Source organism: Aplidium turbinatum, chromosome 1, assembly GCF_918807975.1.
Source record: "Aplidium turbinatum chromosome 1, kaAplTurb1.1, whole genome shotgun sequence".
In the NCBI taxonomy this organism is placed as follows: Eukaryota; Metazoa; Chordata; class Ascidiacea; order Aplousobranchia; family Polyclinidae; genus Aplidium; species Aplidium turbinatum.
Window position 1 is genome coordinate 19,043,936 of NC_137472.1, and position 66,805 is coordinate 19,110,740.

The following is a 66,805-nucleotide window of genomic DNA, read 5'->3' on the forward strand; positions in this document are numbered from 1 at the left end:
AGCTTACGCTTTTTTTTGTTTATTGGTTAATGCAAATATGCAATGTAAATCGTGAAAGCAATCCACTGTCGATTCAAAATTTGGCCGGTGTTTCCTCTGGAGTACGAAAACGTTTTTCATTTGAGTTACATTCGTGGCCAAAAGTTTAAGACCAGACTTGATTTATGACGATTTTTGCATTACGTCATGATACTGCGTCAGACATTGTTTCAGTTGCATCATCTTTTTTCTGGATCGAAATCTGATGTAATCAGTCATTATTTAGCAAATATCAATTGAACATTAGCCAGTAGGGATTACTTTTCTGTATTATTTGTCTGCCTAAAATGGGTAAAATGTGCTCTCTTTCGGAGGTTCAGCGATGTCAAATTGTTGTTCTCCACAGGGAAGGCTACACAGAACGTCAAATTGGTGAGCAGCTTGGATTTAGTAAAACTGCTGTGCATTAGGCAATTGTGAAATTTAAGAAATCAGGAACTTATGCTGATGCAAAACGCAGTGGTTGTCCTTCAAAAACAACTTCTAGAGCTGACATCTTCATGTAAAGGCAAGTGGTGAAGTCTCCAACATGTTCAGCCAAACAAATCCGGGCCGATTTGAATGAAGCCGGTATTCCAGTCAGCAGGAGGACTGTTGGCCGCCGTTTAATTGTAAAATTTGGTCTGAAGTCATGAAAACCAGCAAGAAAAACGAGGCTTCCACCAGCGATGAAGAAGAAGGGCCTCCTGTTTGCATTGCAGCACAAAGACTGGACTTCTGCCCAATGGTTTAAAGTTTCATTTTCGGACGAATCAAGTGTCCAACAGTTTGGTGCAAGAAAAAGAAATGTCCGTCGACCCTCAGGAACACAATTTGATGAAAAGTATTGCCGGCAAACGATGAAACATCCACCAGGTATGATGATATGGGGAGCCATTTCGACCAAAGGGACAGCCAAACTCTTTTTTCTAAAACCAGGAACCACGATGACGGTCAGAAATACTTGAACTTAATGAAGGAGAAGCTACAACTGCACAATAATGCACATGTCGGTGTGGCAGTTAATGATTTTTATGCGAGATGGAGCCCTATGCCATCGTTTAAAGATAGTAACGGAGTTTTTTAGGGCTAAGAAAATTACTCTTCTGCAGTGGCCGGAGAACAGTCCCAATCTTAATCCTATCGAAAACTTTTTGACTTTTCTCAAGAATAAAGTTGCTGAAAAACATTCCTCGAGTATTCCTTCCCTAATTGAAGCAATCAAATTAGTCTGGATTCGTGAAATTCCTGAAGAACTTTGCAAAAATTTAATCGAAAGTATGTCCAGAGGAATCAAGGCCGCCATCAAAGCGAAAGGAGGACACACCAAATATTAAAAATTCGAGATTTTGATGAAAAATATAATCTAAAAGCTTATTACTTTATGTTATATATGGTTTAGCAAGAAATAAGTTAAAAAACGAGAAGAAATAGGTCGAAGAACTGATTTTCTCGAAATATGCGGTTTGGTCTTAAACTTTTGGCCACGACTGTACATTAAGATTGCATTTTGTAGCAAAAGGAATTTGAAATACTCGTTGTAGTGCTTTGCTTTTACTCTGGGACAGAAAAAGATGGGTTAAAGATGATAAAAATGTCTACAAACCCTGCGATTAATTATTATTTATTTACCAAACAAAACAAAATTTTGAAATAAGTTGTGTCTTGTTTGAAACACTCCTGAGTGAAAGCCGTCAGTTTATCTTAACGTAAACACTTTTTACGCAATTCCACGCATTTTTGTCTTCACGCTTGCTCCCTTGTAGCCTACGATCCTCATGCATAGGCATTTCATATTTCTTTTCAGCGCATAACGAAACCAAGTTGCTGAGATCTCGAAATCAAAGAAGATAAAAAAATTTCCCGTCAAAATGAAACAAAACATTGTTTTAAAAACGTTTCAACGCAACATTAAATTTGCTCATGCTAGGACCTAGGAGACGTCCAATCAAACGGTGGAAACTGTTGCCTACTAAAAAATTGGTTAGCCATCAGCGAAAAACAGACATGTTATTCAAGGTGGTGGTGAGCCTAGTCCACAATAGCTTACAGTTCAAGCAGCTGCACTGTACTTCTAAACAAAAAAGGAAGCAAAAATTTTAAAAATTTTGATGCCAGCTACTCAATTTTTTACTTTTTTGTTTCATCGCCGATAGTTTCTTGGCTATAATTGCAGTATCATCACAAAGACATGTTTACAAAACTTGATTTAAATAAAACCAAGAAAAATAGAGGATGACGCATTTAAGTAAAGCAATGATAAGCCATAAAACAACAGAAAAATTTCTAATATTAAGCTCAGTGGGGTTTAACCTCCCCCCCTTGGGTACGCCACTGTAGATAGTGGTAACATGTTCATGCCATTTACTTTTTTCTATAATATCTAATCCTTCTTTATTGTCCAATTGGTCAATACTTTTGGTAAAAGGTTTATCCATGGGCCATACCACGCTTCATCGCATTGTTATCACCTAAGAGCGTAACCTACTTGCTGACTTTGACTTACGTAGGCTACGTTGACTTACGTAGGCTACGTTGACTTTCGCGCGTACACACTGGACCTTGTAGCATAAAAAACAAAACAAAAAAACAGTATTAACTTTTCTTAAAAAAAGTCTTTCTCTCTGCAACTTAAACACAAGATCTAAAAGAAAAGGTGGACATTTAAAGTAGCCAATGAAGTATCACAGCCCATAGGATGTTTAAATTTACCACATGTGGGCAAATGAATTTTTCTTTAGCATATACAAAACATTACTCAGCAACAAACAAATTTTTTTCACAGTAAGTTTTGATGCTGTAGTAAAAAAGTTCTCAAATACTCGTATTAAACTTTTTTGAAGCTTTAAAAAAGCCAATATATATTATTCATACTTCATGACTTCAATACATTAGAAGAGAAATGTCTAAGCTGTAATCTTAAGAAATAACTCACCAAATTAGTTTGACTACAGACAGACCTGCCTAGTAGTTAATGCTAATATGATATCAGTGCTCGTAGCGGAAAAAATTGCCATATTGTTGGAAGATGATTCAAACACTATCAAATAAAGACCACTGATTACAGGTAGCCTAATGGTTAATAACACGTGGTGGTGATAAAATGTTTCAAAACAATTTATACGTATAGAAACATCAAATTGATGAAATAGATTGTAAGGAACAGTGTTTTTTGTATTCAGAGCATATACTGTAAAATTAGAAAAAGATGAACGGATTGTTGTTATTCGTGTTCTATAAGCTTAGAATACCGTTACCATAGTTACAAAACACAAATGATTCCTCATCAGCTTTAAACATTTGGATATGTTTAAACGTTGAAAAAACATTTTTGTAGTTTAATTCTATTACAAGACTGGTAATGGAGATGACACAAATACAATTTTGTATCGTGTCTCTCAAGACGCCCGCAGAAGGCACGGGCTGCATTATTGTAGTATTCATGTAAACTTTCTTGTCCAGAAGTTTCATTAGCATATTCCTCCAACATGCGTTTTAGATCAGTTATATTTTCAAGTGTCTGACTAAATTTATAATCTGCATTGTTTGCAAAACTTAATCATTGATTTTCACTTAAGATCTTGCTTAGTGTAGCCTACAGAACCTCAGTGTAATGCTGATCGGTTGTCATTAATCAAAACGTTGTAATTTACCTTGCCCTTATTCGATCAATAAGCCACATAGACTGGGATCTCATCATTCTGAAGGCAAAGTGTAAGGACACTATTGAAAAAAAAAGTCAGGGCGGGGGGTTGCTCATAAGTTACAAACAACTATTCTGTCAAGATGAAACTTTGGTATTTACAGTAGGTTGTATTTGGACTGCTTCAATAGCTCCGTTCCGCAGCCTTCCGATAAGGGTGTACTGCCCCACTGAGGCGAGGCCGACTGAGGCCGCTTGCCCTAATGCAAATTTATGATTACGTCATTTAACTTATAAAGATAGGGACTACCAATGTTCAGTTCAGCTTAACTTTAAATATTCGGGAAATTTAAACTATTTTGAAAGTTAAAAAAATCTTTAGTAAAGAAATAAAAAATACACTTTTTGATGTCTGCTATCAGACGAAGTCTGTTTGAGTTTACGGTAAAAGCCTTGATTTTATTTTTGCTTGCAAAGAAAATTACGATTGATTCAAAATAACTTTTTTAGTTAGCTTAAGCTCCACTTTATCAAATTTACATATTATAAATGTAAATTGAGTTTTTGTGACTTTTCCATAAAATATTAATATTCTCGGTAATCAATTTGAAATACTCTTTGATACAATTAAAAAGGCTTTCTCATATTGTGCACACGCTTGTATTAGATATTTTTGAAAAACTGTCTTCTGCAAAAGCTATGTTTGTTTTAGGAAGGGGGGGGGGGGGGGGAAGGTCCCCTCTAAAACATAAAAAAGTAACTTAATTTAAGGTGTATTTGCAAGGTCGGATTAATGTAGACCGACACATCATTGTGTATTATTGAAATCCTCCCCAAGGCTACTTACTGGATTCACCCATTAGGTTCTACCATGCATAGAGCTAATACTGAAAGAAATTAGGATACTGGTTTCAATAATTAAAACATGAGGCTTTATGTTTCTAAGGTGTGTCCCAGTTTTCCAAAGTTTTTGTCTTCTTAAACTGTTTGGTAATGTATTTTCTAAACCTATGTAAGGAAACAATGTGTGGTGATCCATCCGGTGTAAAATCAAGCGATGTGGGCACTTGGTCTTTCGCTGCCATCCTTGTTGTACAAACTATTTGCCATTTGTGTTTATACCATTCTTCTTCTCGCCGACAAAAACAAGTCAATTGAACTTGGTAGGACGACAAAAGGTTTGCAGTTTGCGATCACTTTCGTATCACACTATTCCTCCCTTACTCCGTTGTAGTGATGAACCGCTGCCGTTGCATCTTCGCGTTTACTAAACTTCAGTTTTCATTGATAGAGGCGTTCTGACGAAGCGTTATGTTTTGGCTAAGAGTAAAAATAAACTTAACCGCTTTTCGCGTCAGTCCAGATGAGAGTTGCCAGACGTTTCTAATAGTTTACAGATAAGAAATAGCCATTTTGTCTTGTTTATTGCAAATTTTGTGATATAAATTCCGCTTTGATCGATATTCAGTATTTTGGCTATAGGCTATTAAAAAATACTACACAATAAAAGCAAAATTTGCATCCATTGTATTTTGAACAATACATTATCCTCCTTCCCTTGCGTATGCCACTCCGGTTTAAAAACACTACTCCTACACAGTTGATCGTGCCACTGCTGTGAAGATGGTAGAAGAAAAGCAATTTTGAACCAAGTTACTTTTGAAATTTAGTCTTAGCCTACTTATGTAATTTTGGCTGCAACTTAAACAACAGGTGCAAAATATATATTAACGCTGTTAATGTAAGTTAGTTTCGTCTCTTCAGGTTTTAAAAATTTGTAGATTTTTGATTTTGATCCTCAGGCACCTCAGCGTATTCTGTTACTCTTGTTTTACCGACGATCGTAATTAGCCAGCAGGGAGAAATTGTTTTGGTACTGACCTTAACCAGCAACCTTGACAAGCTACGACTAGAAAAACGAAAAAAACATGCATATGGCTCATGGAGTGGATATTGGCCCGTTAAGAAGCATTGAACCAGAAAAAACATTGTGATATTCAATTACAGTTAAAACAGACAAAAATAAGCTTCCTCACGGCATCTTATAAAACAACAGAATATTTGAAAGGCATGACAGTCTGTGTTTGCGTATGTTGCAAATATTTTTCGACATACGAAGAGTTTCAACGTTAATCACGGTTCAAGCAACGGATATGAGTTTTCATTTTCTTAAAGTTTAAGTTCTTATGTAGATATGCTATTTGCTTCAATGGCAGCAGAAGAGTGCACTTCCACGGTTAAAATACGGTCACCACAAACATCAGAATAACACGGGATCATGTATTGGCTTAAAACTTCATAAAAGCCTACCTTGGTTAGGAGATTAGTGATCTTGCAGTTGAGCATAACCAATGATGATTCACATAATATTGTTTTGTGATCTTCATATAGTAGGCCTAAAGCTCTAAAAAGTTATGAATCAACAAGCCAAGCTCGAAACACTTGCTAAAACAGATGTGTTTTTTGATTTACAGTACTTCAATACTTTTCTCAAGCAGGCTTTTAGGAATGCCACACACAACAAAAACCGCCGTTTTTACATTGATTCAATCAATACAAAAACGATAGATTTTGCTGTTACTGTATTACACATCTTACCACCCGTATAGGCATATAGCTATCGCGTTTGAATTAAATCATTTTTAAGGATTCGTTGCTTCTTTAAACGAACACTCGAACAGCCAATCTATTTTCAGTGCCTCTTTGGAAAAGTTTTATGCTGCAGCATACGATATAAAATTTATTTTTGTGATTTATTGAGCAGGTAAGAATGATGCATTCTAAATAGGTTGTTATACTGTAGGCCCGTAGGGGTAGGCATGGCCACCTAAAGATACGGCCTGATTTGTCACATTTTGCAGAAATTTTCAGGTTTTTCTAACTTTGGGCAAACGTTTACATAAATTTTTCTAAAAATTAGATTTTGACGCTTTCTTTATTCTTTTCCCCAGATGACACAATAGGTTTTAACATTCTCACATGTTGAAAAACAAAGAAAACTTTATTTCGAAGATTTTAGTCAGACTGTTAATTTTCAATAACAGTCTGATTTAGCGTTTTTCAACTTACTTTTTCTCATTTGCTACTGCTTCCCCAAGGCAACAAAAAAGTTTTATGTCATTAGGAAACCGCAAAAAGTAAAAACATCTCAAAAAATGTCAGTCAAGCACTGGCAGTAGCTGTAATCAAAATCTGCAAAATGTGACAAATCAGGCCGCATCTCCAGGTGGCCATGGGGTAGGCTACTGTACAGAAGCAGGTTTAGGAAAGTGCTCCATTCAAAACTTCATAAAATTTACGCACGACCAAAAATGCGAAATTAAACTTAATCTTTGTCACTTTGTGCATGTTTATCGTAATTGTTGTTCGTTAGACAACACCAAATTGTTGCGCAACCGAAACATGTTGATGGATTGTGGGCATAAATTTATTTAAGATCTCGACCTAACTCTGCGCATCAAAATTTTGAATCGTGTCAAAATACGTTCGATTAAAATCAAAATGCCCTTAAACAATTAAAAAAGCTTGCAATTTATTTTTGAAAATTTGTTTTAACAAACAGTAACGTTCAATAACTTATAAGGGCAAATTAGTCAACTAAAAACAAGCAGACCGACTGCGGAAGACTCTGCCCCTGTTGCAAGCGCAAAATCTTGTTGAAAATAACCACCCACTCATAAATAATATCATTTGTATCAGTTTGAAAACTTTATCAATGCCTTATCATTGATCTGATAAAACTGAGCAGCTGACAACGAGAGATTTTGATAAATTGCAAAAACTTTCGACGGGGTAGCTTGGAACAGTTCATTACCTCCTGTCGTTCAAATCCTCTTAATAAATATTATTACAGGAAGGAGTCGTTTACGAAAAACTTTTTGAAAACGGTAATCTATTCTGCCACATGAAAATTATATGCAAAAAAAACCCATCAGAATTGGATTTTGTGTATGCTTCATCACGTTATAAGTTGTAGGCTAGCTGCTTCGGAGACCTACAGCATCGTAAGTCAAAACCAATGTATGCAGCGATCAATACAATAATTCAAGTTGAGCTCAATTATAAAAAGACCACTTTGATTTGATAGAAAGAAAATAACAAAAACCGTGTGACTGTGAAAAACAACGACTTCAAAACCATGCCGACATTGTATCACCTTTGATGTAGCCTAATCTGATGAATAGCTATGAAAAATTGATGTCGATTAATTTCAACAAAAAGATTGCAACGTAAAGCAATTGATTGCACTTGAAACCAAATAGAGCAATATATTTTTATCAATCACTATATGTCAAGAAAATCATTTCAAATTTAGCACTTATGATATAGTTGTTGCCGACCAAAACAATAGCCTACTCATCCCGCAAAAACGCTAATAGGCTATATCTTGATCCTGTTTGTATGTGGTCTGATGGTTCAGGTAAAGTGCTTGCTGTATTTGAAAATCTGCTTTTTGGTCTAGCCACTTTTTCTGTTCGAATAAAGTTAATTGCAATGGTTTAACAATAACAAGTCAGAAATAGCATTTTTTCCGAAACCTTTCAAGTGCCAGTACCGTAATTTGTTACTCTTAGAGTGCATTTTTTTCTTTATTTTTTAGATTTGTGGTCGCGTCAGGCAGACATGAAGTAAATTACATTCTTTCCCAATCAATGCATGTGTTATTTTCTTCGAGGTATGGTCAGTTGGTCACTTATACTTGTTGTTGTAACAAACCTGCCACACCAACGTTTATATTTCCTTTCAAACCTTTTGCCTGGTTTTTCTGATTTATTACATGTTAGCAACATCTAGCGGACGTGACAACCCTGCCTTGAACTTTTTTTTTTTTTTAAATATGGAACGCTTCACGATTTTGCGTGTCATCCTTGCGCAGGGGCCATGCTTAAAAACCTGAAAATTTGTCTCAAGCAGAAGGCATCCAGCGGTTGTAAAGTAAGTTTAAATAAACCGGAAGGTGGCTTAAAGGTATAGTGGCAATTATACAGTTGGCTGTCAGCTTTTACCATTCTTTTTTAAAAACAAGAACATGATCCGATTAATATGAAGTTCCTGCGAAGATTGTATAGAACCATCTGCAAAAGTCGTCACGATTCACGATTTCAAACAAGCTCCATGTTTTAAGCTTAATTGAGTAATTCGTTTAATGTCAGTTTATAGAGAGTTTAATTCGGAAAATAAACATTTAAACAAACATGGAGAGGTGTGGCTAAATCTTGTAAAGTCTAAACGAAAATTAAAATACGTTCGTTTTGCAGTTGTAAATCAGCACTTAGTTAGCTAGTACAGTTTTAAAGAAAGTTACAACTGAATTTATTCAAACCCAGAATTTCAAGCCACATTTTTTCAAACAATCTTGGTCGAATTCCAAAACTTGTTTGAAGGAACGAATCTTTCACCTTAGTTTTTAAACCAAGTGTTAAACAACAACAGTTGGAGTGGGCAACTCATGTCAGTCAAAATTAACAAAAGCACACCCTCGGCCAGCAAATCAGATCCATTACATATTTCTGCAGACGTTGAATCAATGTAAAAGCTCATTGGCTTGCTAGCTTTTATTTTGACAATACTAAGTATTACAAAAAAATATTAAATGGCGCAAAGGCCAAAGCCAACATCTAAGAAGATGGTCTTCTAGACATCAGTTTTATATACCATAGGCTACTCACACAAAATATCGAACGTATTTTAGCCAAGTGTTTACTGCACGATTTATAATATTTTCGTATCAAAATTAGCATTAAATTGCCATTAATGAGTTAAACTTCCTGAATCAATAATAATTGATCAAGTGTTACAATTATTGTAAAACTTGCAAAGAATTGCCCAATTAAACAACCAAGTTTTAAGATTGCAATCTAGAAGACTCGGTCGCAAAGTCTAAAGGCGATCGCGCCTGAAGAAACCAAGCAATGATTGTTACCAAACAAACAAACTAGGTATTGAAATTGTTAATCAACTTTTCTGGTTTGGTTTGTCACGTTTGACTGAGGCTATAAACAATAGACCAACAATTTAAATCATTGACTAAATCATCAGATCGATGATTGCTTTCGTTGCCCAAGCTAAGCTCATCCATGCAGGCATTATTGATTGGAATCAGAGTTGACAACAACTGAAGAAGTGTCCTCATCAGTAGCCCTGGTATCATCCATCACAGGTTTATTGTTATCTTGAACTGGTGAGTTTTCTTTTAACTTCTTGATTTCGGCCAAACACGATTCAACCTTCTTCTTTAATCCTGCAGAATTTCAAAAGAAAATCAACCTAACTGTTGTGCCACAACAGAAACTGAAGAAAATGAATCCACAAAACATTGAGATCATGCCAGAAAAAGTTGCGCCATGTAGCAACATAATTCGGCACGTATCACAGTTACACTTTCGAGAAGCTTCAAATGGAATTACACAATGTGTGTTCAATGCGGCAGGAACAAAACATAATGTGGGCAGTGGCACATCAAACAGTTACGGCAGCCTGTTTTGTTAGTCGTGGAGGTAACTATAGATGGAGGTCCTACAGTAGGCTAATGTGAATATTCGAAATTTTACTGTGTGTGAAATTTTGATGGAGGCAAAGTGTCGCGCTCTTTGGCTTTTAAAATTGTAACAAAAAATGATGACAGGTAAAAGTAGCCTAAATGACCCCTTCTTTTCTACTTTACACCACTGTTTTTTGTTGTTGTTTGATTCGATGAAGTCTGCAACACATCTGAGAAAAGATTAAATGTAGGTTACATGCAGTACATGGTGACCTGGTATACAACTATAGTACACATGGTAATAGTTTTGACATTTTTTTGAGAAACCAGTAAGTTTGAAGTGATGATTCAGTGATAATTACATTTTGACAGTTAGCTTCTCATAACTAGCATTTCAAAGAGATATAACGCAGCCTACATTTAGACCACAGTTCGAAAAAAAAAAGAAGATATAGATATGCAGCGTGTGCAATGGCAACGTTTATGTAGACTACATTGTATAATGTACAGTTGTACACGGTAGCCACTTTAACATGAAGAAATTCTGCCACAGCCACTAAAACCTCAATCAGCAGCTACATTGTCCGTGACGTGGAAGTGGCCACCGTCATTGTGACTCTTCTAGCACTCAGCTAGAGAGTTGTGCTTGCTTTGAACTTTTTTTGGTAATTACAGAAAAAAAAGGGTAGAAATCGAACCAATGTCATCGAAACGACTACTTCCCTAACCGGTTAGGTCACGTTGAACCGGTTAGGTCACGTTGAACCGGTTAGGTCACGTTGAAGACCGCGAAACGTCCACTTAATTTACTTTCTACTCATCTACTGCTTTTCGGGCTTGTTCACGTCAAGGAAAACGTAGCTACAATTGGTTGATGGGTTTGAAGTTTAAGTGGCTGTGGCAGAATTTTGTCATGTTCAAGTGGTTATCTTTGTACAAAGGTCGCCACGCTATAATACTTTTGGTAAACCAGTCAGTCAAATTAGTAGCTTAAGTTTCTACCATGAACAACTGATTGATGATGGGTAGAACTGGACTCTAGCATGAGTTGAAAGTTCTTGACGGATTCATGTGCTTCAGCCTCTCTCAACCTGCATCTCTTGATCTCCTCCTCCAGGAATGAAAGCTGTTGGGATAAGGAGTTGTTGTCTTCTTCTAACTTGTCAATCTGGAACGCAAACTTAAGGTCATTTTGATGAATGTTAATGGCTAAATAAGCAGCTTAGAAACTTATTTTTGTATCAAAAGTGTTGAGCTATAGCTAGCTTAAAGCATGAGCAAATAAGGAAACCACTCAAAGCTAACGCAGTAACTAGTGTGTCGTATTGAAAATTTGCAAAGGTGTTAAACTATATTCTACTAATAGTAATATAAAGATACTTGATGAAACCTGCTTATGGATTGCCAAGTTTAAAAGTATTATAAACGCTTATACGTTTGAGCCACCACACTGATTCACGCTGCACTTCCAATGCTTGGTGTTCATTCTGCATTGTGTTTTTGCAAGAACCTTCTAAAAATGAGCAAACCTTGTTCTTCAGCATAATTTCCTCATCTCTATCTTTGTTGGATAGTTGAGTTGCTTGCAACAGCAGTTGCCTGTTTAACGACACAACCTGTCAAAGCATCAGCACTGGTTTATTTATTAAATCATCAGCATCATCAATTGCTTCCACACGTCACATTCTTCGCTTCGTTTTTTGCTTCTCCGATGCTTGGCAAGAGGATAAATCCATTAGGATCAACGATTGGCGCAATTAACCATTTAACCAAACATGATACTGCTAAGTGCGTTAGTTCTGTGGGCCTGACTCACCATATTAGCCCCTTGGTATTGCCATGAATAAATACAAGTCGAAATGATGTAAAACAGTGGGCTGACTTGTCAAGCGTAGGAGATTTATTAAATAGGTTTTCAAAATATTTTAATTTTTGCTTTATTCGAACATTTATGAGGTACTAAGAATGGTTTTAAGCATTATCAGTAGCCTACAGTAATATTATAACTGAGGCCAGCTTTGTCATAAAGTGGTGAGATTGTCTGACGACCGAAAGGATCTCCCATCGATACTCATGTCAAGCACCCGTCTGTGCCTTGATATAGCTCAAAGTGGACACAAAGATTCTAATCTTGATATCCATGAAATCCCATCCACTTTAACATTAGTAAATACCATAGACATGCTGACCTGTTGACTTAAGTCCTGTTTTTCATGCCTGAGGTGCAAGATGACTCGTTTGAGATGTTCTTGGTTGCTCACAAATTCTTTGTTTACGTTGGCAGCAATCTTCAGGTTTCGTTCTAAACGCAATTGTGCTTCCTTGGTCTGATGAAGCAAGAAGATTATAAATAACTCAATTGATACGCAACTCTCCAATTAGAAATAATACCCATTAATGCAGTTGATTTTTACCAATGTGGACTATCTCACTCCTGTTGCGTAAAGGAAAAAATAAATTATTCGAGCACCCTGCATGTTCAAGAAACCAAAACGCCCTTTTCTTAAGTTGCTTGTGCGTAGCGCAACTGTAAAAAATATGCACAAAACGGGCAATGACAGTAGACCCTATTTCTGCAACAACACAACCTGTTCAAGTTGTTTGTTTATATTGTCGGATATGGATCGAATGTGTTCGATTTTGCCGTTAAACAAGGATGATGACTGTTGGGAAGCAACAAGCTTCTGTTCGCATTCGCTCAGCTTCTTTTCAACAGTATTTCTGGAAAACAAACAAGTTACAAAGATATGCGTTGATAAAAGACACAACTTTTCATTCAAGAAATTAGGTTCTTGGAAAGTATCCGCCGGGCTTCAATAACAACTGTACAATAGTGTCAAGCGATCAGGTTAACAGTCCGCTTTTAAAAAACGAAAAAATGAAATGGGAGCAACTCCAGTTTATAATTAGGATAAACGCATAAAAAGGCGTTAACCTTTGAGTATGCAATGAACTGGATTCAACTGTAGAAGCTTTCACGCAATCAACATTATTAAAGATTGAGAGCCCACAACAGTGTTTCCTAACCTCTTCTACTTTAGGGCGCACCTGTACAGTGTACACTTCTAAAAATGAAGTGAAGCGAGCCCAATTTTGTTTGGGCACAGAGGCATTTTTCTAGCAATTGCTTGCAAGTTTTTATTTAATAAGCCTTACAGTTATATTATCTTTAAAGTACTGTATGCTCAACGAGAAGCCGCCACACACTTTTAGTTTTCATGCATTAATAATATGAACCATTTGTCTTTAATTATAAACGTTATACAGATTTTATGAATAACTTTTGCACTTTCTTGCGGCACACCTGGCCACCTTCCATGAAGCTCCAATGCGCCGCGGGACAAAGGCTAAGAAACGCTCGCCCACAGCGTAGTCACAGGTTAATTATTTAATTTTTACATGGAAGTTTTGTATGTGATAATGTGCTTTTTCAATCCTGATATAGTTTCTTCAGAGGCTTCAAGGGCAATTTTTAGTTTCTTGTTTTCCTCTTCTACTTCGTTATTCTTTCTTGTGCTTTCGTATGAAACAAGCTTCTTCTCGAAATCTTCACATCGGTGGTCAGACTTCTGAAAAAAGAGAGCTGCTATTCAGAGACTGGACATCTGCAACGTGATGCAATCCTTAAACTGTGTTTTCAGTTTTCATTTCACGACCAGCGTGCAATATGTTCATCCATGGCCACCTGGAGATGCGGCCTGATTTGTCACATTTTGCAGATTTTGATTACAGCACTGCTAGTGCTTAACTGACAGTTTTTGAGATGTTTTTACTCTTTGCGGTTTCCTAATGACAAAAAACTTTTTTGTTGCCTTGGGGAAGCAGTAGCAAATGAGAAAAAGTAAGTTGAAAAACGCAAAGTCAGACTGTTATTGAAAATTAACAGTCTGACTAAAATCTACAAAATCAAATTTTCTTTGTTTTTCAACATGTGAGGATGTTAAAACCTATTGTGTCATCTGGGGAAAAGAATAAAGAAAGCGTAAAAATCTAATTTTTAGAAAAAATTATTTAAACGTTCGCCCAAAGTTAGAAAAACCTGGAAATCTCTGCAAAATGTGACAAATCAGGCCGTATCTTTAGGTGGCCATGGTTCATCAATCTAAAGAAGTTGTTGATGACCAGTATCTTGCACATACTTCGTTTCAATGGAAAAAATTTAACAGAACAAAAATAAGCAGTGTATTTTTACCACACAAAAAATAGAAAATTGACTTGACAAGTTTTTACTTGTGTATTCATAGGCGTCGATTTTTTCTTAGAAGAGAGGAATTCTGGGTGGGCGAGGGTTTTCCAACAGATTTCATTGAATGTGTATGTTTGCAAATTCGCAATGGTTAGTCTTTCTCACAACTTTAGACCTTTTGAAAGCTGGTTTTAAGAATGCGCAAACAGATGTTTGACTTTGCTTCATGTTTAACTTTTCAATAATGAAATGACAACATCGCGCGGTGCCCCAATTTATACCCAGCAACATGTTTGTGAGAAAAGACTTGTAAAAAGCGATTGTTTCAGTACCGTACGACGTACGTGTTTAGTTTGTATCGGTTATTTTATTGTCATGTTCATTATGATGTCATATTCATATTCTCTTACACTGACACGGAACTGAAGTTTGATTGCGACGTAACGAAAGTGAGACCATTCGGAGAAAAGATCAAACGTGGCTTTCTCTCACCAGGAATTGTCGGCTGTGGCAGTTGCAGTAGCAACAACAATGCAGTGAGTACTGAAAATGGTTTGCAGATGCTGATTTTCGTTTCTAACCGCGACGATATTCAATATGTAGATAGAGGAAACGTACGACATGTGCTTTTAGAAGAGAGGAGTGCGGTGAATGCGCGCATCCGATTTAGCGTTTCAAGTACAGACACCCTTGTCAGCGCAATTTCGATTATCACGAAAAGCTAGGCCACGCGGATTCTAATTGTCTTGGCTTTCTGCTCTAGACAGGTTTTCAACGTGCGACGTCCCAAGAGAGAGAGAGAGAGAGAGAGAGAGAGAGATGGGTTCGGCGGTTTTACAGCGTATTGGCTTGATGTCAAATCGTGCCCAAACGCCTTTTTTTCAACGCAGCGTTGTTGCGGAATTGCTTTGTTCTGTCGGATACCTAGCCAGAGACATAGCGTAAAACAAGAAGTTGCGCTGCAGTTGGTTGGATAATTCAGCGTTTAACAAAAACAGAAATAATTGTAACGAATAACACTTCATAAGTGTCATGAAAACAGGGTGGACGAAACATATTTTTCCCAGTGCCCACCCTAGTTTCACGGCAGGTCGGGTGCCGCCCACCCGGCCCACCCTATTTCGAGGCCTATGTGTGTATTAATAAGCCGTGTTAATTGCCTCCCCCTGGACGGGGGACCCACTCATTTTAGTCTGTTTAATAAACAAAAAAGCTGCTGCAAAAACTCAATATTCAATACCTTACATCATGCAAGGCTGTATTTACTGCTTTTAAAACCTCCAGTTGGCAACCCACCTCTGCCTAGGAGCCCATTCATAATACCATACAAGGTGTTTCTAGTCAACAAAGCGAAAAATTTTGAAAAGATCGACAAATCTAAACAAATTAATAAAAATAATGAAAAATCACGACGTTTGCCCGTCGTTTGGTACATGTCTTATATTGGGACAAACGAGGCAAAAAGTAGGTAGTGCTGCAGCGTCACAGCACCTTTACACGAGCCGTCACTGTTGGGCATGCATAGTTTTAACAGTGGGTTGAGGGAGTCTAAAGTTTGTTGTGTCTAAAAATAATCAACAAAATGATGCAATAATTGAAGTAAACACTGTTCTTTCAAATAGCCTAGTAGTTGAATAATACTGTATGATAATTAATATGACAAATTTCAGTGGTAAACGAGATAAGTTACAAGTTAAATGTGCCGTAAAAATGCTACCGGTGAAGATGGGGACATCTCAAATAGATTTTCAAAGTTCTAGCCTGCTGAAAGGCTACACCACACTGGTCTATACAAAGTTTCAAGAAACACATTATTACTTTTAAATTATTACTAACTTTTAAAAGTTTAAACCAAAACTTCTAGTACATCAATCCAATTTTAATTTGATTACATACAAAGTGTGCATCTTGATGAAAAAAAACTATTGCTCCTAAAAATGCCCAAAAAGTAACCAAAACAAAACTATATGTATAATTTTCAAAAATACCTGGAGGCAAGCCCCTCCAGTCCCCCATACCCTCTTTCACCTTTTTGGTGATTAAATTTTGCATTTTCCATTTATTTTTTAAATGTTGCTTTGTTAAAACACTGACCCTTTCTAAACTTTTTCTAGATTTGCTTACTGCATTGTCGGCATAGCCTATTAATTATTTACTTTTAGAAAATCTTAAGACTTGTTTACTCTTTGCTAAAATAATATATATATGTAAATTTTTTTCCCACATGCATTGAAAGTGCTTGAGGCCCTAAACGCTTTTATGTCCTATTTTTAAGCAACATAACTAAACTTAAGGACCTACTAGTGGGTTTCAGGGGCGCCTGAGATGATGCTCACATGGCTGGGTGGGTTCACAGCTTTTCAAACAGGGACCCCAAGGAAGTAATAGCAATAGGTTTGTGATACCTGCAACTTTAACACAACGTCTTCCAAATTATTTTCTAGCTTCATATGATCTAGTTCCATCGTTTCTAACCTTTCTTCAAGGGATTTATTTGCTTTTCGAAAGTAACGCAACTCTTCAATGACCTGAAAAATGACACTATTTATACAACTATAAGGATCAAGGTTGAACTAACTGGTAAAGGTGGTGGTCGGTAGTCTGTGGCAGAATTAGTGGTGTGATACTGATGATCCCAGCTTCATGGGTGAAACACAATGTCTACCGCTGTCAATTCTTGTTATAATCGGCTGCCTAGAAACATAGCCTATACCGCTAGTTGGTTGGATGGTCTGAATGGTTGGCGTGGAAGCTACACCGTTATGGTTAACGATTGGCAATTGCTCGCTGTGCTAGTGAGTACTCAGCCTTGCGCTGATAGCTAGGAAGAACGCTCCCTTCTACAAAAAACAGGTGAAATTGTATTTTGTTGTGGTTTTCAGTTATGGTACAAGCTAAAACACAAAACAAACTAATCCAAAAAATCATTTCTAAGAATTTAAAGTAAACAAATAAATGTAATGCATGGTTGCTTGAATAAAGTTAAGAACGAAGTGAAGAAATTGAAGTTAAAAAACAGCCTACCTGTAAAAACGTGTCTCTTTGATGCAGTAGTAAAGAATGATTGAGGTTGGACATTATCACAAATTGGTTTTAGACAAAACTGACTTAGACTGGACCAGTAAAATGATGATGAGCTGCAGCCTGCAAGTAAAACTACAAACAAGTAGAGGTGGGCAGTAGCACATTACGTTTGTAGCGCCACTCCTAGAACACTATTGTTTAGTAGCGATAGCTGTATGCATAGCGTCACTACAATTTTAATACAGTAGTGATAATGCCATTTAATTCAATGTTACTGTAGCAGAGAATAGAGAGGCGCTACTTTGACTTCAGTATTGCATTTGCTACTTTCCTATTTAATGTAAAAAAATAAATCACTTTTAAAAAAAATGAATCACCTCTCTGTAGCACCATATGTACTGGACCAGAATACAATATAATAAAGTTTTTTGATGAAACACAAGAGCACAAAAATAAAATTTCATCTATAACTTGTTTCCATAACAACATTCAACTGGAAGTGTAAATGAATGTGGTAGCCTACTGAAGGGTGATAAAATTCATTTTCAAGGTCATTTTGACTTTACAATGTATAATACGTAAATAGAGCTTTCGAGTAGGCTATCAATTTAAGATAAAAGTAGCATGCACTACTTTTGGTTTGCCTAGCGGTAGCGCGTTATGTACTTTTTATCGACTGCAGTAGTAAGTAGCGCCACTCTTTTGGCATAGCATGCTACTTTTAAACTAGCAGATGTCCACATCCGCAAAGAAGTACGAAAGCTCAATAAAAACAGACTTCTCAGAACAACCCAATTTGACCAGTTTATATCCTATCAGTTATAAGCTTCACATCCCTTGCTTCTGCAAGTCACTAAGGATCACTACCTTGTAAACACCAAAAAGCAGAGCACTCTGCGCACCGGATAATTTCTACATATCTCAGGTCAGGATAAATTGTCCTTTTGAAATTAAAAGTCGCAAATTCACAACACAAAAGTTACAAAACAAAAAACATTGTATTTCAAAGCTTTTTTTATGGGTTTGAGAATGTTGCCAGGAAGCCAGAAACTTATACAAACTTTATGTTTTTGTGTTCAAAATTGAAAAAAAAAATGATACAAATTAAGAATTTGAAATTGACCTGTATCTAACTTCTAAAAAAAAAGAGATTCAGATTCAACCAAGGTTCTTGAAAAACAATAAGATTGGGGTCTGGTCCGGATTCTGTACACCTCTAATCATCAATTCTCAGCTTCATTAAAATTTCTATAATTCAGAAAAGAATAATTTATTTGGCAACACTAGAGCAGACTGCCAAGTATCACAGTGATACCATTTACAATTATCAAAATTTCAGTTAATTTTAGATATTTCTCCACAAATTTATTGGTAAAAAGATGCAACTTCAAAAATCTTTAGGCAAATAAATGCATGCAAATAAAATAAACATCTAGCTAAAATATAGGCTATATCGTTACGGCCTGCATGTATAATCTTTTGAAAACACTTTTTTATTTCCTTTTCGCCTTTAATTATTTCATGTGTCTAAATTAATGGGGTTGCGACTGCGCCAATCTTTTCAAAACTTTATAACGTATTTCAGTCTCAAGCACGTTTTCACATTCGCGTTTTGTCGCCTTCTCCCCTTTCTAGACTCCTGCTATGTTGTCGTTTATTGTCTTTTTTGTGATGGTCAGAAATATGAGGATTTACCACTTTTTCTCTCATTGAAGTGCTGGTAGGCTATATCGCTTTTTGCAGCTAGTAGTGTAGTAGGCTACCTTTTTCATCCAGAACACGTTAATCACAAAAAAAATAAAACAATACTATACACCGTATTAGTTAGACATTTCTATTGTTTTTCATTGCGGAATAAAATTACTAAATAGCTAAGCAAATAGTGCAAAAAACAAGAATCAATAATAATTTGGAGAGCTTCTGTTGAGATGAATCATTCCCGTTGCTTTCTGAAAATTAAAGACCCACCATCAGAGGAACGAAAAAACGTTTTTAGACCATCATTCAACAAAGAAATTGCTGGAGCAAACCGCGTCAACTGGCATTACAGCCTAATGATAACAAGCAAACAACTCTGTGAGAAAAACAGATCCCACGAGATGTAAGATACGGTAATCCATTAGGTTACACATGACCATAGAACTAACAAGAAAGAAATTCTAATTTGTCGTTTTCGAAACCTTCATGCTTTTTTTAGCATCTCATCCTTCTCTTTCTTCTTTGTTAATTATGTAGCCAAATGGTTTACCTTTTCGAAGCGTACACTTTTTCTCCATACCGGTACAGCTTAGGCTATAGGCCTATTTCTCCTTCTTCCTTGATATTCTATGGCCTAGCCTAATGGTTTACCGTAAGATAGGCTGCAGTACAAGTAGGCTAACTGGTTAGAAAACGCACAAAACAAATGACAAGACATAGGCAAACAATTGTGTAGTTAGGCTATAAGATGGGCTTATTCAGGGCCGGATTTAGACCATGAGAGGCCCAAGGCTATTCCATTTGTGAGGCCCCTCTCTATTTTTGAGCTCAGAATTTCTTTCTAAACAACATCACATGTCATTGCTTCATGTTAAAAATATGAGTGCATTAAACTCTTCGTTCTTTTCATTTTCCACATTCATGGGTGCAATTTTTATTTAAAAGAATAAAAATTTAGTTAAGGCAGTTTTGCTTTTAATTTTAATTTCTTTGATCAAACAACCGTTACAATAATTGTAAAGTTTATTTACGAGGACATAAGAAATAGTTACAGCCATCAAATAGAGTAAGACTAAGCTACCAATTTTTTTTTCTAGTTTTCGTCAAAGCAAAACCATGCAAAAGTTTATCAAAATTTATCTGTTTAAGTTTGTCACTCTCAATCAGGGGCTCCGGACACTTCCTGAGAGTGGGGGGGTAATTTAAGCAAGGGCGGGAGCAATGTTTTGACATCGGCAGGAGTCTTATTAAATTATCGCATCACATACTTCTGGGAGGTCGCCCCCAGACCCTCCTTCTTATCACTGAAAGCTTCAGTTTCTAAAATAGCGTCTAAGGCGGCATGTTTCGCGCCGAAGGCGCAAAATTTTTGCCATACAACACGATCTAAAATCGAAAAATTATTTCAACGAATCTGAAATCGCGAGCAAAAGCTTTATAACATTTGCCACATTTTTTGAGGTTTTTAGATAATTTTGACTGGACTGGACGTACGCAAAAATTCCTCTGTATTCTTCCTTGGCTCAAGTCCTCCAATTTCGCACTTCAGACGCTAAATGGTTACATTTAAAAGTTCAAAAGCGTTAAGGTCAAAGCTTTCTATAGTTTAATTTACAATTGCATGAATACAACACGATAACCTGTGCCATAACATCCGCAGTGAACGAAAAAGTTTCAGCATCTAGGGTCTACTCTAGGCCTACATTCAATTCAGAAAAAAATAAAATAAAAGCTAACATGCATTAACTTTTACAACAACCGAAAATATAAAGACATTGAAACAGTGCAACTGTAGTGGGTTTCGTTCGTGAGTGGTAAAAGCGAAATTAAACAGTTTGTAGCAGTGAGAACTATGACGTCACACATAGCGCATTGTGATGCGAAGATTTTTGATAGGATTCGTAGTTTGGCGTTGCCTTGCGAGTCGGCGTTTCCAAGCAAAAACCTCAAAAGTTGTGCAACAAAATAAAAACATGAAAATGAAACACAAAAGTAAAAAATATATTAAAAGTGAAAATTTTATCTCTACATTAGTGGGGGGTAATTTTGCATTAGTTACCCCCCACTCCGATTGGTGGGGGGGTAATCACCCCCGCGGCCCCCCTCTAACGTAGCCCATGCTCTCAATCCACAGAATGCTCAGCGCGGACAACCTTTCTTGAGACATTGTCGATCTCAGTTTATTTTTGATGCTTTTGAGCCTTGAGAGTGACAAACTTAAACAGTGACCATTAAGCGTAGAAACAGTCTTAATATTGCTTCCACATTAGGAAAGGCAGTGTTAATTTTTTCCTTGCACATAATTTCATAAAGGTCTCCATGAGACAAGGAAATAGATTGCTCTTCTGTATGGTAAGCCCTTGGTTTTGTGTTCGTCTCACGTACAAATGAAAATGTGGAAGTTCATCAGTAAGTTTCGGGTCAACATCTTCCGAATACGGGATATGCTTCCTTTACAGTTCTACTCCTCGTACAATTTCTATCTTAATTGCTTTCAGATTAGCAAAAAAATAGGAACATTTCTGCAATGTCACTGTACACATTAGCTCTTCTTAAATTGGCTTCAAGTGCGTCGAGCATAGGGATAAAGGAATTTATTTTAAACCTTTCCTTTGAAGAGAGTTCTCTTAAAGCGTCAGGTGCATTTCTTGTGCGTCAGGTGCATCTCTAGTGACAGCTCTGTAGTTAATATTCGGCAAGGTTGCTTTTGCTTGCTGATCAAACTCGTCAAACTCATCTCTAATTTCGATTAGAAAGTCTGTCAAACCAGATGTGTATAGAATTTTTTACTCTGAAAAGCTTGATATAGGCTATATATATACTTTAGGTAGGGTTTAAACTTGTCAAGTTTTTAAAAGAATTTCAAAATTCGAAACCGAATTTCGAGGCCCCTGGACGTTGAGGCCCTAGGTTTCAGCCTGCCTAGCCTATTGGTAAATCCGGCCCTGGGCTTATTGCATTTGATAGTTAGATCTTCCATTTCTATGATTATTATTGTCTGGTATTCAAATCTGTCTCGAAATTGATTTTAAATTCATTAATCTAATTGTAAACCTTGTTTAATCGAAATAAGGAACGCTACCCGTAGCCTAACTGTTTCTCTGTTAAATTGTTTGCTTGTTATCATTCTTGTGTCAGTTGTTGCGTTTCTGATATTTAGTTTAAAACTACCAGTACCGGTATAGTATTCTTTGTAGTTGGTAGCCTACATAGTCAAATTGAACTTATTATTGTCACTTTTTTTATTGTACCGTATTTAGAGATATCTAAATATCCGCGATTATATTCCACATATAATCATGTTAGACAATTCTTTATAAGGACACAGTGATGTGTTGATAGCGGTTGAAACTATTTTTACTTGTTTATAAATATAATGCTTCTTGTAAAAAAGGTTAAACCTATAGACGTTGCCAAGTTTTGTTTGTCTGCGGTAGGCTACAACAAAGCGAATTCTTTACCAAAGTTCTATCGATCGGTTTGTCGTGATTGTGTTGTATTAAAAAAAAAATCTGCTTGATGAAAATGTGCCACGAATGAATATAAGTTGAGAATTCTTCAGCCAAGCACATTGCAGAGAGTGTAGTCTTTCAAGTCTTATCTTTGATACGATATTTTAACGTCACAAATACAGTAAGCAGATAGCCTACGAATTGTTAATAAAAGAATTGAATTCGACATTTCTGCACTATCGTATAGCCTACATACTCTGCTCTGCCAATCAGCATACCAAAATCTATTACAGACTGTCACAATCAATGTGCTAGGTCTTACAACGGGCCGCTTGTATCTTGATCGAGCGTGCTGTTTTGATTGTAAAATTCTTATGCTACAGGTTATCATCGGTTATATTATCCTGAAGTAACCTCTGATTACGAAATCTGTATTATGTAACGTGTATTCTAGGTCATTCGATTGCTACGTGCAGTTCTAGAGTCTTCTTTAAACTTGCTTGTTTATGCCGCTCAATGCAACGTGACCGAACGATGAGTTCGTGTGATGCAACATTACGTAACCTTCTCGAAGTTACTAGACCGAACAAATCTTTTATAAATAGTGGTATAATTTGCGTAATGAATTATTATGATGATTATAATGAGTTGATTATGAGAGTTGTGTTATGGGTTGTGGATTGGTAGTTGGTGCAGAAATTATTGTTGAAAGAGAGTTGAAGTAATCGAATACAAGTAGATGAGAATTGGTGCTGATATAAATTGTGTTCGAAATTAGAGTTATTTGAGAAGCCGTTCGTTAAAGTCCTTCAAGAAGTTAGATTATCATTTCACTAGTAGAACCATTCGACATTTAATTGACTGCTTTTCGGTTTGACCTATTAAACTTATAAACTACGTCATTGAACCTTTCCAAGTCTTTTTCCTGGTAAGAAATAGAAAGAAATCGTGACATTCTGGGGGCTTGTCCGGGATAAACCGAAAAACCGAAGATTTACCAAAAGAATAAATCAACAATAAGTTGTCAAAATGTCGGATACCGTCAAACATGAGATGATTGAAGACTTACGGAGCATGGCTGAACGAATGGGGCTGAGTGACAATGATAAGTCTCAGTTTGTGATGGAAGAGTATCACAAGATAATGGCCCAAAAAGCTCAGCGAGAAGCTGACGAAAGAGAAGAAAGAAGAGCTGCTCGTGACATAAGGAAAGCAGAACTTGAAGCTGAAGCAGAAGAGAAGCGGGCACAGCGCGAAGCAGAAGCCGAAGAGAATTAGGCGCAACGCGAAGCAGAAGAAAGAAGAGTGCAATATGAATTGGAAAAGTTAAAACTTGAATTAGAAAGACAAAAGCTGGACATTGGTGAGCGAACAAAGTTAGAGTTTTAAACTGCCTAGAATACTCTTTAGGCTTTCATTTTTTTCTTGTTTTTAGGCGTTTCACTATCTCTCACTATTTGAAATTCAATTATTCCCTGAATAAAACATTCAGTTTGTTAATTTATTTCCAAAGTTGTTATGTTTTATTTTACAGTCCTTCATTTATCTTTATTTCTCCCTTTTTATCTTTTGTTTCAAAACAAAGAATGTTGCAGCAATTGATCATTTATTCTTCTCAGCGACAAGTTCCGTGCTGTGTTGGGCAAAAACAAAATTGTACCGAGCAGAATTAGACAGAATTACACCTGAAATCTTTTACATTCGTATAAACTTTTGATTTGAGTTTTAATGAAATAAATCGTATTTTCGCTAAAATGTCCGCAAGCAACATTTTTTGACCAATAACACAAAAAAATCTGTAGCATAAAGCTTGTAAGAATAAAGAAGCCGAAACATTTGCACTATTAACCGGCTCGGTGGCTTAGTGGTTAGTGCGCCCGCCTCTGAATCGGTAGGCATGGGTTCGATACCTTGTCAGGTCATACCAAAGACTTTTTAAAAATGGTACTGAATCTAATTTCTGCTTGGCACTGAGTAATGGAGTGGATTCGGGTAATAATGTAGGTACTCAGTTGCGCCTTTATACGGCTGCATTGACACTGTCTGCTTTGTAAAGCGCTGAGGAGCAACGCATTCTGCGATGGATACGCGCTATATAAAAACTAACATTATTATTATTATTATTGAAATAAATGTGCAATTGTATCCGATTACATGTGGAACAATGAAACGTGTTTGTGATATAGGCCTATGTGAGACTTAACTGTTTGAAGCAGAGTTTCGCGATACTGATTTTACCACCGTAGCCTATTGCATAGCCTATCCAAGAACATTAGCCTACCTCAGTCAAACCTTTTCCTTTATCAGTAACAAGAGAATCGATATTCAGAAATGCTAAAGACATTGTAAAAAGTGCATTTTTCTTACCCGTTGGTAGAGTTGTCAATGCTGGCTGAGTAGAAGTTATTCGTCCAGTATTTTGAGTAGAAAATGTGCTTTCTGAAGTTAATTGAAGTGGTTCAGTGATGGTTGTGTTTTCTATTTTTGTTGTGGTAGCTGATTGCGTGGAGAAAGAGCTTTTGTGTGTTGATTCCAATACTTCAGAAACAGCTGCGTTTTCTACTGTCGTTGTTCGGTCTAGTTGAGTAGAGGAAGGGATTTCATAGATTGATTCCAATAGTTCTTTTACGGTTGTGCCTTCCATTGTTGTTAGATCTGGTTGAGTGGAAGAAAAGCTTTCATATGTGGATTCAAATGGGTCGGTGACAGTCTTGTCTTCAATTGTAGTTTTCTCTGGTTGAACGGATTGAGAGCTTGCAAAACTTGATTCTAGTAGTTCTGTAACAGTCGTATCTACTAATGAGGTTGTTGTTTCTGTTTGGGTAGAGGACGAACTTTCATAATTTGATTCTTGTAGTTCTGCAGTGGTTGTGCCTTCAAATGCTGTAGTATCTGGTTGAGTGGAGAAAAAGCTTCCATAGTTTACTTCAAGCAAAGCTGTCATGGTAGCATCTTCTATTGTCATTGTTGATTCTGGTTGGATGGAGGAAGAGCTTTCATAGTTTAGTTCAGGTAGTTCTGTAATCACTGTGTTTCCGTTTGTTGTCTGTCGTTCAGTGGAGGCAGAGCTTTCATAGTTTGTTTGTAGTAGTTTTGTGATGGTTATGTCTTCCTTTGTTGTTGTCTCTGATTGGATAGGTGCAGAGGTTTTATAGTTTACTTCAGGTAGTTTTGTAATGACTGTGTCTTCGTTTGTTGTCTGTCGTTCAGTGATGGCAGAGCTTTCATAGTTTGTTTGTAGTAGTTTTGTGATGGCTATGTCTTCCTTTGTTGTTGTCTCTGATTGGATAGGTGCAGAGGTTTTATAGTTTACTTCAGGTAGTTTTGTAATGACTGTGTCTTCGTTTGTTGTCTGTCGTTCAGTGATGGCAGAGCTTTCATAGTTTGTTTGTAGTGGTTTTGTGATGGTTTTGTCTTCCTTTGTTGTTGTCTCTGATTGGATAAGTGCAGAGGTTTTATAGTTTACTTCAGGTAATTCTGTAATGACTGTGTCTTCGTTTGTTGTCTGTCGTTCAGTGATGGCAGAGCTTTCATAGCTTGTTTGTAGTGGTTTTGTGATGGTTATGTCTTTCTTTGTTCTTGTCTCTAGTTGAATAGGTGCAGAGGTTTTATAGTTTACTTCAGGTAGTTCTGTAATGGTTGTGTCTTCGTTTGTTGTCTGTCGTTCAGTGGAGGCAGAGCTTTCATAGCTTGTTTGTAGTGGTTTTGTGATGGTTATGTCTTCCTTTGTTGTTGTCTCTGATTGGATAGGTGCAGAAGTTTTATAATTTATTTCAGGTAGTTCTGTAATGGTTGTGTCTTCGTTTGTTGTCTGTCGTTCAGTGATGGCAGAGCTTTCATAGCTTGTTTGTAGTGGTTTTGTGATGGTTGTGTCTTCCTTTGTTGTTGTCTCTGATTGGATAAGTGCAGAGGTTTTATAATTTATTTCAGGTAATTCTGTAATGGTTGTGTCTTCGTTTGTTGTCTGTCGTTCAGTGATGGCAGAGCTTTCATAGTTTGTTTGTAGTCGTTTTGTGATGGTTTTGTCTTCCTTTGTTGTTGTCTCTGATTGGATAAGTGCAGAGGTTTTATAGTTTACTTCAGGTAATTCTGTAATGACTGTGTCTTCGTTTGTTGTCTGTCGTTCAGTGATGGCAGAGCTTTCATAGCTTGTTTGTAGTGGTTTTGTGATGGTTATGTCTTTCTTTGTTCTTGTCTCTAGTTGAATAGGTGCAGAGGTTTTATAATTTACTTCAGGTAATTCTGTAATGGTTGTGTCTTCGTTTGTTGTCTGTCGTTCAGTGATGGCAGAGCTTTCATAGTTTGTTTGTAGTGGTTTTGTGATGGTTATGTCTTCCTTTGTTCTTGTCTCTGGTTGGATAGGTGCAGAGGTTTTATAGTTTACTTCAGGTAGTTCTGTAATGACTGTGTCTTCGTTTGTTGTCTGTCGTTCAGTGATGGCAGAGCTTTCATAGCTTGTTTGTAGTGGTTTTGTGATGGTTGTGTCTTCCTTTGTTGTTGTCTCTGATTGGATAAGTGTAGAGGTTTTATAGTTTACTTCAGGTAGTTCTGTAATGACTTTGTCTTCGTTTGTTGTCTGTCGTTCAGTGATGGCAGAGCTTTCATAGTTTGTTTGTAGTGGTTTTGTGATGGTTATGTCTTCCTTTGTTGTTGTCTCTGATTGGATAGGTGCAGAAGTTTTATAATTTATTTCAGGTAATTCTGTAATGGTTGTGTCTTCGTTTGTTGCCGTATGTAGTTCAGTGGAGGAAGAGCTTTCGTTGTTTTCTTCAAGTACTTCTGAAATGGTTGTGTCTTCATTTGCAGAAGTCTGTAATCGAATGGGAGTCGTGTTTTCATAATTTGCTTCAAGTTGCTGTGTAACATTTGTGTCTTGTTTTGTTGTTGTCTGAGGTTCAGTGGTGGCAGAACTTTCATAGATTGCTTCAGGTAATTTTGTAATGGTTGTGTCTTCCTTTGTTGTCATCTGTAGTTCAATGGAGGCAGAATTTTCATAGTTTGCTTCAAGTAGTTCTGTAATGGTTGTGTCTTCCTTTGTAGTCATCTGTAGTTCAATGGAGGCAGAAATTTCATACATTGCTTCAGGTAATTCTGTAATGGTTGTGTCTTCCTTTGTAGTCATCTGTAGTTCAATGTAGGCAGAACTTTCATAGATTGCTTCAAGTAGTTCTGTAATGGTCGTGTCTTCCTTTGTAGTCATCTGTAGTTCAGTGGAGGCAGAACTTTCATAGATTGCTTCAGGTAGTTTTGTAATGGTTGTGTCTTCTTTTGTTATTGTTGTGCCTGATTGAACATTAATAGAACGTAAAAGGTGCGTTAGTTTGATTTACCAATAAGAATTAGAATTATACTGAATTTCTAAATGCGTTTCGTTTGATAACAAACCACAACTGGTATTAAACAAATACTTTTTTTTCTAAAAGCAAAAGAAATGGAAACAATGGCTGCAATCAACTCATCTTGATTATGATACTATTCTATATCTTTGTGAGCAAAATCACTTAGGCCTACTTTCATTGTTTCTACTTTTATTGTAGACCTACTCGAGTTGTGAATACATAATAGCCTTGATGATAACTTATGCCTTGTGACTTGTGAGTCAACATGTGCAACATGAAGACTATCTACCCGGTGATAGAGGAAAAAGTTAGTTAACAATCAAACAGAGATGTACGTATACGCCGCAAATTCTACGTCGCAGCCTTGCGGCGTAGACTTTTGTTTACGCTAACGCTTGAGGCCACATTTTTTGGATAGTTTGCGCTTGAGGCTACGCCGTAAAGTTTTCGCGTTTTTTTAGCGCATAGCGCCAACGCATACTTTTTAATGTATTTTTTTCGCTACAGCACGATAATACCTTCCAGCGCTGCAATTGAAAGAATGTTTTCAATGGGCAAACAGTGGTGCCGAAGTTAGTTGAGGATTGGGGGGGATAAATCAAAATTTTATCAAATTTTAGACAACTTTGAACATTGGGGGGGATGCATACTTTTATACACAATTTTAGTGGTTGTGGTAGGCCTATTAGGTTTATTAAACAATCACCGGACCTCGGTAAATTAGCTGCTAACAGCATAATACACAGACAAGAAATAGTGGAGATAAAAGCGCTACCTGTGCACTTGTGAATGACTGCTGCAAGATTAAGAAACAAGCAAAGAAAAATTGGTACCTCCAGCTGGATTCGAAGCTATGACCTTCCAATGAATACTTAGTTTTTCCAAAAAAAAACAACAGAAGTTATAGGCTACTTTTCTTTTTACCCTCTCCTTCACTAGAATCACTACACTTAGTGCGCTATAGGACAAACTCACTAGTCAGGAGACTGAAAACAATCGAAGCAACAGAAGAACATTTGCAAATTTATGACAAAAATGCCAACTTTCAAACACATCACAAGAACTTGTTACAACCAAATTGCGTTTTACGGTAGTGCTCATTGAAAATACATTAGCACTGTCATTTATGCTGATGTCATTAAGAATATTTTGGTCAATGTTGCAAACAATGCTAGCATCTAACCTTTCCTGTCCCAAAGTATTTCTCAGTCAGGTTTTCAATCTACGAAGATTGGAAAACGACCTCTCACAAGCAGCAAAGCTTACCAAGCAAAAAGAGGTTCTTCATCAGCTGGAGTATTTGAGAATAGAGAGGTTTTTTTCAACTCGGACAATGCCTGGTAAGCTCTTTTGGCATCGTACAGAGATTTTGGTGCTGTTGCCTTGCTGAATGAATCAATTTGATAACTCATCGATTGTCTATTCAGCTCTGGATAATTTTTGACCATTTCAGGAACTAAGCCGGTCTTGAAAATTCGTGCAAGTTCTTTATACTTTGCCAAATCAGAATTCAGGCTACTTTCAAACCTCTCGGTCAGTTCAGACATAACTCTGTCCATGAACTGATTGTAAAGTATTTTATAACTTAATGCAGTTGAGTGTCTGCAGTAGCTGCCATCGAGCCTCCACCCAATCTTTCAGGGACTCTTCTTTGCCGTGGTGCTTGCAAATAAAATTAGCAGCAAATTTTTCCGGAATACCTTCAATGAAGGTCCTTCATTGTCTAGCGTCAAATCCAAGACAATTAGAACTGTGATTAAACATCAATAAAAGAAAAACAACAGCAATTCGAGATGCTTACAAACAACTAAATCGAAGTACAACTTCATAGCAACTATTTTTTTCTGAATTATTGGGGGGGATGCTGCCAAAATATTGGGGGGGATATATCCCCCCCATCCCCCCCTACTTCGGCACCACTGGGCAAAGACATATTGGAACCAAAACACAGCAAAATGTCAGATGAACACTTTCAGATGCTTGTGTTTCTTCGTGGAAATTCAAAATAAAACTTGTTTGTTTCGAGTGGTTTATACCGTGTGAATGTTTGGCACCTAGCAAACAAAATGAGTTTACGCTGGTGTATGCGCTGGCGCTGATACCGCCGACTTTTTTTACAAGTTACGTTGACGCATACGGCGTTTGGTTTTTCGAACGTTTGCGTTTACGCTGACGGCGTCAATATTTTTTGTATGCGCGTATATCACTGCAATCAAATAATAATTTTCATGAAGTAATTTCCCAAAGTAAAGCCGAAAGATACGTTTTAGGGCCAATTTGTTACGTTTTATGTTGTTTCCTTTTATTTTACTTGCTAAAAGTGTATTTTGTGTTTTTATTTATAGTTTTGGTTTTGTTTTGTCGGAAGATATTTTGCTGCTGTACCACAATAGACGTGCGCCTAAATTGAGTTTATAAAAAAACAAAAAACATGAGTAAGTAGGCTATACGCTGTTATAAAAAAAAAATTGAAAGAAAGGCAGTTCAAAAAAAGTTAACCAACAAACGTTGCGTATGTTATTGCTACATACTCATGTTTACACAAATAATAAAATAGCTTTTACAGTACAAGCCAAACCTGATTTTATTAATTGAGCAATAATAAACATGTTCATACATTTTGTAGTATTGGACAGAAAAGTTGATAAGCTGTTGAATTTACAAAAACCCTCTCCTAGTTTGATGTTAATGTTTGTAGGCTACTAAAGTATTTCTATGTTTCTTACCTATAACAAGCGTCATAATGGCAAGCAAAACCAGGAGATGCATTGTAAGATTTGTATTAAAACTTTCTAGCTTGTAAATGCACTGTTGCATATCTTGCAAAGTAAAATACAAAAGTCGGCAGAAAAATTTAAGTTAGTGACGTGATTTCAACAGCGACCTGTTCAGAATATATAATAAGAAGAGAACATTGATTTTTTCAGGAAACGTATTTCAGCGTTTCATGGTAGGCTATTACAATAGTAGACAAATAAAAGTCGTAAATTTACATACACTGGTCTTCGTACTTTACAATTAAAAAGAAAATATTATAGACTACTAGATTTAGCAGTGAATCTATATTATTGTTTGCAATAACAGAAGGCTGCATACAAAAATATATCACATAATCTAACTTTTTATGTTAAGTAAACTCATGCTGCTAGGTCTATTCAAGACTTTCCTACACAAACGTTTTGTTAAAGCTAACGTAAGAACGTAACTCTAGGTGCGGTCATGAAATCGAACCTACAAAGTCTATCAGTAAACTATTCGTTTATCGACAGGCTATTGTTTCTATCGAAGGCTTTCGCTTTCAAAGGTTTAATTGGCAAGTTATTGTTTTGTTCACGCGTTTGAAAGAAGTTTGTATTATTCGCTATGGTAATTTTTTTTTGTATTGTAGTTGTAGTAATAATACTTTTATTCATGTTACCAACCTGTGGTTGACATCTTACCGAGCAGAACCGCATTGCAGTAAAAATCTTGTGGAAATCATATAGGCGAATCTACGCAGTGGCGTAGCGTAACTCATTTGGTTTGAGAATGGGACACTCTACTGTAGAAGCACAAATCTTCAACTTAACGCAAAATTTTCGACTTTGCCATAATTTAGTCAATGAAATTCAAACGTTTATTCATTATTGATTAAAATTAAATGCCATTTGTAATAAAACCTGTTCATCTTCAGCGTTTTAATTATATCAAACAAAAGTGAAAACTTGAGCAATTCACCAAGCTGGTTAAAAAAAACAAAACTAATTGCTGTATTGAAAATACAGTTCCTGCTGCATAGTCATGAAGTTGAGGTAAATAATAAATTTGGCTTGTTACAAGCCTGTTATTCCTCAGCATTTAAATCTCCAGTAGGTCTACAGCAGGGTTACTCAACTAATCTTAACAAAGGTCCAGTTTGACTAGTTGTATATTTTAGCGGTCAGGTGAATATGTTACTTCACACGCAACCACGAAAGTTGAACTATCTGTACCAAACTACTTTTTAGGTAAAATGTAACTTGAATTGGATTTCTGAGAAAGTGATAGGAAGTCTGGGAGTCGAAGCCCTCCTGCAAGAAACGTGGCAATGAGGTTTTTTTCCAAAAGCTTAAGGTCCACCTGCAAGAAACGTGGCAATGAGGTTTTTTTCCAAAAGCTTAAGGTCCACCATCAACACCCAGAAGGTCCGCATTCGGACCGCGGTCCACCAGTTGAGTAGCCCTGGTCTACAATAACAGGCTACAATGCTAAACAAAAGATCGTGGGTACAAAACAATTTGTTGAATATTGTACAAAACAGCAGACTGAGTTTTCTGCAAGATATTAACAGATATTTTCTTGCATTGTTTTATTAAAAACTAAAACAACAAACTTTAGAATCATTAGCGTAAAAACAAAAAAAAAATTAAACGAAGAAAGGCTTATATTCTTTTCCAATCATATTTGTGCTAAATTATTTGTAAATCTGCTTTTGTAATAGCGTATAAATTTGGACATTTAATTTACATAAGTTATAGCGTTTCAACGTGTGCGACCTTTGCAAGACACTGAAAACTGAAAGTTGACTGAGTTCACATAATTCTTAATTTACCCAAGCAGTTCCCACTCCGTCCCAATTCGAAATGCTAACAGAATTGAAGGTATTTTTGAATTTGCAAACCAATACACTGTTTTATTTGAATCTATTTTTGCGGCAGCTTTAAGTTTAATGTTTATCAGTAGTTGTCCTAAACCGCTCCTCTCCTGTATTTACCGTGATGTCGTTTTCACTGGCAAGATATTGCTGATTTAGTGTAAACTTTTAAATTGTAAAGGTGGTCTCATACTTGATTCAAGCATTGGGTAAGAAAAGATAAGGTTCTAACAGGAATATCTAAAGAAGGGGATACGAAGGCTTTTATTACGTCTGACAATAGAAGGGCTTTTGTTTATCGTAAGTAACCTGTGTAATCGTAAAATGACAATTGGCACCGATAGTAGTTTAATAAATCTTGTTATGATAACTTACATTGCGCTATTAACATCAGGCCTGGATATTCACAGCATGTTCGTGGTTGCTTGTTAATTCAACTACCCATATACTTGCTTTACATCTAGCCTCCTGCAAAAGGCTTTGTTATAAAAAACAGCTTTTTACTGGTAACTATTGAACTGTCTTTGTAAACAATTATTCTTTAAATATACTCTACATAACATTTGCCAACTGTCTTCTGTAGCTCATTGTACCAGCTGCACTACAAAACTTTCTACGATTTTAAAAAGAACCACATGTTTAAAGCACTACAAACTACTGCCCTGGTAGTGTCATGAGAATAAGGCAATCGCTGCGAGCCTTCATATCCCCTTCTCTAGATATCCCTGGGTTCTCATTGTACTAAGCCTTCGGCACTAAGGAGAGTATAGAGTGGCCAGTTCCTTTCTCTCGGTCGCCTTTCGAGCAGCAATTATGCCTACCCATTTTATTACATTCTAGGTAGAGGTGAGCGGTGTTTTCAACAACCAACTGTAGCCGGCATTCTGAATTTAAGCCTGTGTAAACTAGCCTACAACTTTAGTAAAAAAATGCTGCATTATATTTTGTTTTGCTTCCTTACAATGAAATAGTCGATTAATTTTTGTACAATAACACGCTAATTCTGAAACTGATGTGAGTACCCATGATGACCTGAATAAAGTTTCTGGATATACGGTATAAGCACTCTTGAATGTTTTTGCTGATTTAGCCATGGGGTGTCCTCAGTATTAAATTTTGTGCTTTGCATCGCTCAATAAATTTTGTCTGTTTATCTCTCATCTTTGCTATGACAAACTTTCATGATGCTATCAATACGCTTTTCGAAACAATTTTTTTGATGGAACAAATGGTAACAGAATACAGCGCCATTGAGCATCTGTAGAAAATTGCTGAAACTTTATCAATTGTATGAAGCTACACGGTATGTTAATGCTGCACAAACGTTTTGCATAGTTGAAAAAAGCTGCTTCTGTACAGTTTACATAAATTCAACAAAATCCAAAAACAGATCTTAATTAAGACTTTCCTGCACAAAGACAAAGCTAACGTAAGAACGTAACTCTACACTAAGTGCGGTCATGAAATCGAACCGCCAAAGTCTATCAGTAAACTATTCGTTGATCGGCAGGCTATTGTTTCTATCGAAGGCTTTCCCTTTCATAGGTTAATTGGCAGGTTATTGTTTTGTTTTCGCGTTTGGAATATAGTTTGTATTATTTGCTATGGTAATTTTTCCTTTATATTGTAGTTGTAGTAATAATACTTTTATTCATGTTATCAACCCGTGGTTGACATCTCACCGCGCAGGCTCGCATGGTTTTAAAACAATTTCTTGAAAATCATGTTGGTTGATTTAAAAATCTGACATTGAATATTTAGTAATATTTACAGCGTTAAAGATTTTCTGCCTTGAATTAACTTTTCTTAAACGGCAACCGTAACACTCCTTCAGGTAGCTTACCTCCAAGAAAACTATAGTTCTATATAGAAAGGCCGAAAAAAAGTATCTTTTAATTTTACAAAGCGGTTAACTCTTAACTGGCATGGCGGCTAGGAATATCAGCTACTGTAGTTTAAAAAAACTTAAGCAGTTAAGTTTGCATCGTTGACAAAAATGTCATTATTTAAGTTTCAAGAAGTTGAAAGAGTTTTTCATGGGATTATTTGTTAACTAGATTCTGTTCAAAATCTTGTTCGTGTAATGATTCCAGAAAAATCATACAATGAAGTGTTGTCCGGTTTAATGTGTAGCCAATACAAAAAGACTTCCTCAAATCGTGTTCTAAATTCTCTTTTGTGTTTCTAAAAGCCGTTAACTGGTTTTTGTTGCCTGGAGTAGCTAGCCTACAAACAACAACAAAAAACAATGAGAATCGTATTTCACAAGTGATTTACATGACAGTTGAATTTGGACTTTGGGGAAAACTGCTCTAATGAAACTCGTCGACGATGATGCGGCCTTTGACAAACTAAACGCCGAGCTCGTGAAACGTGCCAGGTTTGCTTCGTCAAACAATGTCTTCAGATGCATTAGCGCCTATAGTCGGCTGCGTAGCCGAGTGGCTGCGTAACCGAGTGGTGAGAACGTCTCCGCGACGTTCCAAAGGACGTGGGTTCGACACCGCTCCAAAGCACGCGGCTGTGTCTCGGCAAAGACACTTAATGGCAAGCCAAAATAAGGGGAGCAGCTGACTCGAAGACTATATGTCACTTTGCTGCTTCCTGACGTCTGTAATTGACGTCTGACAGTCTTCTGTTGTATCGCAGTGTATGTTATCGCAATGAGCGCAAATAAAAACACGATTATTATTATTATTGTAGTTAACTGAGCCGAATATAGGATTAGGTGAGCCATGTATTCTTTAGGTGACGTCATTGGTTCAAAACTCATTTTACTGGGTATTGTTTCTATCCAACAGTGCCGTGATTGAGAAGTAGTCATTGGCAGATAAGTGAAGCTCTGTTAAAGAAAATTGAGGATTGCATATGTAAAAGGATCATTTTAAGTCCCTGTCTGTTAAAAGCGTTATACAATAAATTTAGTTTAGTTGCTTTGCCGCCTTGACTGACTCATGGTTTTCGAAAGCAAAACCTCTTAACTATCATTGTTTAATTTTGCCCTTTTTAGTTTTCAAAAGCAAGAGATATCTATTAGCAACCTGAACGGGCTAACTTAGTAACTTTTGTGTCGGCTACGAGGTGGAAATTTTACCGAGTGTGCACTGTGCAGTAGGCTACATCTCTCGTGACAAAGGTGAAAAGTTGATAACGATGGATTTTCTTATTTTTGTAAAATTAATCCACCTTGAAGAGTAGGCATCATACAAGATAAGATGCTTAAAGCAAGTAAGTTTTCATTGTCAAACTTGCAATATTGCAATATTTCCTACGAAAGTTAAACTTTGATGTCGTTTGTAGCCTTAAAAGTTCTGGTACAATTGCAATAGTTAGATGGTTTGTTCTGTAATAAATAATACACGTTACAAATTTTCTGACCAAAATCAAAGTGCCCAAGTCGAACTTCCAAGTTTTCGTCACAATTTCCTTGCTCTCAAAGACAGCATCACGATACTTTATTTTAACTTTTAAGAATGTTAAATCGAGGTATCGATCTATACAGAATTTCAATGAATGAAACACGATACAATAAATTAATGTGGGCCCATGCAACTATTGTACTTATTACCAATTTATTGAAAATCTTAATTACTGTCGGAATTTCAAATGTAAAATGAACTAATCTAATACAATATCTCTCTTTAATTCGGGTTAAAATCAATGTTGAGACATAATGCCCAAAGTTTAAGATACCTCATTTCCTTTACTAACAAAAAGCGAGCATCAAACTAAATTGTAAAACTAATTTATGCTATGATCAGGCCTACATGACAAAAAGTGTTGTTTGGAACGTGCACTAATACTGGATTAACTGCAAATAAGTCAATTTTTAAGTAATTTCGTCATCAGGATATTTTATAGCAAAATTAAAAGTTTTCATATTATAGAAAAAACTTCTGATTTTCAAATAGTGTAAGTTTTATATCTCTTTTCATTGTTTTAATTGGGCAGATAATAAATTTTATCCCAGCCTTAACACAAATTTTAAATCCCCCACTTTAAATTAGGGGTAATATTGAAGGGAAAAATAGTACAAAAGTATGCATTACCATTACCATCGTACTCCATACTATTGTAACTCGCGGAATACGTGAAGAAGATTTGCAGCAATAAATTTCTCTTATGCGTTTTTTCTAAAGTCTCAGTGCTTTCGGATAAAAATGCATTATCTTTAGCGTTTGGTGAAGATCTCGAAGATCAACCAAATCAACAATCCGGAGAAGTCGTGCTTGAAATTGTTTTGGGAACCACGGTTTGCTGCAAAGTAAAAACACAGATCTTCATTAAACTTCGATTTCGTCAAAGTTGTACACTAAAAATGTGTGTTTGTTAACACACACTGATGAAACTTCGGGCATTGAATTAGCTGTTAAGAATCAAATTTCCATAATTTTTTAAGCTTGGCTTCCGTTGGTATGTCGTATCAGTTCAGATCTTCTTCTCATAAATCTCCATAAAAAAATCTGATAAAATTAAATGATACAACTGGAGGCAAGGCTTTGTTAAATACCTACCACTGTATACTGACGAAAAAGTGCTCACGTTTTTACCAGGTAATAGTAGTGATAAAATAAATTGTTGCCAATGGAAGTAGGCCTAATGTAAAATACCATACGATTGGGAACTATAAAAGAAAATCAAAGGACAACGACTCTGCAAACAAGAAAACAAGCACATTTTGATATTAGATTATAGTTCAAATCAACCTTAAGAAACACGTTCTTCTAAATGGTTCATGTAACTTTTTAAATACAGTGGGCTATTTATAGAACGACAGATCCTACCTTGTCCTCCATTCTTGAAATAACTTCATCATTTGCTCATATTCTGTCAGGTTCTTGTCGTCAACTATTTCGGTCACCAGCTCGTTTGAGAGATGTAGGTTGGCACATAATCGGTTGAAATCTCCTATTGGACATTCTATTGCTACTTTCTCCATCATCTTGTTCAACAACGCCTCTATAACAATAAAGAAAACTAATACTTAAAAACTAGCCCACTAAAAAAAATTCTTCTTACTTCCTATGCATTAACTTTATTTAAGCTGCCTCTTAAGTTACCAACCTTCCATATCTTCAACATGTCTCATGTACCTTCCGATCGGTACTATGTCATTCGTCTCAGTCACCTTTTGAGGTGGCCTTTTTGTTGGATTGTTTGAAATGTCAAAAGTTTCCAAGCTGACCAAAAGATCAAGACCTGTGGGTAATTCCTTAATGCGATTTCCTGCAAATGCAAAGTTGTATGATAGGGTAGCATAAACTGATTGTTAAGTTTGTCTACTGGCTTTCAATTGACGATAGCTTGCATGAAAAAATTCTCTTTTGCAAACTCATTCTTCTGGGGCCGGGAGTCTATCTCTTTATGACACCCGATTCGCGATGTTTCTGGACTACGGTGGAAAGTTACTGGAGAGCAGCCAGTCTTTGGTTTTATCACTTCCAGACCTCACACTCTGTTCCAATAGGTGGGTTGAATATGGTACAACAGTTAATGATGTGGTCTACGATCTGTTCCTCAGCACTACAAGTACAAAAAAAGGAAAAAAAGGCGATTTCCCATTGATGCATGGTTGAATGGAAAAGCCCGATGCCCCTACACTAACATATTAAAGCCGACGCTCGTACATAAATGAGTAGACTATTGCATGTTTGATTGCTATTATTACATTTCAGACAAACCACACATTCGAAAATGTCAGGTTAAAAATATCCTAAACAATATCATTAAAAATATCCTATATTTGCAGTAGTCTGGACTACATTTACAGTAAAAGCAACAGAAAACAGAACAATAACAAGTTTCTTCAAATTACCATTGAGCTTAAGAGTTGTCAACTTTGTAAGTTCACATAGGCTCTCTGGTATCTCAATCAGTTCATTGTGTGACAAAGTGAGTTCTTCCATTTCTTTGCACAATTTCAATGAACTCGGAAGATGGTGAAGAGAATTGTAATCAAATTCCAGTCCCTATAAGACGTACAGAAATGTTTTTCAAGGCAAATCACCCTCTTTAGAATTTATACTTCACTACGGTATCTCTGTTCACTACGCTACATACTATTGCATGACATGATTGCGCAAGTTAAATGCTAAAAAGACAAAGGTGGTCCCATACTTGATTCAAGTGTTGGGCGTGAGAAGACAAGGTTCTCATTGTACTGAGCCTTCGGCACTAAAAAGAGTAGGGTGGCCAGTTCCTTTCTCTCGGCCGCCTTTCCTGCAGCAATTATGCCCACCCAATTTATTACACCCTAGGACATTGGAGGTGAGCGGTGTTTCTAACAACCAGCTGAAGCCGGGAGTTGAACCAGGTTTGCATAATTAGAAAGCTAACGCCTTATCCGTTGTGCCATCACACCGCCTCAATCAAATGCTGATAGTCGTAAATTTCTTATAAATATTTGTTAGAAATAAACCACAACCCAATGTCTATCCCAGTTTTCAATTGCAAGAGCTTCCCTGTGGAAGCATAAAGTATAAAATTGCAATAAATTTATTTGTTTTACAAAAGTTTTTTTTCACATTTGAAGCCGAAATTTTACTTTGTTATGATAGGCCTATTATTCAGTCACCTCGCACCTCGTTTGATTCTTTTAATTTGAATGTTACCTTGAGTTTTTCTAGCTGAGAAATCCCTTCCGGCAGTGCTTTTATTCTTACTCCATCTTTTTGCGAGCATTTCAAGTACTTCAGGGACGTCACTAAAAATAATCTTCTTGGAAATTCTTGAAAGAAGTTGTTGGAAATGTCCAAAGTTTCTATATTTTCCAGCTAAAATGATATAAAAAATTTCATAACAAAAGTGTCAAAAGACATTGAGGTAGTATGCAAATTGTCAAAGAAGTTTAATTTATATATTTTTTTTCGAAACTTGTATGTTTCAAATATCAAGCTGAACCTGATGTCGGCTGCTGAACCTATTGTCGGCTGCGTAACCGACTGGTGAGAACATCTGCGCGACGTTCCAAAGGACGTGGGTTCGACACCTCTCCAGAGCATGCGGCTTTGTCTCGGCAAAGACACTTAGTGGCAAGCCAAATTAAGGGGAGCAGCTGACTCGAAGACTATACTGTATGTCACTTCGCTGCTTCATGTCGTCTGTTGTATCGCATCTGTGATCGCAGTGTACTGTATGTTATCGCAATGGGTGCAAATAAAAACACGATTATTATTAATGAAAACTAAGCTAAAAACATGCCATCATAACAGCTGCATGTAGCTTGATCATGGTTTGTTACAACTTCTTCTTCTTCTTGATGTATCAAAATGGTTTATCTTTGACAAAATGATTCAGAAAGATGTCAATACCAAAACTCATAAAGTCATAATAAAAAATTACTTCATTAAAAAAATTGAAATCCATTGAAAAAGAAGCAAGGATATAAATTAACCTTGTAGGCTATACGTTATTATTCTCTGCAACACGGAAAAGTCAGAACAGAAGTTGCAACCACCTTCTACGTTATTACGCGTATTCAGAAAGTTTGAATTTTTTATGAATTCTACAGCAATGTAGGCTATATTGTTCTCTATTCCGATTCTTAATCTTTTCAAAATTGTTGAATTGACAATATTAACAACAAATAAATGCTTCTAAAAAAACAGATGAACAACTTCAATTTAAATAGATGTTTCGTGTTCATCAGACATATTTTCTCAGCTATAATTTTAGTTTATGCCCAAGACGAGTTTTTCAAGACTTTATTTCTTGGGAGTTTGTTTTTCAAGGCGTTTTTCAAAAACAACATATCAATAAATGGAAAACTTAACTCTGTCAATCTCAGTTGCCGGCCTACGCCAGTAGTACAAAACATCTACAATATGCGAAACTATCAGAATTAATTTTCCAATCATGTTTTTTAGTCAGACGATAAAAATTCCTACAACCTATCAAACTAGAATCAGAGTCGACCATGGAAACCCATTTATTGTAAATAAAGAATCTCTACCGGATGGCATTCAAGAAAAATTATTAAAATTGGTAAATATACGTGTTGCAAAAGATGCATTTGGAATGTTCTCTGACGAAGGTTTGGTCAAAGATGAATGTGACTTACGCTGTTGTATCTGACGTATTACTAAATTCCTTGCTTATGTTCCCAAGTGGGCTATTTAACTATGCAAGCATGGATTTTCAACTCTGTTAAACTTGTCTTTTTGTAACCAAATTAATTCTACATTTCTCAATTTGCGTTGACGTGCGTGTTTAATTTGGCAACTCCCAGTCCCAGTTCACTCAAGAAACTTTCTCAGTCCCGATCAGTCGATAAAGATTGTTGCAATCAACTACAAGTCAATACATTCACCTTACAAACATTTTGGTTTAATAAACTTACAAATTTAAGCTCGAACGGAATATCAGTGAGTCGGTTGTCGGCAAGATTGAGTGTTTCGAGAGAAGATACACTTCCCAGTTCGGAAGGAAAATCTTTAAACTGGTTATGACTTAAATTCATTTTCCTGAGTTGTTTCAATCGATGGAGGCCATGAGGCAAAAACTCAAGTTTATTTCTGGAAAAATCGATTTCTTCTACCTGCAAATGATTTGAAAATCAAGTAACAGAAAATAATGGATTAAATCTTCTCTGATGCTTTTATTTTTACAAAAAAACAAAAAAAATCGTTACAGCGGTTAGGCATTTTAAAACAAGAAAAAAAAGCCCAAAGTGAAATATAGTACTGCACCTTTTACGTTTCTCATATAAGAAAACTTGCAACTCTATAGCATCATTGATATTGCATTTATAGTACAATAAGACAGTCAGCAAGTCATTAGTTTCTAATTCACGGACAGTCACTAACTAGGTTTATCAATGCCTTGCATTTCGTTTGTTCTTGATCATGATTAATGTGATCATTAGTTATCAAGAAAAACCTTTATTAGTTTCTAAGGATTCTTTTAAAGCAAACATCAACAAAAGAAATCTTAAAAACTAATGGATAGCATTGAAAGTGGTTGTTTGCAATGCATTTCTTGTTTAGAATGAGCATCATATCATTTAATAACGTTAAGTTTTAGTATTAATTTATTTATTAGACAGTTATTCGGCAACTAACATGCAATCTCTTCATTTTTTTCTGCGTTTGCCAATGTAGGCTTATCTATTTTACACAGTTTGTCTTGGTCAGGTTATTAATTAATAGTAACAAAAATAGTTTAATCAGTATATATTTGTTCCATTATGACGCACCTAAAAATATCCAAACAGTGCTTTACTATTAAATAAATTAAAAATTTAAGTGTTTAAAAAAGTGAAAAAAATTAAATTTGTTTTATACTTGTGTTACGTGGCACAAGGCGTTTGGAAATTCCACAAAATCGTTGTTTTGAAGGCAGATAGTTTTGAGAGCCAAAAGCTTTCTCAAATCACGTGGTAGCTTTGTGAGCTTATTTCCGCTGAAGTTGATCGTATTGACGTCAATTAAGGAGCACAACCCATTGGGAAGATCGCTTATACTGTTGTCGGAGAACGTGATCTAGAAAAATAAAAAAAAGTTTATGTCGCTAGCAGTCAGGGAGTAAATACGTAGGCTACGGTTGTTTTCATCAGAAGTAGCCTATCTCACTCTATTGAGTCAGTCCTGTTACTCAACGCAACAAGCAGTTTAGGCTACCAGCCTCATTTTTTATAATCACAAATCGATTTCGCTAATATAGCGTCCTCAGTATGATCATGTCAAGTGATCATCAGTCATGTGATCATCCTCAATATGATCAAGACTTAACATGATCATACTGAGGATGCTATATTAGCGAAATCGATTTGTGATTACAAAAATGAGGCTGGTAAACTGTTTAGATTGTTGTGCAAATGCCAGCATTTGATGAATGCAAAATAGCAGTACTTTTTCTTCGTCGTATGAGCTGTTCTTCTGAACTATATGTTTGGGCATGATGTCATCAGCCACTCGACAGTCTCGTCATCCAGGGCCTTCAGTCCAAGCGTTCCATGTGGTGGTTGATGGATTGGGCAGCCATGGACGACATGATCTACTGTCTGGTCTGTGGCGCCACACTCGCATCCCGGAGAGGGAGCCAGGCCCCATCTGCACATGTCTGAACGAAAGCGACCGACGCCGGTTCGTAGGCGGTTAAGCCGGACCCACGCAAGTCTTGCGAGGGACATTACGGGAGGGTGGGGATCGACGTCGGGTAGGAAATCACGGAGTCGGGAGGTGTTGTTTTGCCACTCCATGTTCCATGTGTAGTTCGTCCAGTGTGCCGCACTTATTCTAAGATCTTCAACGTTGTTCAGAAGCTGTCGTGCAACGGGCACAAATGGGCGTCTTGATTTCAGTCGCTGCTGTCCTCCAGGTAGGCGCTGGAGTGTACTGTGGAGGAGGTGGTCGGGGTCCAGTGCGCGACGAGCAAGGGAAATCATGGCTCCTTTACGGTGAAGCTCAGCGGGTTGAATGCCTGCAAGGATGGGAAGGCAGTCCGTTGGAGTGGGACGCAGGCATCCAGTCACAGTGCGTAGTGCGTCATTGATGGCGGTGTCAATGTGGCGGGTGTGAGAGCTGCGGCACCACACTGGTGCGCAGTACTCAGCAACAGAATGGACGAGGGCCAAGGTAGCTGTGCGAAGGGTTTTCGCATCAGCTTCCCAGCCGGAACCCGCCAGCCGCCTCAAAAGTGCAACGCGCGCAGATAGTTTTTTGCGCAGTGACTCCAGGTGTCGTCGGTACGTGAGTGACCTGTCCAGGGTTACGCCGAGGTAGGTGGGTTCGGCGCAGTAGGGGAGGTGTTTGTCATCGGTGGTAATGTTGATCTCACGTTTTGCTTCCTTGTTGTTTAGGAAGGCCGCCGACACTGTCTTTGCCTTGCTAAGCTGTTGCTTCCATTTCTGGAGATATGTTGATATAGTTGACATGTCCTGGCTTAGGTTCCTCTCCATTGACTGCTAATCTCCGGCTGGATGGCAGGAGAGCCAGATCGTCTGCGTAAGCATACTTCCTGGAGATGGTATCAGGCAGGTCATAAATGTAAGTGTTAAAGAGGAGGGGAGCCAGGACAGAGCCCTGTGGGACGCCGTTCCTGAGTCGACGTAGTCTACTTCGTCGGCCGCTACCGGTGGAAAGGGTAAAGCTGCGGTTTTGCACAAGTTCCATAATCATATGGACCATGTGCCTGTCAGGAAGGAGACGGAGTAGTTTGCAGGTAAGGCCGCTGTGCTATACAGTGTCGTAGGCAGCTGTGAGATTGGCAAGCACGGCGCCAGCCTTCTTTTTTGCCGAGAAGCTGTCCTCGATGTCTTGGGTCATCAGAGTGACCTGGTCTACGGTTGATCTTTCGTGGCGAAAGCCGGCTTGTTCCCAAGAGAGCTGAGGGTCTATTATCGGTTCGACACGGGCGTAGATAAGTCTCTCGAGTATCTTGAAGGAGATACAGAGCAGAGAGATTGGGCGGTAGCTCTTCGGATCCCCTGGGGGCTTTTTCGGCTTTGGGACTGCAACCACTAGGGCTCTTCTCCAGATTCTTGGGATGCGCAGGTGACGTAAGCAGCAGGAAAGGAAGTATTTTAACCAGGACCTCATAAAGGGGGAAGCTTGGAGTATTAGTTTCGGGCATAGGTGATCAAGGCCCGAGGATTTGCCTGGCTTTAGGTGCTGGAGGGCGGAGGCAAATTCTTCTGGGGTAAACTCACCAGAGATGTTGCCCACGACAGGTGTTGGGACCTTTCAGAGGTCCGTCATTTCCTTGAGGACGGACTTGTCTGATTCACGGTCTCTCGTTCTGTGCACTCCATTTTTCACAAGTTTTGAGGCAATGGCATTTGCCGAAATGGGGCATTGGCGACGAGAGGCACGTGATCTGCCAGTGAGGTTGTTGAGTGTACTCCATGCTGTGCGGCTGGAGTGCGTGAAGTCGATTGAGGCTATGGCTTCTGTCCAGCGCTTCTTCCTCTTTGAATCCAATCTTGCCAGCAGGGCTGTTGCTGAGTTGGTGGTGGCGGTGCCCTGGGGGAAACGGAGGAAGTCGCGGTAGAGCCTGTCGCACTCCACATCCCAGCAAGGTATGTAGTTTTTCCGTCGACCTCGCGGGATGGAATCTTTTGCCACAGATATGATTGCATCACAGAAGTCCTGGTAGGCTTCATCCACTTTGATGGTGAGTGGGGATGGGAGGTACTGCGTAGCTTCGTTTGTGAGTAAGCTGTAGTATTCCCAATCGGCCTTTCCAAAGTTCCATCGCTTGACAGGCTTGCTCGGAATAGGTGTGGCAAGCACGGGGCCGTGATTAGCGAGGGTCGGTGTTGAGACCTTGGGAACTTCTCTAGCACACGTCTGTCCGGCTGGCGATCATCACTTGCGAAAGCCAGGTCTGGGTTCGTGCCAGTGTTCCAACGACCGGAGTGGAAGCTCGGTGCGCCCTTAGGATCGTATAAGAGGGCGAGGTTGTTGTTGGTTGCCCAAGCGGCCAGACGTTCTCCGTCGTTGTTGATGGAGTTGTAGCCCCAGTCAGTGTGGTGGCCGTTAAAATCGCCAGCGTAGAGGCTGGGGTGGGGGAACATTGGGATGGTTGTTGATGTTATCCGCGAAGGTGGGGGGCTTGTAGACATTGACGATGTTGTAGCCTGCTACATCTACACAAAGCCACTCGATCTCCGATTGAGCTTGGGATTGGTCAACCAAGGACCAGCTCAGCCGGTCATGGACAAACGTGGCGAGGCCGTGTTTCCTGCTGCAGGTTGCGCCTGCGAGTGTGAAGTTGGTTATTACCAACTTATCTACAGATGTGCAGTGAGTCTCCTGGAAGAGGATGATGAGGGCTTGATGCTTGGTGGCCAGGTGCTCGATGATGTTGAGCTTGCTGGCCGTGATGCCCTCGGTGTTCAGCTGCAGTACGGTGGGTCGTCTGTACTTTTCGACAGTGCGAGCACTGCCGTGCCCTGAAAAGGGCATTTCCCTACCCACCCTGCGCTGAACAGTCTCATTAGCTCTTGTTTGACAAGCTTCGTTTCGCATACGTACTTTGTATAATTTCGTATGTTACTGACGGGGGAGACCACGTGAAGGTGCTTGTCTTCCTCCCCGCCCCTCCCCATAGCAGTACTAACCATAGTCTATGTTTGATTTTTTTCCTTTTATGAAAAGCGAAGGGTACGCTAGGTTTATTTTTATTTGAAACTTTATTTAAAACTGTGGAAGGAGCTTTCTAACGGTGAAGTGATAAGGTTGCTCCAGGAAAGGTTACAAATCCAGAACTTTTCATGAAAATCAATCTTCCTGCTCTACCCTTTCCAGCAACTTCATCATCGTTAACTTTTCATGTATTTTTGGTGTGTCTTGTGTCTCTTTCATCACAGTACATGAACCATATCGCTATTTACAATATTCGAAACTAAATCGTTTTCAAGTGTTTTTTGTGTGTCTTGTGTTTGTTTTATCGCAATGCATGAACCTTTTCAGATTTAACACGAAAAAAACGTTGAATGGTAGTTTAATCAATTATTTCTGAAAGTTCCTTGGTTTCACATTGTCTGAAAACAAAAATAACAGCCAAATTTGCGTGCAATCTTGTTCAGAAATGTAGTTTTCGAGTGTGAACAAAGTCACCCTGCTAATGGGGTGACTTTGTTCACACACTAACCACAGGATGACACGTTTCCGTCAGCGGCTACGAAAATAAGCAATGTCTGATTGGATAGGTAAGAGCTCATGTGTTGCGATAAAACACATTTCAGATTTCTATCAGTTGCAATTCAAAAGTTATAAAGCAAAAAGTGTCGAACGTTTGAACAAAGTCACCACGTTTGAAGGTATATATATTTTGGTATTCATAACCTTACATTCTTGTGACATCATAAACGAGCATTACTGGCATGCGCAAATTTTTATGAAGTGTCACAAAATGTTAGGTGACATTTAAAATTATGCAATATTCAACATAAGGTTTCTGTAAAATAAACAAAACAATGTCGACTATTCGCCAGATTTCTATTGAAGAAAATGCACAGTAGAAAAAAGCATGAAAGGGGGCATGGACGCCATCAAAGTGACGAAGAAGGCGAAGAAGAAGATGAAGACGACGAAGATGATGATGATGATGAAGAAGAAGCCAAATACCTAAGAAAAATACTGCAAAAGCCACATAACCGCCGTCACCGTAGAGCAAGAAGAAGCCGTAGCACCAGCCGCATAGAAAGGAAAAAATTCGATAAAAAGTTTATGCAGAATTTATACAAACTTTTCGTATTTACATTGCTTTGCTTTGTAATGCTTACATTTCTTTGGATGGCTGGTTAAAGACTCTGTTTTACTACTAACTGAAAAATACAACCGTTTTACAATCAGTGGTGATGTTTAACAACTGGTTTGATGAGCAAATATTTTCCATGTAAGTTTTTTTTTATCATGATTGTGCTAAGCTTAATTTGACAATAACAATTATAAAAAGCATCAGGAAAACTAGGGGATAAGTAAACTATCGAAAAATACAATCAAAGAAATTAGAAGTTAGCGTTTTTGCTGATGTTACTAATGTTTGTTACCCACTTCTTACAACATTTGAAATCAGCAACACAACTTGATCGTTATTACCTTACCTTTGGCAACCCTGTTTGATCTGAACATTTGGTTAACTTAACTTCAATCATGTTGTGGAATTATTTGGGCGCAGAGCAATTGTACAAATTAACTTACCGGATTTAATTAACAAATAAACACAACAAATTTATTCTGTTTGCAATGTATGACTACTATTGTCTTCATTAAGTTATGATGTCACAAAGAGCATACAATTTTCAAACCAACAAAGTTTATGCAATTATAGTCAGCAGTTTGCCTGCTCATAAAACAAAGGCAATCAAAGCAGTATGAATGTAAAATAATCGCAGTAAAATGATGTTAAAACTCTGCAGAAAATGCCTTTTGACCATCCTGTCAATTGCTACTGCAGCTTAAAACAAAAGTTTATCTGGACTGTGATCTTGTTTGTATGGGCAGCAGTTTTCGTATACGTGCATTATCATTTGTAATCATTTACCGACGTTTTATCACGGGAAGCTGTCGTGAATACTCAAAAATGTCTATTATTTGAGGTGAGTAGCTAATGTTTTTGTTCAGCCCGTTAGATCACGAATTTTATTATTAATGAATCTGCTCAGTGTGTCCACATTTTGTCAATGTAGGTCTACATCTATGTCATCAATTGTCATAAATTTGTCCCGAGTTCAGCAATTTCCTGTGTGTCGCACCTAAAAACGTTTAAGAACTACTGGTTTAGTCTGATTCTTCAAGTATATAGTTTATCTCACCGATAGAAATATTTAGTTTATTTTTTGAAAGAAAAAATTGGCACAGGCATATTGATCTTCCTGCACAAAGGCTCTCAGTCAAATAATTAAAAGACTTTTTGGTGCAAAATCCTTTATGTTGAGACGAGACAGCCACCTGCTGTACAACCAAACAATTGATACCAATGCTTTGGGTTAAAAACATTTCCATCTCATTATTTTGAAAAGGATGACAACTTAACATTGACTAGGCTACAACTACACATGTGGGAATGTTTTTACGTTTAATTCAAACTGACGTGCAACATCGTAACTAATTGAAACTAATATTAAATAAATTGAAACCACAAGGAGTTTTAAAGCATAATGAACTTTAATGAGAAAACAAAATCATTGTGTCATGCCCTTAGAAAGTTTAAACGGCTAATAAAGGCGTCGAGAAGCGCAGCTTGAAAACCATTGCAGTAAATCCTTGCTAATTAAAGACTGAGCCTGATTTGCCATATTGTGTAGATTCTAGCATACTGACTTTTGAAAGCATGTCACTACAGGACAATTATGGTTAGAGAATTTTGTTAGCTGCCATTACAGCAATTAATTAACTTGCTATTTATTTTTAGTTATCATCCACAAGCAAGCGAAAATTGAAATGAACGAAAGAAGGTTTTCTTCTCCAAACCCACGTTTAATGGCAAAATATGTGTCATGACTTTATTATGGCACCGAACAAGCTGCATATGAGGTTGCCATTTTATAATTTAAAAAAAATACAGCCGTAACCAACAAAACGAAAATCCGTGTGACTTAAAAAAATTGTTATCTTGTCTTTTATTTGTCAATATTATCAATAACCCTGGGCATAACAAGCCAGGTCTCGGTCATTTTATTTACCATGGTAATGTCAAGATGTGTATGCAACCTGGTGTAGCTTCTCGTTTAGTGTCAGATACAGGTTTTTCACATTGTGTCTTGTGCATTTCTGGAGCTGTCATTAACTACATTAGCGCCCTTTAGTCTGCAATATTTAGGTCTACAATAACAGCCAACATGACCTGCCAGCATAACAAAAAACACCATATATTGCATACATGTATGAATGAATCAACGAACTTTGTGTTCACTAAAATGTGTAGACATCTAGATTGGATATCATGAGCTTGGTTCCTGTAAAAACGGTCTGTGCGTTCCACGTTTCTTCCCAATATTATTCTCCTGTGAACCTCATAACCAATTTCATTAGTTTTCTACAGCACTCTCTAAAAAAAAAACTAAGTGCTGTTGAACATAGATTTATTTTCGAAGTGCTTTGCTCAAGCAAACTCCAAAAGTTCTACATTTCTGCTTAGTCTTGCCGTTTTTTCATTGGCAAAGTCATGTATTTATCAATTGGACTTATTTGAGCTGATGATTTACGTAATTCACGTAGGACATACTGTCAATTACCTCATTCAAGTACAGTAAGGTTTTCATTTCAATTGGTAGATCAGTAATCTTGTTGCCAGCCAGATCTAGGATTATCAAGTTCCGCATTTGCGAGATTGTATCCGGGATCGCAAAGCGTCCACTGAGTTTGTTCTGTCCAACATACAACTCTCGCAGAAAGGATAGCTTGCCTGCATTGATTAAGAATCTAAATTCAGATATTTTGCCGGAAATCGACAACTTTGAGTGTGCCTAAATATTGTTTTAGTTTATTTCCATTTCCAACAACTGTACGAAACTACCTGATGGTAGATTTAATGATAGATTTATCATGAAACAAAAGAGCTTATGTGGCTTACTATTAGGCTACTCGCCAAATAAGATAAAAAATCTCAGGCATACTCTAAACGTGGGACCCGCTGTTGTGAAGATAATGCTCAGTAACTTAGCCTATTTGTTAGAGTGCCTTCTTTTGAAGGGACAGGCATTGGTTCAATACGCTGCCGGTCGGTCGGTTACACAAACGACCAACTGGATCTTGTTCCTTGTATGTCACTTAGCAAAGGATTGGCTTCGAGGTAGCCCATCTTAACTGCTGCACTGACACTGCGTTCTTTGTGAAGCGTCGAAAGAAACGCGTATTTGCGATATCTACGGCACTAGGCTATACATAAAAAAACACACACACATAATTTTATTAAACAGAATATAGTGAATCAGATTTGGCACATTCATGCAAGGCATAGATTGTAAGTTATATATTTAAGCATATATTCATTCATGCAAGGCTTGACCCGAAATGCACCTTAAAATATTATTTAAGTAATCGGATACAAACTTTGGTTGAATACAAGGCTATAGTCATGTGTCTCATGCTCGGTCAAACAAAACCCTTAATCTTGCCTTCCAATCGTTTTTTTTTTGCTCAAACGTTTCCTTCGGCTTACAACAAGTGAAGGCTAAATAAATAAAATTTCGTGGGCTTTCAGCATAGGGTACTCACCAATTTCTGGTGGTAAAGATTTCAAACGATTTCCCTCCAAACCCAACACCTCCAAGTTCTTGCAATCACCAACACGAGACGGCAAAGCAATTAATTTGTTTTGGTTCAAGCCTAGCGAACGCAATGACGTCAGACGAGGAAAGTCACGATGAAATTTACTCAACTGGTTTCTGAATAAAATAAGATGGGTTTGTCGGCAGGATTAAAAATCTAAAACGCAAGCAATATTTTGTTTGCACTATGGCTGGCTGTTGCGTGGGTCAAAACTCAAAACTATAGTCAAAGCTATAACGTTTTGCAATTGATTGAGTTTCGCTTTTAGCAGCATGATCGTTGCTTACTTCACAGTGTAGATTCTAACGATCTGTTTAAGCCTGATGCTGCGAGTTAGTTGTGGCAATATCGAATTACACGAGCTTTCGGAACACAGTTTCCTAGTCATGTGCTATGACGAACAGGCTTAAACAGATCGTTAGAATCTACACTGTGAACTATAACGTTTTATTTTGATTGAAATTGCACCTAAAACGTGGTTTTAAAAGTTACTTTATATCAGTCTGCATCATTGCGTGTCTACCTACATCGTTGAATTAATTATCCGTTAGACTACACAAAACATTTCAAGTTTTACTTTATTCATTTGATCTTATTTCTGATTTTGTATAAAATGCTTAATTTTCTTAGAATTTCAGCTGGAATTACATCAGTAAGCTTACCTTGAAAGAGCTAATTCTTCTAAAGACGGTAGTTGAAAGAGTTGAGGAGGAAGAAACTGGATTTTATTGTCATCAAGGCGCAAGTCAATTAGTGATGCCATGTCACATATTGTAGCAGGCAAACTGAAAAATAAAAAAAATATTTGATCTACTGGCAGATATACTTTTTCTTGCCTCAGAATGACATGCCGACAAAAGTCAATATAATTATTAGAAAATTAATATAGGCTACGCCAAGTTGCGAACAAGCTAGGATAGTTGAAAATGAAGTGCATCTATTAAAGACATGTCTTCACAGGTTTTTTTGAATTTTTACAGGCTAAAATATGGTCAGACATCTTTCCTGAGCTGTCGTCATTCTGCAAGATAATCGGATATTCTGTGGTTTGTGGAGATTCCGCAGCCAGACATTTCACGCAAAAAAATAAGCTACAACGTTTTTATTAAAAACCACACCACAAATGCATCTTCACTCTTTTATTAAGTTTAGTTTAAGATGATTTGATTAACAGTCGGATGGGGAAGAGACTCAATAGTCTACTGAAAGCATGAATATTTGGTAGACTACTTTGATTTGATAGCGTTATAGAGCAGCGGTTCTTAAACTGGGGGGCGCGAAAGGTTCACAAGGGGGGCGCGAGCGATGTCAAACTATGTGACTAAACGTCGCGTAATAAAAATTTGGGGTCGTAATGAAATAGTTTAGTTTAGTCTAGTGCCGGTAGGTTGTAGTCTTGCCATGATGTCAATTGACCACAACCGTAGGTATGAAATGTCGAACGATAAAATATAGCCAATCGTAACAATTGATGCATTGTTACGCCATCATTGCTGTAACGTGCTGACCAAAAGTAACCTTACCGCTTGCAGTATGATTTCAAAGTAGCCTAGCAACCTTCCAGAATGAAAGATGACAAGAAATCCCTTTCGTGTTAACGAGGACATTTTCCAGACGGTTTGCAAGAGGAATTCTTGGAAATAAAGCGTAACTCCACTGCAAAAGACGATTATGAAGCAATGCCACTAACTGATTTTTGGGTTAAATATTTGCACATATACACAGGGCCGGACTTAGCTGATGGGGGGCCCGGGGCACTTTTAGATCGGGGGGCCCCCGTGCAAAAAAAATTTTCGCGCCTACGGCGCGAAAAACCATCTCTACGTCTACAGTAACATCAGTCCAGTACTGCACAGCATTTTGCAGAAACTTTAAAGGCCAAAAGGAAAAAAATAACACAAAATCACATTTTTTTACACATAGGGGAGCCATTCAAAAGTCGGGGGGCCCGGGGCAACTGCCCCCTCTGCCCCCCCCTAAATCCGGGCCTGCATATACAAGGGAGTGGGTAGCGTGGCGATACGCACACTTCTTCCGTTTTCGTCCACTTATCTGTGCGAAAGTGGCTTTTGTACACTTTTGAACATAAAAACAAAACATCGAAACAAACTTATTGATTGTGAAGCCGATCTGAGGTGTGCATTATCAGCTACAAAGCCTCGAATTAAACTTTTGGTTTCCGAAAAACAATTACATCCCTCACATTGATGAAAGCTAAATATAAATTCCTGTAGTCATTACACTTTAATGTTTGCTAATTTTGTAGTTTGGTGGGGCGCAAGTTTGGATGGCACGTCAAAGGGGGGCGCGGCTCAAAAAGTTTAAGAACCCCTGTTATAGAGAAAATTTGAAGAAGTCTCGTTAAGGGTAAATTCAATTCGGAGGAGATAAACTTAGTGCTTGCTTTCAAATATTTTGATAACAGCTGATTTACAATTTACCGGCACTAAATGCTTAACAAATGTAATTCAGTAGACAAGTTTTTTCTTTGTAAGCGTAACGTTATCAATGAAACAACATTTTTTTATTGTGAGATTTACGTAGAAGACATGCAAACTAAAATAATTCTTTTCGTTATAAAATCAAAAGAGAGTTTTTTCTTTGTTAACATCTCAGGCATTTGCTTATTTGAACAAATCAATTTTTACCTCGGCAACTCTCTCTCATGGAAGCATTTACAAGGATGGATGGTCATGTAATTTTGTTTGGATGTGAAACAAAAACGTACATAAAAAAACAATAATAAACATACACCTTGCATCCAATGAGAGAATACGAAAGACTGTAGCCCTGTGAAGGCATAAGAAATCGTCGAGTATGTACTTTTTGCGTTTTTAAATGGAAAATTGACACAATCAAGAAGAAAGAAAGAGAAACGTTGCTTGCATGAACTCTCTTATGCATGAATGTAGGTTAGAGAAACTCTGGATTTCCAAATGCGTACCTTGTTACCAAAATGCTAATTTTACAATACCTGCTGATTGAGTTGCCAGATAGCCCTAAACGCTCCAACTTTTTCATCCTTGAGATGGCGCTAGGGAACACTGTTATTCGATTTTCACTCAAACCGAGCACTCTGATACTCTCAAGAAAAATTCCCATTTTGTGTGGAAGCTTTTCAATTCTACGGATTAAAAGTAAAGTGATTGTTATTGAAAATGATTTTCTCAATAAAAGCACTCTGTTGGAAAATCAGTATCGGTACAATGCAGCCTAATTCCAGCTATTTTCATTTTGAGTGGAGCTTAAAGCAACTTGCATTCATTTCCAACACAAATACGAAAAACAAACGAAATATTGTTTTTAAACTACTCTGTATGTTTGGCAGCATTATAAAAAATTTAATCACGGATAAAATTTCTACCAATGCTTAGCCTATTGCAGTATTATTCCTTCTGCTATTGTACTTCGCATGCTACTTAGGCTATTTTTCATGACAAAAGTATGCCTACAGTTTTAATAATGTTTAAGTGTGAACATAAGCTGAAATAGTATAAGACCATAAAAGTATAGAACAGTTGTGTCTCCATTTATGGTTAGATTAGGCATTAGGCTACTATTTGAGATGAACGTACTTGTTTCCATTGAGGCCGAGTACTCGCAACTGCCAAAGAAATGATATGTTTTCTGGAAGTTCCTTCAAGCAATTCCTGTTTGCAAACAATTGAACTAAGTTCTTCAGGTGAGAAATATTTTCTGGCAAAGCCTGTAATTTAACAGATAATAAAAAAGCTTTGCTATTTTCATACGATTCAAAGCTAATTACGTGTGGTTTTTATTACGCAATGCAACTATAACGTATAGCCTATGGTTTATTCCTGATATTTTACAATACAGTTCAGAAAGGTTAAGAGCAGACGTATTGAGACAAAATTGAACACACGCTTACTCAAAATCTATTTTCATCAAACTTTGTAACCACACAAGATTTATCGTGCAACAAAACAAATGGCCACGTTTTCGGCTATTATAACCTTCGTCAAGCATTACAGTGACTGGTTTAGCAAGTTGCCATTAAAACAAGAATCGATAACGGATGTAAAAGAGGGATTTGATCTTGTGCTTCCTTAAAATTGAAACAAAAACCAGATTATTTTTTGTTTTTTTAAAGTACAATTTTTTTAGCTGACATTCTTCGCTCAATCTTTTTTATTTTATTGACCAGGTGTATTTAAGACGCCGAGGTTTAGCAGTGGATTATAAAGACAGTAATATATCATTTGCCCCTCAAAAACTGAAAAAATAATAAGTTGCAATATTTCGATGTAAACACAATTCTCACTGAACTAACAACTTAATTTACATGATCTATTCCAGTGTTAATTGAGGTATGAGATGAAGTGTGTTTTGTATATGATATAGCGCAGGGCTTCCCAAACTTTTTTGCTCACGACCCCTTTTATTCTCCTAAAATGTTTCGCGACCGCTTACGATTAAAAGCGACGAAATAATATACATTTGTGATATTTATTGAAAAAAAAACAACAACAAAACCCAAAACAATTTACTGGCACTCAGTTCAGTTTGTTTTTATTTATTTATGACCATCACAACGAAGCTTATGGGCAGCCTACTGGAAACAAAACAAAAAAGCAAACACATTTATTCAGTGTGATGGGTGGGACTGCTTTCTGCCACAAAGCAAGTCCAGCCGTGGTTCAGTGTTAGTTAAAGCAGGTCTCAAGGCGATTTCAATGTTGCTTAGTTTGAAACGATAGGCGAAGTGAGAACATTTCAGATAAATCATTTTTTAATTTTGGTTTCCAGATGTTCAATTTTTTGATGAACGCATCAATTTTAGATTTCAATGCAAAATATTAATGTTTTCTCCTAGAAGGGACAAATTAAATTCGTTCAGTTTTTCAAGCAAATCTGACATTTGGCATAATTCCAAAAGCTAGATGCGAAAATAGTGGACCAAGACTGAATTTTATTCTGTTGGAAAAAAAATCACGATTTCAGTTTTCAACGTTAATTGGCTAGCTATTTTAAAGCTTTGATATTTGAAAGCCAACTCACTTCACGGTGCAGTAAAAGAGTTTTTAACCTCCATTCCACCCCATAATTTTTCAAAAATCCGGGCAGCCTATTGGGTGAGTGACTCTTAATAAAGTTAAGAACTGTCACAGCATCTCGCACAGAAGTGTTAATATGCAGTATCTTGTGCAAATTGGTATACTTCCTGCGACCCCTGAAGCTTGTTACGCGACCACTTGGGGGGTCGCGACCCCCAGTTTGGGAAGCCCTGATATAGCGTATAGACAGGGACACTTCAAATAAATTTTCGACATTTTTCTGAAAGACTACACGACACTATACATTCAAATGTTATTGAAATCCTTTTTGTGATTGTGAAGGAAAACTTCTTTATGCGTATAGCTTCCTTTCAAACCAAAACTTGAATATCAAATTTTTACAGAAATTCAATTTATTAATTTGATAAATTTGGTAAAATACAAGGTGTGCTTCTTGGAAAAAAAAGGTTATTGGACCTAAAAATGCACAACATGCGCGACCAAACCAAACAAAACTTGCTGGAGCTCTCTAGACCTCCAAATAATTATTTTCTGTTATTGATCACAACTTTTGCGTCGTCCTTTTTGTCTTACAAGTTTTATTTTGTTGAAACTCTGGTGTCTCAAAATTTTTGGATCCACTACTGGTAATAATTGCAAGAAAAGAGACCAGGTAGTGCAACAAATAACGGATTAACACGTGATAATCTAATTAAAAATTTGTGAGAAGTCTCTTTCGACATACAACTAGTGATTGAGCCCTAGATTACAACATTTAGTAAGCAGCAGGGCTTCAGTCACGTTGTTTCATTCATGTTCAAGAGAAACGAAACGAACTTCCTTGCCGTTTTATTATGAAAAGTATGTTCTTGAAGTTTCCCTAATCAAAATGTAATAGCCTACTTCCGATTATTTCTCTATCTGCATATTTTGAGTAGGCTATACTGCAGTTAGTTAAACAGTTTACGTACTTAACATAAATCATCAGCTTCTAAACAGAATATGACTAGTCGGTAAAACTCACATATAGAAGCAGGGCTATGATTTTACTAAAGTAAATACGAGAGTACTTTCGAATATAAAAAGGAAAAATTACTTCAAGTCTATTATCGCTGCATTCCAGGTACTCCAAGTATTTTAGTTCACACAGTTTGTTGGGCAAGACGGTAAGTCGATTTCTGCGCACCGAGAGAGCTTTTAGGCAAAAAAGTTTTCTGTAACAGTAAAATAAGTTTAGATTATTTAATCACACGAATCCATAACATTTGTTCATTAGCGATTAGTTAATCACATCTTTTTATATTCAAGGCGCATGAGTTGCATAAAATAGATTTTCAAGAGGCATTGTAAATTATTTTTCAAATTGCGCCATGTTTATCTCACTTAAGCAAGTCCAAGTGTTTCACCTGATTTCATTTGGAATCTCCTTTATCTTATTGTCGTTCAGTATCAAGCATTCAATCTCGCCAACTTCAAACACAGCATCAGGAATTTCGTATAAATCTTTATCTGAAAGATCCAAAGTCAACCTTCCTCCTGCTCCTTTATACAAGCACTTTCGAAAATACTCCTCATCGCATGTGAGTAGTTTGTCTTTCAGTGAATCCGTTTTACCAATTTCAACAGCTTCAGTCATTGTCTGACAGTGCTTTGTAGGCTAATTGAAATAAAATGATGTTTCCGAAGTGCAGCCTACAAGCAAGGTGTTGATTGCAACAAACTTATTGTCTAGTGTGAATCAACATAAATGAAAGGCCGTATGTAAGTAAAAAAGTTGTATATCTTGAAACAGGTAGGCTTACTGTAGTCATACTGTACATAAAATATCGTGTGTACCGGTAGCAATATACTTCAACAAAACGATCGCTCAATTGAAATCAATGTTTTTCTTGTAAAAGCTTTAGTCTATTTAAGTCTTGACTCTTGATAGGTAGTCTACGATTGTTGACATTGATATAACAGAAGGTATAAAAGTAAACAGGTAAATGTGGTCTATGTTTACAAACCAGGCTATTCTCAAGAATGTAAACTTTAACTGATGCTTTCAAAACGCACTGAAAATTATGGAACAAGTTTTTGATCAAATTGTAAAAAAAGCAACAAACTTCTTCCAATGTCTGCTCAGCTTAAAAAATACCTCTGTAAGAGAAATGTATCTCTTGACATCACAGCCATCTGCGACGTCGTATGGCACTAAGGCAGCACTTGTGAAATGCTCTGCCTCAACCTTGTTCTTGGCCTCAGAACAGTCTTCAATGCACAGAAGCAGAATCATAACATATTCGTCTACAGTCGATCTTCCACATCGAAAACCACCTGACTTCCGTGGCCAGAGTGAATCTACAATTCGTTCAACTCGAGTGTGGATGAGGCGCTTGAGCTTAAAATTGGCTTTCTAACATTCTTGGTCCCCTGAATCTTAAAATCCCCTTCAGGAAGCGATATCTCTTACTATGGGAATCGGTAAAATAGAACACGACTAAAAAGACACCTACCACCAAGCTGTCTTGATTGGAGAGGAATTCTTTACAAGAGACTAATCTCAACACTATACTCCAGTTACGTGACAAGCTATGAATGAATGACCAGTAGATTATAAGAAATTACGTTTTACCCCACAAAAGTAGAGCAGAATCTACTTCATGAGATACACAAATAGGTCTATTTAAGCTATGTCATTGCGCTGCTTAAAATATAGATACCATTTGTATTGTGCTGTAATGAAAATTCTGGATATCTACTATCCAGTTATCCACCTTTCTTATTGATTCAATACAGTGCAATGTCACTCTGGCTGTGTAGTCTATGTAGTATGCCGTGTGCGGAATAACAAGCCATACATTTGGAATAATATTAAATTCGGATCTACTGTTTTCTTTGAATGCTAACAATGGTTCGATGCACACTAACATGGTTCTGTTAGATCGAAAATTACATCTTTTTTTTTTTTAATTTTAATGATAAAACTATATCTAACTACCAGCCACTAAATTATGCCTCATAAACACTTTCTGTCCACGCGAGCTTTCAACTTTTTCAACGCAATAGCCATCAAAGCGTGAAAGTCTTTTAGACAACTCAAATTTAAAGCCCGTCAAGCACCAGTCGCTTTACAAATATAATGTTTCAATAAAGATTGCCATAACAAAAGAGAAAGTATAAAAGCGGCATTTAAAGAAAAGAAACAAAACAATGAGCCAGCATCTCGCTAAGAGTCCACAACATTATATCGAAAGGATAACAAAACATACTTATTATATGGTAAGAAAAAGACGAATTAGCTTACTATTGCCACTGTACACACTTATCACAATGAGTGATGGATGTACGATAGCCTACATTGAAAACAAGTTAAATTACACATTATGTTGCTCACCAAATTCATTAAAAGTAGACTATTGGGCAGTGTGCATTTTATAAAACATTTATTCACGTTTTCGTTTAACCCAAGCAACTTAAAACCATTTAGTACTGTAGTAGTTATTTACGGACATGTTTTAGAAGATATATTTCTCGTAAAGACTGTGATGTTGAGCCGACAAAGAAGAATAAAAAACCACAAACTTATAGGTCTCTAAATAATCAAGTAGGCCCGTAGACGCTGAGATCTCTCGAACCTTTGTTCCAGTTTGCCGATATTACAGAAAATTACAGTAGATGCAGCTGAGCGATTAAATATTTCAAGTGAACAAAATCAGCTGGATAAATTGGTTTGATTGCCACACGTCTTTTGCAAAGTCACAATGCCCATTATCTTCAAAGCGTAAGACGTGAAATATGAAGATTTTGAAAATATACAAACTGTGAAGTATGAGTGATGGCAAAAATCTTATTTGGAATTGTAATTTAAATATGTACATCTAATTGTGTTTAATTGTACCTCTCTTATTATAAAAAGGCTTTAGAACAGTGGTGTCAAAACTACTTGCAGTGGTGTCAAAACTACGGCTACGGGCCTACTGTGGCCCCGGGTCCAGTTTTTATTGGCCCGTGGCAAATTTTGAAAATATAACTGAAATGGTCTGCACTAGAAGCTTGAGCTCTGCTCGCATTAATTAATTTCTGCTCGCATTTTAATTTTTACAATAAAAGTACCAATCTAACGCAACTGCAAAGAGTATGTCTTGCTTCAATTAAACAGTAGCACAAAATAAGTACCATCTTTATCTTGTGATAACTTAAACTTCACCAATTTGCATCGATTCTCAGCAATTCAATTTTTACAAGAAAATCATTAATCCTTTACAAATTGAAAAAGTATGTCTTGCTTTATTCACCTGAAAAGTTTCAGGTTTATATCTCATCTACCAAACGAGCAATCGTCGTTCAAACCTAACCGCCCAGCGAAGCTTTTTTTCAATGCATTGTAAAGGCGAATCGATCCTTATTCAGTAGGCTATACGCCACCCCCTGTTTGCTGTGATCGGTAAATAGTGCTTCAACTAAACTTGCTGTATTTTTGGCTGTCTTCCCTCGCCAATTTTTGTAGGCTATCCTGCATTGAATTCGTGTGTCAGTTGTTGATGGTGCTATTGAGAGGTGTCGCTTGTGGGCTACAGCTTTAATGTAAAATTTCCAAATTCATTTAGCCTATTTATTTCTCTTAAATGTAGTCTATGATTATTCCTAACGAGGACACTATGTTGTGTCGAAAACGTTGGATTTAGTAGTTTTTTCTTGTTTTTTTTTGTGTGTGTTTAATCGAAAATATTAAATCCGATAACGTTACTGGTATAACCTATGTATCTGATACAACAAGTCAAGCTCTCTATACCAAGGCTCAAACATAACATCTTGTTAAAACATAATCAAATTAATCATCTGACTAAGAACCTTTTATTATTAACTTTTGCATTCACCACATGCCTAGCAGAGTAGAACGAAGTCACTTTTTTTTACTCCGGCTCCGCTCCTGCTCCGAAAGGATTTCCTCCAGCTCCAACTCCGAAATTCATTTTGAAGTGAAATAAGCGTGAAGCTACTTTTTTCAAGCAATTTTTAAAAGACACAAAAAGCCCAAACCCACCTGGGCTTTTTTAAAAAAGCCCGGGTTTTTCTGAACCTTGCTTTTACTACCCTATGCCCCCCCACCTGAACAGGAGAATAATCAACTTTTAGGCTTTTATTCAATTTAGGGTGCTATCAACAGAACATTTTTGCATGTAAAGCATTGGACTGTTTCGGTACCCATAATAAGGACTTTTTTGTAGCCCTAAAAAGAGCCCTTCTCCTTTACAATGCATTGAAAAAAAGCTTCGCTGGGCGGTTAGGTTTGAACGACGATTGCTCGTTTGGTAGATGAGATATAAACCTGAAACTTTTCATGTGCATAAAGCAAGACAAACTCTTTCAATTGCAAAAGTTAAATAATATTATTGTATAAATTAAATTGCTGAAAATTGGTAAAAGTTGGTGAAGTTGAAGTTATCACAAGAAAAAGATGGTACTTGTTTTGTGCTACTGTTTAATTGAAGCAAGACATACTCTTTGCAGTTGCGTTAGATTGGTACTTTTATTGTAAAAATTAAAATGCGAGCAGAAATTAGATAGCTACAACACATTTAGTTGCAAACGTTTCATATTTTTATTTTTAAAGTTTAATTGGGTAAATTTTTAGTTGAATTTATGCAATGTGGTAAATTTTATGTCATTCTAGGTAGTTATATTCAACACTCGACGTTGGTTTAATGTTTTTATTGTAAAAACACAGTCAAATTGTCAAAAAATCTATGTCCATTCCGCTTTATCACCTTCATTCCGCCGCTTTTCAAGATCCTTTTTTTCATCCCCTATATAGTAGTTGCGTCCGTTTTGTGACGTCATGTTGACCAGGGTGTCGGATTCTATACTTGCACCCTAAATTGCAAAAATACGATTTAGCTAAATTGCTGCAATATAGCTAAATTGTTGCAATATAGCTAAATCGTATTTTTGCAATTTAGCTAAATTGCTGCAATATAGCTAAATTGTTGCAATATAGCTAAATCGTATTTTTGCAATATAGCTAAATTGTTGCAATATAGCTAAATCGTATTTTTGCAATTTAGCTAAATTGCTGCAATATAGCTAAATTGTTGCAATATAGCTAAATCGTATTTTTGCAATATAGCTAAATTGTTGCAATATAGCTAAATCGTATTTTTGCAATTTAGCTAAATTGCTGCAATATAGCTAAATTGTTGCAATTTAGCTAAATCGTATTTTGCAATATAGCTAAATTGCTGCAATATAACTAAATCGTATTTTTGCAATTTAGTTAAATTGTTGCAATATAGCTAAATGTGTTGCAAAATTGCTAAATTGGTGTTGCAAAATTGCTAAATTGTGTTTTTCCAAACGGCGCCCCATAGTGTTGCCTTTTGATGTGTTTTGGGATTACTTACAATAACAAACCGGCGACTGGTTTATTAAAGCAACATAATTATCTTGAAGCTTTGTGACACATCATAATTGTTATAGGTATACAGTAGCTTTGTGAATGGTCCACCGCTCCTTATCAGCCAAGGAGAAAAGTGATAATACGTTGTTTGCTTTTGGTGCTCGATTGCTGCTTTACAGTGCAGTACACTAAAAAAATTAAAAACTACACCATCTTGACTCTGTTTTTTAAATGCATCAACATGTACACTGCCAAGACAACTGCCAAAGACCTGATCTCAGATGCCAAACACATGTTTGCCATCTGTTCACAAACACATTTGTAAAATAAGTTTCAAGTTAAACTGCAAGTACTGTAAATGATCTTAAGCCTTGTTGTAAAATCAAACTCTTTCCACTGCTTTGCGCAATTTGATAAGGAAAATGTTGGTTTTAGAAATAGCCACGTTAATTTTTTTGAAAATGTTGCAGTTTGATAATGAAAATATTATCAAATAGCCTCATCAATGGAATACTATTCACCCAGATCTGAACAATAAAAATTCCAAAACTGCGTACCCAACCGTCTAAGTCAGACAAAGGCTGAAGAAAAACAAGAGTGTTGCCTGCGTCGAAGTTGTCATGAATTACATACTACAATACTTTTACCTCAAAGACACAATACATAAGACTTTATTATCCAAATATGTTAACTTTTCTGTGGCAACTTTTCCGAAGATGTTATTTCGGTAACGATGTCGAAGATATGGTATTGAAATTGTTAAAAATGCCAGGTTTGGTTTGTAGACAGAGGTTGGCATTCGCTACCTTGAAACCAGCATACTACCCGCTACCGCTACTCGGGCTACAGTATCGCGTGCTGCCACTACCAATCGATAAAAGTAGCGCGGCAACTTAAACTGACCCAGGAAGCACTTTGTGACGTCAAAATGACCTTGAAATCATTAATTTTTTACTGCAATGTGAACGGTGTGTCTACTTTTGTACACAAATAGTCTTGATTCGAGACTTGACCGATGTTCGTGCAGAAAAAAACGGAACTAAAATGAACTGTGGCAAATAGTAACCGAGTGAATGATTAATTGAATCTTTATCCTTGGACTGGGAAAGCTTCTTGCAGAGCTTAATCTTGGCAGTTTCGCAGACTTGTAGAGGCTTTGAATCACTGACGCAGGCCCGGTCACCGAGATTGACAGAGTGAAGTTTCCGATTGTTAAAGTCTTGTTACCGGGGAACTATTCCATCTACTCGATGCCGCGGAATGGAGAGCAGTCCTTAACGTGCGTTGTTCAAGCGCACACCCCGAGAGTCGAAGCAGCACCGCTTGACCTTGAAGCTTCTTCCTTCCAGAAGTCACGCGCTAACCAACTGAACTATCGGGGCGAATGACTTGTCGAGTAATAGCGACATACTCTTGACGCAATTTTCATCCAGAAACTATGTTGCATCTTGTTCCAGTGTTAGGAGTCTTATCTTAGAACTGTGAAAGCCTCTCAAAGATTATTTCCAGCGGTTTAGCACACTTTTAGAGGTTTTGAACTATGCCGACGCAGGTCGGTTACTGAGAATGGCAGACTACGGCATCTTATTGTCGCAGTATTGTTGTCTGCATTATTCCATTCATCAGATGTCACTGACTGGAGAGAAGTCTTTGAAATGCACAGCTTCAGCGCATACCCGTAAGATTTGAACCAGCACCGCTTGATCTTGCAGTTTCTTGGTCCACAAAGTTGGGCACTTAACCAACTGAGCTTACTGGCAGACGGCTGTTTAGACTGCCAATTTCAAGCTGGGGTCGTGCAAAAGTAACACGAAATTTCTTACTACGCGGTTTAATATTATGACACACTTGCCACCCTCTCGCGGCACATCAGTGTGTAGCCTATGGTGTGTGTATCTCAAGCGTAGGATAATGCTCAAAAAAGAACTGATATAAAGATCCAATAATAAAGAAATGACGCAAACTTTCCTAGAAAGTAATAAACAGTGATGGAAATGTTAGTAATATTGAACTAAATTTATCATTAATAAGAAATTTTAACAAAAAAAGCATCGAAATTATGACAAGTGTACGGCTGATTAATGGTTTGAAAATTTATCGGTTAAAATTTGCGCAGCTGCATGAAACATGTTTCAATGTTCAGTGGAGCGCTCAAACTTCTAAGATATTTCATTTAAACAAGTTGGTATGTTAAATAATTTATGAGCTTCTTTCAAGTTTATTTACGTTTTAGGAGAACTGAACTAAAAGCAAGACAGATGGTTGAATTTGAAGTTAATTTATAGAATCAATGAAAACAGTAATATAGATTTTTAACGCACCTAACAAGAAATAGCTTGTTATTGGGTTTGGGTAGGCTAATAAGCAAACGAGTCTCCAAAAAAACTTGCAGTAGCAAACAATTGTTTTCAAGTTTTTTTCTGCAAGGCCTGCAGTTAGTTCAAAATTTGTTTAGTGCTGGTTTTTCATTATTGCCGAATTCTTATGAAGATGAAACTCAGCGATCGTCTCTATAACAGTCAGTATAGAGTAGGCTATATGAGGCTAGTTGTAGGCCTATTAGTAGCCTATTAGGCTAGATTGGACAAATTTTACAAGTAAAAGCGAAAAAAGTTAAGAAAAACAACTCACTGGCAATTCAATTTTGTGCTTATTTATATGTAGTTTATTTCGAGATTGCTATTTGCATGTCTAGTATTACATCTCATTCTCCTTCAGCTGAAAAACCCACTTGTTTTCTTAAAATAATTTTTGGCCCACATTATTTTTTAAATATTGACAATTATAAACAATCGTGTCATAGCCTAAAATTGAAACCAGAAAGATTATCCAGTAATTTGTCGGTAAAATTTTATGAGAAGATTTTAGAAGTTGAAATTGAGCATATAGTTTTTAAGTTTTAGTCTGGATTTGAAAAATTGCCAATCTCATGTAATCTTGTATAGGCTACCAAGTTTCTTTTTTTGCTTCTTTGTTTATTTGACACAAGTTTACATCAGGACAAGAAGTGAAAACAAAGCAGGTAATAATCATCAGTGTAGCCATGCTAAGTTCTGGATAAAAACGTTTTTTTCTTCATTCATATGTTGAGTATTCCCCGTTCGAAAACCGTTTTATCCAAATTTTGATAACATTTTAAACTCTACTGTATGAAGTGGTTAACAGCGCTCATTGAAATAAACTAGAAACTAAACCTGAGAACTGGTTATGATTTTCCGGCAATTAGTGCATGGCTTGTATACAACCACCAGAAAAATATTACATTTTTCTTATAATGCTGCAAAGCATCAACCGTACAAAGTGGAGTTGTATCGCTTATGAAGGGAGTTTTTTTTTTAATTATTTAAACACGTGCCCAAAGGGGTCTTTGTTGAGCCCTTCATATCTATCTTGTACAAGGTACAACGAATTTCTTTCAAATCTTTAAAAATATTAAAGATTTGAAGAGTATTAGTCTAACGAGCAAAAAATTATTGCTTTGAATTTTGAGCAAAAACACGTGATAAGCATGTTGCTGGTTCAATTTCGACAAACATATTATATAACAATACTGTAGAACTTTTTATAACTGACAAGGCAATTTATAGAACTTGGCACTACTTTCTAGAAGATAACATTAACATTCAACAGAGATTTAAGGTTGATTACTATTTCAGCAAATAATTGTATTTCAATAATAAAAACTATAATACGAAGCCGAGCAACGTGATCAGGTTTAACATATTCAAGTTTATTACATTTACAAAAACAAAAAACTGCGCAACAAATTAAATATCGAACGTTTGCGACATCATAAGATGTGCTCTTCAGGAATAACATACATACAATTTAACTACATCTGAATAAAATACAAGGAAGAACACATCTTGTGACGTCGAAAACGTTCAATATTTAATTTGTTGCGCAGTTTTGTGTTTCTGTAAATGTAATAAACTTGATTACGTTAAACTTGATTACGTGCTCGGCTTCGTATGTTTATGGTTCAACAAGACAAACTCTCTACCGAAGCTCTAAAAACTATAACTTAATGAAACAAAAACATTTAAATATAGGCTACCAATCTTCTTCTTCTCTCGTTACACTTGTAGTAGCTTAGATTGGCAATGCCTCCTCGTGCAGCCAGGATACGGTAGTTGGGTCCAGTTGTCGAATACCAGTGATTCCACTTGGGGGCCGTAAGATGGAACATTCGTGGAGTATGTGTTGCATTGTTTGTTCTACCGCACCGCAGACACATATCGCCGTATTATGAAACCCCCACCTAAACAGATTAGCTCCAGTGCAGCCAACGTCACATCTGATTCTGTTCAGTGTGACCCATGCCTTTCTTGAGAGGTCTGCTCCAGGAGGGATTGAGAGTGCTGGTACATCTGAAAACTGGGGAGGGATATGTGGCAGCTCGTTCCATTCCTGAGCCCATGTCTCCATGCAGCTGAAGTTCTTATCCACAAGCTGTGTAGCATAGGCTACCAATGTATCTATGAAACGACAAAATTTATAGCCTAATTTTCAAGATGTTGAAAAATTAAAAAATCATCGTCGTTATTGCGCACGCACTATTGTTGATATTATTGATGTGGAAACTAATCTCTCTCAGGCCTACCTGACACTACGTCCCGAGGCAAAAATTGTAGTTTGAAAGTTTTGAGGTGTAACCGGAAAGTGTATGATGAATTTTGAAAGGGGCTTCAGCCTTCTTTGCCCCATGGTTTCAGTACCCTTGTTGGGTATTTATCATGCATTACATTCAATTTGCAGAAACTATTAGAATGAGCTATTAAATTACACAGTGCTTGTATGAAATGCACAAGTTAATTATATTTACAGTAGACAGTTATTAAGTAAATCAAAATAACCACATGAGCAAAGTAAAAAGTTGAAGAAAACGATATTTTGGATCATAAAATGCTTTCTACACATCAAGGTGGAGAATCGTCAGAAAAAAGCAAAAATGTGTTATCGGTAAGTGGTTTTGCTGTGGTTGCTTCGATATTAGGCTAACTCGTCTGTAAAAAGTTTGCCTTTGTGTCTAACTTGAATATGTGTGTTGGCCCCACCCCAAAATGGCGTAGCCTAGTTGCCCAGCACTTGAGGCGTCATACGCAGTTGTACATTGACATGCCTTTGACACCATACTGGGTCAATGTAAAAACAGCTTAAGAATTTGTTATTTCTTTGCGGAAAAGATTATTTTTGGTCTATTTTGAACGAGAATGTTCTCAGAAACTTAGCTGAGAAGTA

General features: G+C 37.0%; 3 protein-coding genes, 1 long non-coding RNA gene and 1 pseudogene across 5 annotated transcripts; 1 reads left to right on the forward strand and 4 right to left on the reverse strand.

The window, feature by feature from the left end:
* Positions 1 to 8,492: 8,492 nt before the first annotated feature.
* LOC145784978 (U6 spliceosomal RNA) lies at positions 8,493 to 8,580 on the reverse strand (annotated as a pseudogene).
* Positions 8,581 to 8,780: 200 nt separating this feature from the next.
* On the reverse strand, positions 8,781 to 18,205 carry LOC145771121 (uncharacterized). 2 transcript variants are annotated; one of them, XM_082582864.1, is made up of 9 exons: positions 17,730 to 18,205; positions 17,353 to 17,472; positions 16,734 to 16,856; positions 13,542 to 13,711; positions 12,731 to 12,863; positions 12,332 to 12,469; positions 11,672 to 11,758; positions 11,145 to 11,310; positions 8,781 to 9,902 (listed from the first exon to the last, which is right to left on the reverse strand). In XM_082582864.1, the coding sequence occupies exons 2-9, from the start codon at positions 17,404 to 17,406 to the stop codon at positions 9,748 to 9,750; spliced, it is 1,026 nt and encodes a 341-aa protein (XP_082438990.1). In that variant the 5' UTR covers positions 17,407 to 17,472; positions 17,730 to 18,205; the 3' UTR covers positions 8,781 to 9,747. The 2 variants fall into 2 exon arrangements, with proteins under 2 accessions (XP_082438990.1, XP_082438985.1); XM_082582859.1 differs by having other exon boundaries at positions 17,353 to 18,205.
* Positions 18,206 to 18,713: 508 nt separating this feature from the next.
* LOC145786881 (uncharacterized) lies at positions 18,714 to 30,610 on the reverse strand. The gene is made up of 3 exons (XM_082598654.1): positions 30,568 to 30,610; positions 24,870 to 27,785; positions 18,714 to 19,301 (listed from the first exon to the last, which is right to left on the reverse strand). Exons 1-3 carry the CDS (start codon positions 30,608 to 30,610, stop codon positions 19,216 to 19,218), a joined length of 3,045 nt encoding a protein of 1,014 aa, XP_082454780.1. The 3' UTR covers positions 18,714 to 19,215.
* A 5,194-nt stretch (positions 30,611 to 35,804) lies between these two features.
* Positions 35,805 to 56,821, reverse strand: LOC145786976 (uncharacterized). The gene is made up of 14 exons (XM_082598758.1): positions 56,592 to 56,821; positions 56,282 to 56,399; positions 53,746 to 53,876; positions 53,145 to 53,294; positions 50,833 to 50,955; positions 50,117 to 50,286; positions 49,135 to 49,304; positions 41,735 to 41,932; positions 40,792 to 40,989; positions 39,065 to 39,226; positions 38,269 to 38,422; positions 37,518 to 37,679; positions 37,238 to 37,412; positions 35,805 to 36,710 (listed from the first exon to the last, which is right to left on the reverse strand). The coding sequence occupies exons 1-14, from the start codon at positions 56,819 to 56,821 to the stop codon at positions 36,587 to 36,589; spliced, it is 2,265 nt and encodes a 754-aa protein (XP_082454884.1). The 3' UTR covers positions 35,805 to 36,586.
* LOC145775588 (uncharacterized) lies at positions 47,238 to 48,656 on the forward strand. The gene is made up of 2 exons (XR_014290163.1): positions 47,238 to 47,496; positions 48,312 to 48,656. It is a non-coding gene; the product is annotated as an uncharacterized LOC145775588 (long non-coding RNA).
* Positions 56,822 to 66,805: the final 9,984 nt, after the last annotated feature.

Excerpts from the sequence above, each read along its gene's own strand:
- LOC145771121 (XM_082582864.1), bottom strand. The coding sequence starts at position 17,406 with ATGTCCAACCTCAATCATTCTTTACTACTGCATCAAAGAGACACGTTT. Across the intron at positions 12,470-12,730 it reads TAAACAAACAACTTGAACAG|ACCAAGGAAGCACAATTGCG; the intron begins GTTGTGTTGTTG and ends TTGCTTCATCAG. Across the intron at positions 11,759-12,331 it reads AACAGGACTTAAGTCAACAG|GTTGTGTCGTTAAACAGGCA; the intron begins GTCAGCATGTCT and ends ATGCTTTGACAG.
- LOC145786881 (XM_082598654.1), bottom strand. The coding sequence starts at position 30,610 with ATGCATCTCCTGGTTTTGCTTGCCATTATGACGCTTGTTATAG. Across the intron at positions 27,786-30,567 it reads CATTATGACGCTTGTTATAG|GCACAACAATAACAAAAGAA; the intron begins GTAAGAAACATA and ends ATGTTCAATCAG. Across the intron at positions 19,302-24,869 it reads ATTGACAACTCTACCAACGG|AAAGCAACGGGAATGATTCA; the intron begins GTAAGAAAAATG and ends TTTAATTTTCAG.
- LOC145786976 (XM_082598758.1), bottom strand. The coding sequence starts at position 56,821 with ATGACTGAAGCTGTTGAAATTGGTAAAACGGATTCACTGAAAGACAAA. Across the intron at positions 53,877-56,281 it reads GCAGCGATAATAGACTTGAA|GCTTTGCCAGAAAATATTTC; the intron begins GTAATTTTTCCT and ends GTTAAATTACAG. Across the intron at positions 40,990-41,734 it reads CCTTGTGCCACGTAACACAA|GTAGAAGAAATCGATTTTTC; the intron begins GTATAAAACAAA and ends AATCATTTGCAG.